Here is a 72,089-nt window from a genome sequence, read left to right as displayed (position 1 = left end):
ATAGTTTGATGGTACATATGGTGGTTCATCTGTAACAAGATAAGAAGCTTAGGGATACATTTATGATGACTGGCGCAATAAAGTGCACATTACTTACTTCATTGGTAGGCCTTTACATGTATTATCTCCTCTGTATTCTTCATCAAGCGTAACTTTAATCTGCAATCCTGAGTAGGCCTCACCTTAAACAAACCTCTGGATAGGCCACACTTTATCGTCATCCTGGATTAATCATTTAAAATGCTAGGGACAGATTTATGATAGGTATATGCCTCTTTTGTGCCACTGTGCGTCACTTTTATGATGCAGCGGCGGTGCAAAAGATTTGCTATGAGGCGACAACATTACAAATTGATGCATTTAGGCAGATATGTCATGGTGTAAAAAAAACGTACCACATGAAACCGATGCAGCAGTGATGCAAAAGATGCACCATGTCGCAAGACAGGCCTCACTTGGGGCCATATGTATCAAGCTAATTAGCATTCGCAAAGATCAAAATTCTACGAATTTCGGCCTTTGCGAATGTTAATTAGACAAATGGTATGTATCAAACAAGTTTGATGCAAAATAAGGAGTAGCAAAATTTGCTATTCCTTATTTTGCAATTGCACTGAAGGATTTGCAAATTTTTTGACTACTTAAATGCAATGTATCAAACAAAAAATATGTAAAAAATGACATTAAGGATTTGGAAACTATTGTGGTAAATTGGTGGTAATTTGTGAATTCTTTTCAAAAAGCTTTTTTTAAAAAAAACAAAAGGTCCCATATGACGCCAACACATGCCCTTAGGGCATGTATGTGTGCCATATGCCCCCAAATTTCTTTTTCAGGGGTGCAGCAGGGTGTTCTTGAGACACCCCTGCACCCTTGGAAAAATTCCTAATTTGTGATGAGCAAATTGCTAATCGCAAATTAAACCTTCATTCCTATGAGCCTCCTAGCCCATGGAAATGAATGGGTAACTTGCTATTAGCAATTTGCTCATCGCAAATTAGGAATGGTAAAGAATCGCTATTTATTCCTTAAAATTCGCTATTTAGGAAATGCAAAATATTTTGATGATACATATGGCAGTTCATCTCTAACAAGATAAGAAGCTTAGGGATAGATTTATGATGACTGGCGCATCACCAGGGATGTGCCAGTCATCCTGCGCCGCTGTTCCGCCACCCATGGTGTGCTGCATTTACAATGCGGCGCAGCATGGGGCAAAAATGGCACAGATGCGTGACGCATCTGTGCCGTTAAGGTGGCGCATTGCTGGAGTTGTATCGCAAGTGCGATGCAGCTCCAGCAACGCTCAGGGGTGCACCATCTCCACAATGTTGCGTCAAGACCTATGCCTGCTTCAAGCAGGCGCAGGGTTTTGACGCAGGTTTCTCCTATCTGATTGTAAATGCGGCACACCATGGGTGGCAGAGCAGTGGTGCACGTTAACTGGTGCATGCCTGGGGATGTGCCATTTAACATAAATCTGCCCCTTTACATTTAAGTATGTGCAGGGGACACAGAGTCGGTGAGGCTTATCCAAGGTTAAGAAGAGATGAGTCCTGTTCAGTGAAAAATTAGACATAGGCTTCACCTGCTCAGCATCGCTGGACATGGCTAAATAATAGCTGCAAAATATTACTCTTGTTAAACAATTTTACTATTATAATCTCTGAGATTTGTCTCTTACTCTGCAACATCTCATTGTTGTTATCTTTCTTTAAAGATAAAGACAACCTCAACATGAGCGACAATCTGCAATCAGTTGATTTTGACCTCATCATTGAACTTGTAATTGAAACATCAGTGGATGTTGATCCCTTGGATGATTTAAATCCTGAGGATGAAGAAGAGCGTGATGAGGATGCAGATTTGTCCGAATTATATGACATAGGATGGGAAGCTGACCTGCTTGAGCCTATGGAAATATAAACATTTATTTTTAAAATGTATAATTAAGTAGTAAGTAAAAAGGTAAACCGTTTAATTTAAAAATAAAGACACCTTCAAAAGCAGGTTATGTGTAGTGTCTTCAATAAAATATTAAAATATGCTCATAAAATTAGATCAGATTCACATATAAAATAGCATAGGTAACATAAATATAAATGTCATTTCTTTTCTGCTATTTCTGTATTGTAAATTTGCAAGGACTAAAAAATCTTCTATTTAAAATGTCAAGTAGTGTGTTAAGTTTTTGATCACTGTTATTGTTTTACTGTTTGGTAATATTGGTTAATAACATTTTTTATTATATTTTACCACAGATTCAACTGCAGATCATTTCAAGATTTCACCATGCCAACAATAGAAAGACAGAGAAAGGCTGCAAAACGTCAAATACAGCAGGTGAAAGAAAATAAGCAGCAGTCCTCTAACAAAAAGATTTGTCAAGTCACGAAGAAAGCACCGGGTAAGAGCACAAAATATTTCATAAGAAATATGTGTAGTAAAAAAAATATTACTACAGAAAATGTTTCAGTCCATAAAACGAGAAGGAATTCAAATGGGAAGGAAAGGCCAATCAAAAATGTTAGTGCTAGAGCAAGAGATAACTCTGTGCATGATAGTAGAAGGAAACAACAGTTTAGGGAGATTCGTAAACGAATGTTCCGCAACAGGATAATTGGCAATTTGTTAAAAAATATTAAGAAAGGTCAACAGAAATTGGTTTTTTATAAGAGAAAAAAAAAGTTGAGAAAGTTATTGATCAGGCATTTGAAATTAAACGTAAGTTATTTATTTTGATAATCAATAGAATTAGGAAGCTAAACAAGGCAATTTATGATTTCAAAAGAAATAGTAGATGGAAGAGAATAGTTAATCGTAGTAATTTTTGTGAAGTTTTTTCTGGAGAATGGATGCATAGTTCAAGCTGTGAGGCATTTTTTAATGAGGAGAGTTATTTCCAGGATAATGATTTGGTGCATGCAGTTGACACCAGTGGTCGTGCTTATGAAGTGAAAGATGGTTGTCCAGTTGAAAAAGAAAAACTTGTGACAACAGAGGCAGAAGAGGTGTTAGGTAATGAGGTTTTAGGAAGACGTGCTAAGGGTCCTGTGTACACCTGGAAGTGTAGTAGTATTTGCAGTGTGCGACAGGATTCCATCAATTTGCTTTGTGATTTTGTACGGTCATTTAATAAGAAAAGTTTGAAGCAGAAAATAAGGTTGTTGCAAGAATTAGATCCTTGCAGAGTAAGAGAAGTGACAGGTTTGCATGGTCATTCACTGGCTTGTCTTTCCAGGAGAGTATGCCAGAGTGTTTTTCATCATTTCAGGATGCTAGCAGTGCATCATAATAAAGTGAGGAAATTAGTTAGAATGTTGTATTATGCTAAGAGTCCAGCAATTATGCATAAACAATTATGCGCTGCTCTTTTGCATGGTTCTGAAATAGATGTGAAGAATATATGTGAAGAAATTGAGTTTTGTTACTTTGGAAGTAAAGAGGAGAATGTTGAAATTGAGCAAGAAGAAGAGGGTCATGTGGAAGATAGTGTACAGGTTTCCAGTACAGATAATTTCCAGAGGGAAATTGCGACGTTTGAGGTGAAATCAAGTGAGAGGCCTAATTTCACTTGTGTGTGTTGTCGACGCACTTATTATAAGAATCAGACTAAGTTAGTGGATTTATATGCAAAAAGTGAAAGGGAAAATAATAGTGAATGGAAGGATTTCGCAACATACTTGATGGTAGAAAATTGTTTTGATTTGGGATTGGATCAACGTGTGTGTAGTTATTGTTGTTGCAAATTAAATCAAAACCAGATGCCTGCTAGAGCACTTCATAATAATCTGGAATTGGTTGAGATTCCTACTGAATTGAAGGATTTAAATACTTATGAATCTATTTTGATTCAAAGTATCCATCCCTTTCAGGCTATTGTAAGAATGGAGCCAAAGACAGGGAAATTGCCTCCATCAGATTTACAGAGAGGATTAAAGGGAAGAGTTGTTTATTTGCCTCTAGATTTGAAGAAAAACATTAACACAATTGGAGTAGAAAAAGTGGAAGAGGAACCTCTGGTTATCTTAGTTAATGGGGTTCCGACAAAGAATAAGAAAATATGGCAAGATTTAGTAGATGTTAGGAAAGTTAAAAAGGCAACATTGTATTTGAAAAAAAATTATAAATACTATAAGAATGTATATGTTGCAGAAGAGGAAGTAAGTGAGGAAGAGGATAGCGATTTGTGTGCTGGTCAAATTGAGAAAGTAGAACCCTCTACTAGTGAAGAAATATATGAACATTATAGTGTTCATCCTTTGCATTCCAAGGAAGTCATGGGGAATGCTATTGAGTTGTTTCAAATGAAACAAGCCAAAGGGAGTCCCATTAGTGTTTGGGAGGAAAGTTTGGAAGCTCGGTGTTTCCCACAGCTTTTTCCAACAGGTCAGGGAGGAAGATATGATGAGCGACCTCATCAAATTCCTGCTTCTGAATACCGGACTTTGCGATTGTATGCAGGAGATGCTAGGTTTCGACAATGCATTCCTTATTTGTTTCATCTCCTGTTTGAAAGCGATCTGTCTGGACTGTCATATGCAGTGAACCACATCTTGAAAAGTGGTATACACATGCAAAACATCTCGGCAAGTGACTTTATGGATAAAGTCAATGTCCAAGACAGTATTTTGGATTCTCACCTGATTAATCTCATGGCGTGTCAGCGTGGTACTAATGAGTACTGGTACCGTCGTCATGGTGATTTAAAATGTATGCTGAGGAACTTAGGAACTCCCACATGGTTCCTCACTCTGAGCTGTGCCGAGTATGGCTGGGAAGACTTACTTGAATTTCTACGAGAGGCAAATGCTAACGTAGATAACATCGAATTCAAGACACCCGGAGAACTGTGCTCTTTGGATCCAGTCAATGTATGTAGGTACTTCAATCATAGATTTGAAGCTATGATGTCTTTCATCATGAATAAGAAGAATCCACCTCTTGGAGAGGTGTTGGATTTCTTCTGGAGAAAGGAGTACCAAGCAAGAGGTGCTCCTCATATACATATGTTGCTGTGGATCAAGGATGCACCTAAATTTGGAACGGATCCAGAAGACTCAGTGATGAGTTTCATCCAACAGTATTCTACGTGTGCTGTTCCAAACGCAAAGGAGAAGAAAAGCCTAAGAGAAAAAGTTCTGCGTTTCCAAAGCCATCGATGTGGAAAGTACTGCCGTCGTAAATTCCGAAACAAGGACAAGTTCTACACTAAATGTCGTTTCGGCTTTCCACGACCGGTGATTTCTAAAGGAAGAGTAAACAGTTTGATGTCTTCGCTGCGACACAATGTCATGAAGAAATCACCTAAAAACACTTACAATTTGAAGAGGAACGAAGAGTCCAAGTACATCAACGACTACAACCCGGTGATTTTGTCCATGTGGAATGCTAACATGGATATACAGTTTGTGGCTGATAACTGTATGGCTGTGGCTCGGTATGTGACGTCTTACATCACCAAAAAAGAGAAGACAGAATTGAAGGATATGTGGGAGGACATTTCCCATGAAAAGAGCCTCAGCAAGAAGTTGTACAGTTTCAGTCTGAAGATGTTGTCGCATCGAGAAATCGGAGCGTACGAATGTTCTGACCAGTTGTCTTCAGCAAGTCTCTATGCCAAGTCCAGGAGTATCGTTTGGGCGAGTCTTGGTCTTGCTGCAACGCGTAATCGAGTTCTCAAACCTGTGCGGGAAATTGAGTATTTGGCGGAAAAGGAGCCAAACAGTACCGACATTTTGAAGACCAACATGTTGGATACATATTATCCAAATCGAAGCATTCACCTCGACAATGTTTGTCTGTATGAGGTTCTTCAAAATTACATATTCAAGAGGAACATCAAAGAAGATACTGAGAAAGGAGTGTATGCTGTAATAGGAAGTGAGGGATGTCTGGTCAAGCAAAGAAAATGCCACTTGGTAAACCATCGAAAATTGAGTGGCGAATCTCCTGAAAAAAAGGAGTTTTTCTATTTAGCACTTTTGCAACTTTTCAAGCCTTGGCGTGCAGAAGAGGAACTGCTTGGAGATTTCCTCTGTTACGAAGACTCTTTCAATGCCGCCAAGGAGACCATAGAATGTCCTGCTTTTCCCAAATATGTAGAAATGTTGAATGCGGAAATTGAGCAGGAAGCAACGATTGCAGCCGAGATTGCCAGAGACAGTTCTCAGGACAGTCAGAGTTCTGCTTCATTGAGTCAGGATCCACTAGGAGGACCTGTTATTGAAAATGAAGCTGCCACTGCTATGAATGAAGTGGAAAGAGCCATGGCACATGCTCAAGAGGATGCGGTTAACTTAGAAGAGTTGGAAAGACAACTCAACGTTGAGCAGAGGAAAATATATGACGAAGTTACCATGCAAATTGATCATGGATTAAGTCATGACAAGAAAGAGTGCTCATGTACGTCGTTGAAGCCTGTCCGACTGTACGTGACTGGAGAAGCGGGAACTGGAAAAAGTTTCCTCATTAAAGCAATTTCATGCTATTTGCAGGAAAGGACAGAGTCATCGCTGTCTTGTGTTGTCACTGCTCCAACTGGACTGGCAGCACATAATATTAAAGGGATTACTTTACATCGTTTACTGATGCTGCCAGTGGAGCATGACAACAAATTACAATATCACAAGCTCTCTGGAGATGCTTGTTTTGAAGTTTCAAGAATCTTGAGGAAAATGAAACTTCTTATCATTGACGAAGTAAGCATGGTTTCCAATGTCATGCTTGCCTTTGTGCATTTGAGGATGCAAGAAGTTCTCAAAACAGAGTATGATGTGTTATTTGGTGGCAAACACATCATTGTTTTCGGAGATCTTCTGCAGCTGACACCAGTGAAAGGGCAACCTGTGTTCAAAATGCTCACGCATGAAGATACCAGGAAGTGCCTAGGCAGCATTGGCAACGTCAATATATGGTTAAACTTCAATTATGCTGAACTGCATGAAAATATGCGTCAGGCAAAGGATGAAGTTTACAAGACTATTCTACAAGATGTTAGAATTGGAAAAGTGACCGAGCATGGGAAAGAAGCTTTACATGCACGATTACTGTCAAATTTATATCCAGAACAAGATGTTGTGCCTGAGAATATTTTTCAGAAAATTACTGAGAAGAAATCTGGAATATGTTTGATGCCAACTCTTGCAGAATGTGCCAAATTTAACAACAAAATGTTGCATTTAGAAAAGCAAGAGATTGTGAAACTGGAAGCTATTGATAGAGTAGAGCATATGGGATCAACAATTATTTTGTCTGAGAATCTGAAAACAAAATTGGATTCATTAGAGAAGAGTATATCTAAAACTGCAGGTTTTGAAAAGACTCTGAATGTGTGCTTGAACTGCCGTATAATTTTAAGAAGGAATTTACATGTTGAAAGAGGTCTGGTAAATGGATCAATGGGTAATGTTGTTGATTTTGTGAAATACAGAAATAGAGATGGAATTGAATTTTTAAAAATTAAATTTGATGGCATTGAGGAAGTACAGCTAATTGGTCGTTGTTCTGCTAGATTTTTGCTTGTAAAAGACTTATATGTTCGCCGTAAGCAGTTTCCTGTTTGCTTGGCATATGCGGTGACAATTCATAAATCGCAAGGTTTAAGTGTAGACAGTGCATTGGTGAATATTGGCAGTTCTGTGTTCAAGGAGGGTATGGCATATGTGGCATTGTCACGAGTTAGAACTTTATCGGGATTGTACTTGATTGAGTGTGATGTCACAAACATTTGTGCGGATCTAGATTGTGTTAAGGAATACAATAGGTTAAGAAGAGAGTATGCGCCACATTTGCCTCATTATCCTTTGTTTGAGAAACGTGTGGTAGGCCGGAAACGAAGAAATGAGAACAATACTGGGGAGGTTGTAGCAAAAAGACAAAAAGTCAATGAACCTAAAATTACAAGCAGAAACAAAAAGGATTCTGTTGAAGATGTTGTTGGTTTTCAGTTTGAAAACAGTTCTGGTGTCAACTGCTATGCTAATGTAGTGGTTAATGTTTTGTTTTCTCTAGAAAATGTAAAAGAAGAGATTGTGGTCAATTCTGATCAAAGATTTTGCAGTTTGTTAAATTCTGTGTTAGAGAAATGTAGCACTGATAGAAGAAACATAGAAAGTGTGTCTGAAATTCGAAATCTGTTAGACAGATGTTCAGGCCAAACACAATTCTCTCAAAATATTCAGCAAGATTGTCAGGAGTTTTTAATGTATATGCTTGATGTATTACATGCTGAAGGTGTAGATGTAGATCAGCTGTTTGGGCTTTCTTATCAATGGCAGCATGACTGCGAGAACTGTATGGTATCAAGTACTACTAGTGTAGACTCAGAAAGATTTATATATTTAACTTTGCCAGACAGTAAATCAGTCTCCTTTAATAAGCTAGTAAAAGCAGCTGATCACAACATGGAGTGTAGCCAATGTAAATCTGAAATGATGTCCACATTATTTATACGAACATATGGCCAGTATGTCATTTTAATGTTCCAACGATGTAGGCCTGATGGAACAAAATTGACAACTTTAATTAAAAATTTTGTAGCTTCGCAGTTGTCAATATCAGGAAGGACTTTTGTAACTGCAGCAATTATATATCATGACGGCCCTTCAATAACATCAGGACATTACACAGCTTATTTAAAGTCTAGAAATGGCTGGTCATTCTGCAATGATTCTGTTTTAATTTTCAAAAAAAAATTGCCGTATGACCTTAAAAACTCTTACCTGGTGTTTTTAAAACCAAAATTTTAGGGAAATAATCTCGGGATGTGCTCTGTGGAATTTCAAGAAGTTCCAATGGCTCCTACACAATTTGGCCTTGAGGATAAGTGTAGTTCAGAGACATAACTTCTAACCATAGGACTGGACGTCATGGAGAAATACGTGCACTTTGAATGAGTTCAGAAAAACTGTTTCTTTTTATAAGCTAATTGAAGCAGCCAATCAAAACATGGAGTAGAGGGAATGTAAGTCTGCAATGCTGTCTACTGTTTTACATTGCTTTGTGATTAAAAGTGATGTAGAGAATTAAATAATTGTAGTAGTCATAGAGGTAGTGTAAGTCTGCTTCATAGTAAGCAGTATCAGTGGCATAGGAAATGTAGAACATGACTGAGCAAGAAGGGGAAGATATTACTATTCCAGGATTGTGAAAATGATCTTCAACATTTTAATTCTGAAAGTTGCGGAAATGCCAAATGACGGGATTGGCTTACAAGAAATCCAAGAGTTATAAATGGCTCTGACCAGATTTGGCCTTGTGGAAAATTGTGGTAGAGAGCAAGAAGTCATTTATTGCATGTAATGTGTTTTTAAAAACGATGGAGATTTTCTTTCAGAAAGTGGCGGGCTGAAAGTAATAACAGCACAAAAGAGTGTAAGCTGTTCATAGGACATCCTTGGACGTCATGGAAAGTAAGTTAACTTTAAGGAGTTCTGAATTTTGATTTCTGATGTTGTATGGGTTTTTTAAACACAATCATTTTGATTGTGTTTTTTTTTCCCCGCTGTTACATGATGAATACCTTCAAGTCACTGTTTTTAGTGAAATTTGATACATTCTGAGAACAGCAAAAATAAACCATTTAAGATGTATAATTAATTCTGTACTGTTTGCATTTATGATGTATATGTAGAACTGTGTAGGAGGCATGGAGAAGGTGAGGCTTCTGTAAGTGTCAAAGTTGTTGCATGCAGTGCTGCACTTCTGCGTATTCTTTCATATGCTAGACTACATCTGCACAATGAGATACCTAAGCAAAGGAAACACAAGTGATGTGATTGTGAAATGAGCAAAATAAATTGCACGTATTTCAATTACATCACCTGTGTTTCCTATCATTACGAATCACATTGTGCAGATCAAGTTTAGGTCTGTCCAGGGAAACATAGGAGATTTGGACTTTGTTGAAGAGTGCAGTGGACATGACTCACTTCATTGGTAGACCTTCACATGTATTATCTCCTCTGTACTCTTCAACAAGTGTAAATCTCATCTGCAACCCTGAGTAGGCCTCACCTGAAACAAACCTCTGGATAGTAGACATCTTATTGGCATCCTGAAGCAATTATTTAAAATGTTAGTGTCTTGCGACACTTTTCTGAAACAACAGCAATGCACCATGTTTTAAGATAGGCCTCACTTCATCTGCATCAAGATACTGTTAGTTTAAAATGTATATCTTTAGGACTGTGTAGGGGGCCTGGAGAAGCAGAAGCTTCTGTAAGTGTCAAAGTTGTTGAAAAACTGTTTGTCCTTCAATCTTTTCCCTTGTCTTTTCTAATTTTTAAATACATTTTTTAATATTTTTCAAATGTTTGTTCTCTCTTTCACAGATTGAAAGTATAAAAACAAAAAGTGAGTAATTTAACGACAATTATAAGGTAAATATTTTGTACTGTTTTCGTTACATTTCTATCACATTTAACTACTATTAGTTCCACTGCTTCATTTCTTTAACCCTCAGTTTCCTGCCTTTGCTACTTCCCTCATTCCTTTCTCTATTACCTACTTACTCAACTCCTTCCACTCTTTTTCTCAGTCCCTCTCTTCTCATAGTTCCTCACTCTTGTTCACTCACTGCGTCTCTATTACTCTTAGTGTCTTTGACTGATCACTCTATCACTACTTGTTCATAATGCTTTCTCTGTGTAGTTGAAGCACACTAAGGGGAATATTATGAACACAGCCAATAAAATTATTGCTCTTTTTATTGGCAGAAAACTGGTGCAAAAGTGGTTTTAGTGGCAGTTTTCTGCCACAAAAGCAGCTTTAGCGACACATTTCTGCCAATAAAAGCTGCAAAACTTTTATTGCCTATGTTGATGATATGGCTCTATGTTAATTACATTTCTTTGCTGTTTCAATTAATCTTTTTCTGTTATTTTTTGTTTTCTGTTTTCTATTTTTTCTCTCTGTTATTCCTCATGTTTTAATCTTATTTTGAACATTCACTCACATTCTCCAAGAAACTCTTCTTTGTTAATGTTATACTCTCTTTTTTTTTCTTTCACTTCGTTATCTATTTTGTTTTTCACAATTATACCCTCTTCTGTCTTTTCTTCGGTAAATAGATCTATTAAACAGTATCTCTTCTTTACTCCCTATAGCTGTCTTTCTTTTAACATCACTCTCTGTTTCCTTTCCTTATACTTACACTTTTTTTTTTTTTTTTATTTTTTGGTTAGCTCCCGGTCCGCGTACCGGGAAGCTAACCCGGAAGCGAACCAAAAGAAATAGAGCTTGCCAGAGTGCTAAACATTCTAGCAATTTTTTTGGAAAGGGAAGGTAGTTCTGAAAAGAACTTTTTTTTTATATTTTTGTTGTTTTATATTTTTTTTTTATTTTTTGAACATTTTTTGTTTTTTTTGTATTTTTTGAACGATTTTATATTTTTTTTGTTTTTTTTGGGGGGGGGAAACAACAAAAAACAGGCGTTGAAAAGGGTTCAACAGGAGCAAAAAAAAATTACTGGGGGTGGTTAGGGCAATCATGGTGTTCATACGCCAGGTTGAGTGCATTGATGCTCATGTTGCCACAAGCTAATAATGCACGACAGTGCATACATAAGTGAATTATGTGCCCAAAATTTTCTTGAATATTTGGCACAGTTTCCCGTGCCTCTTCTGGTGTTAGAGAAACCGGTATTGTTGGTCTGGCCACAGGAGTTGGTCTTGGATTGTCGTGCATATCCCTTAATTCCGCCCGGCTGTAATTTAGGGGATGTTTCCTCGTCATGTGCCTGTGCATTGTGTGATTTCCAAAGCTATATTTTTTGTCCGTCCCTCTGGACAATTGTTCCTTGCATATCAGGCAGGTGACATACCTCGCGTTGACTTTTTTTTGGCCACGAGGTATTGAAAAAAACTGCCAGATGAAACTGGCTTTCTTTCTGGAAACCTGGGGCAACTCTTCTAAAAATTGTGGTTCTTCTCCCTCCTCATCCATTTCTTCCTCTTCCTCCTCAGTGTTGGTCAGGACCTGGGGAGGTGGTCCTCTCTTCCCATGAGGAGGTGGTGGTGGTGGTGGGGGTCCACCAGCTGAAGCTACCAATGAAGCCATTTTCCAACAAGCAAAATAGGTCTTCCTCTCACAATGATGAAAGTCAGAGTGAGGAAAGAAGGAGGGGTTTTCATCATTTGGGAAAAAACAATACTTCTCAACCAATGAAAAGTGTTATTTTTAAGTCACCTGACCTAGCCTTCCATCATTATGAAACCAAAAGTGAAATGAACCAATGAAAAGTTTTATTAACAAGTCACATGACCTCTCACGCTCATGTTACGCGCTGCGGAACGCTCCCCGGTTAGCTTCCGGGTCGCTCCGCTTCGCGCCTCGGTCCGCGCCCCGGGACACTTCCGGGTGCGCTAACGCGATACGTCACAAGACGCCTTTCGCGGCAACGCGATACGTCGCGCTTTCGCGACGCGGATCGCTTCCGGGGAGCTGCGTTTCGCGCCTCGGTCCGCGCCCCGGGGCACTTCCGGGTGCGCTAACGCAGTACGTCATAAGACGCATTACGCGGCAACGCGATACCGTCACTATGTTGATTTCTTACCGGTTCGCGGACCGGGTCGCGGAATCAAATTGAGCTAACGGGAAGCTTCCCGGTTCGCGGACCGGGAGCGAAACAAAAAATAAAATTAAAAAAAATTATTAATAAACATATAAAATATATTTTTGGATTTAAAGAAGAATACATTTTACAGCTATAGATATTAGCTTTTAAAAAACCAATGAAATTCACTGAAAAAACCATAGGTTATAGACCATATATAGTTAGGAATTAGCATTTACAAAACCTTGAAAATTCACTGAAAAAACCATAGGTTATAGACCATATATAGTTAGGAATTAGCATTTAAAAAACCTTATTTTACTCACACAAAACCATTGAAATTCCATATATAGTTAGTTGTACTAACTATATATCGCGCACCCGCAATCCACTGCTGATCATGTCACATATTACATCATTCATGACATGGTCAGTGACATCACTGATGACATCACTGATGACATCTCAAATGACATCACTGATGACATCACTGATTACATCTCAAATGACATCACTGATGACATCACTGATGACATCTCAAATGACATCACTGATGACATCACTGATAACATCTCAAATGACATCACTGATAACATCTCAAATGACATCACTGATGACATCTCATTTGACATCAATGGTCACATCACTGATGATATCATTCATGTGACAATACAATGCATCTCCTCACACTTTAATATAACCTCTGTTACACCCAGTGTTAAATACAGAATATATTTTTTTAAACAATTGACACACCAATACTAGTTACTACATACGCACTCACTGATTCCTACGTCTACACACACATTCACTCATTCACCCATACAATCATTCATACATACAATCACTCATCTTTACAACACTATCATATGCACTCATACACCCTATACAGACACTCACACTCTGCCACTCATCCTTGGAGTTACTCACACACCTAGTCAGTCCTGTAAAGAATCAATCACACTTCCATTTTCTAATCTATACAGTTAAACATAGAGTACCTTACATTTTCAAACATATTCTAACACATACTTACTCTCTTATAAATCATTGATACAAGAACACATTGATCTGCACAGAGTCACACATCTCCCAGCCAGCCACACACACACTCAGTCTCCCATACAAATATTTGGACAATCAATCAATAACCCATATAGTTACTCATATAGCTACTGATCAACACATGCAGCAGTTTACAGAATACCAGACATAATGATGCACAAATTAAGACAGTTTAGTCACTAACCTATGCATTCAGTGAGACACATTTAATCACTCACTCATACAGTCAGTCACGCACCTACTAAAACCTTCATTCAGACACTTATACATCCACTCATTCAGTTGTGATGTGATGTCATCAGTGATGTCATTTGAGATGTCATCAGTGATGTCATCAGTGATGTCATTTGAGATGTCATCAGTGATGTCATCAGTGATGTCACTGACCATGTCATGAATGATGTAATATGTGACATGATCAGCAGTGGATTGCGGGTGCGCGATATATAGTTAGTACAACTAACTATATATGGAATTTCAATGGTTTTGTGTGAGTAAAATAAGGTTTTTTAAATGCTAATTCCTAACTATATATGGTCTATAACCTATGGTTTTTTCAGTGAATATATATATATATATATGTATGGTATATAGGTTATGGCGAGATTTGTTGAGGCGGTGAATAAACAAGAATAATTGCACTCACTATTGGGTCCACTCTCGTTTGTTGGCAGCAGGCGATGCACTAGAAAAGCGAGCAGTTGACATATATATCTCTCTATCTATCTATATATATATATATATATATATATATATATATATATAAATATATGTCTCTGTGTGAACTCAATTTCGGCGCTGGCACTCTGACTATGGTGCGGTGCGTTTTCTTTGGCAGGGTCAAGCCCAGAAATATCATTAACAAACACCGAGTCCTTGGTAATTGAAAACGCACTCACTCGAGTTCTGTTGCAGAATGACAGCTTCATTTTATTTGAGGTTTGCACGACCATAAAGCCCAACGCGTTTCACCTCAACCTGAGGCTTGATCATGGGATGTTGTGCCTGTGGTTTATGCCTTCTTTTATTATGATGCCCATTTTGTAGTTTCACCTGGTGCATTATGGTACATGTATTTTATCATACATTTAATCATAAAAGTAAACTTAATGACATTTTATCATTGAAGTAAGGCATAAGTAAAAATTTGTAACACAAGAGGTTAAGTATGAATTGCATTTGTTGATGCCTCACATATCGTGAGTGAGTCTTGAATTACTGCTCTCCAGTGAACTTGTCATTCAAAGTCATAGTATCTTTATTTCCTCCAAACGGTAATTGGTTCCATTAGTTATAGCAGTGACTCTATTTTATAAACCAGTGGTACTCTCTAGTGAGTGGGAATAACAACACCAATAACCTGTTCAAGTGTTTTGAAATGGTCCCGATATTCATAAATGGACATATAGTTCTTCCATTTGATTAAGACCCCTCAGCTCTAGGGTTCTGAAGTGGATGATTAGTTTTGATTCCCTTTGTCTTAGAAGTTTGATGCGGTTACCACCTCTTTCTGAGGCTGCTATTTGATCAATGGCGCAGAATCGAAGTGTTTCCCACCTGTTGTCATGGAATGTTTCCATGTGCTTAGCGATCGCGTTGCTGCGATCCTTGTGCGTTGTAGCACTTGTATGTTCAAGAATTCTTTTTTTATCGCTTAGCGATATATATATATATTACCTACTGGCGGTCGCTTCCTCTGCTTCTTCACTACAAACTGGTCGCTGTACTACATGTGTGAAAGGAGTGCGTTTATACTAACAAATGCATCATGGTCCTAGGGAGTGCGACCTCTGAGGCGCAGCTCATACAATGTCCTGGGGTGTGCATTTGCGGGACATTTGTGTTTGCTATTAGAGGGCTGGTGCATGGCTTCCACCCTGTGATAGCAAATCCTTGTTTGACTACTTGAAGCGAGCGGAGGAAAACTTCTTTTAGCTTTAATAGAGGGAATGTTGATGGTAAAAATGGAAACAAAAAAGAAACAAAAAAAAAGCGGGGTCTCACCCGTTAATTTAAACGAGGCCCCTGGTGGGTAATGTTCCGTGGCCAATCCAATTATTATATTGCGAGGTCTCTGTAGGACTGGGGATCTTAATGTCACATGTAAATTAAGCGCGGAAGGGCACAGAGACGTTTTGCAGCCGAGGGGACCGCTACCTTCCCAGGTATTGTTTACTAATTGTTCGGGGGGTTTGAGGCCAACTGCAGTCCGGGGATCGCCACACTCCGGGGCTTTATTTAAATATGCAGGGTGGGTCTTGGCAGTCCCTGAAGCCTCAGTAGTCCTAGACAGTGCCTTATTGGTTCTGTAATCACACTGGCAGTACTCATGGTGTTATAAAGTGATACTCTTATAGAACTCTTGCAGTTGTAAGATTATCCAGGCTTCATTTGTGTAATAGTCATTTAAATTATGTTTGGTAGGTGCACTGTAATATTAGAAAGATTTTCCCTCATAATCTCCTATAAACAGATGATTTTACCAATAAATAATAGACAAGTGTTGTCAGAAAAAGAAGAACTATACACTCAGTTATTTATTTGAAAAAAAGTAACCTTTATTAAAACACAAATAAATAGAAACGTAAGTTTAATGGAACAAACAGTATAATATAAAAAACGTGGGTTGGACTCCAGTGGAAACAGCGTAGGAAACCTGCAAAACAAAAATGAAACAAAAGTATGTGTGCTATGTGGAAGAGGTAAAGAAAGGTAGTCTGAATGATAGGACGATAGTGAGAATGGGAGGAAGGGGGAGTGGGTGGAAGGGGAGGGAAAGTCAAAAGTAGAGAGGGAGGAGGGGACAGAGCATCGGCCTACTGCACCCAGCCTTTAGTGTTTACCCTCCCTTCACCCGTTTGTCTAGAACGCTGGGGTCTGCGAGAAAGAGTGTGGTTCAGTAAGTCCTTAAAATGAAACAGATGAGGCCAGAGATTAGGGGCCATATTATCAAGGAACAGCAATAACATTATCGTCGCTTTAGCGGCAAGAAACTGACGCTAAAGCGGAGATAAGGGGTTGATAATATGCTCTTGTGAATTCCCATAGAATTCCAGGTTCTGGTATGAACCTGGACTTCTATGGAAATTCACAAGGGCATATTATCAAGCCCATTGTCATCGCTTTAGCGGCAGTTTTCTGCCGCTAAAGTGCGATAATGTCATTGCCGTTCTTTGATAATGTGGTCCTACATTATTAGCTGTGGGAAAATTGCTTGCCTGCACCTGTGCACCCAGGGTGCTGCACCCCAGCCCCTTCCCCCGCACTGTGCTCATTTTTAGGTCCTGCACACCAAGGCTTCACTGCTCACCTGCCACCACTGGTGTGTCCCACGGCGTGTTGGTGCAAGCTCCGAGTCGGGGTATGTTTGTACGGTAGGAGACCAGGTCTCCAGTCGGGGACAGTGTCTTGATACCACAATGGAAGTCATCAGAATGCCCAAGGCATCATTGCGGGGTGAGCTCCCGCTCTGCCCTTCTTGAGTCAATCAATTGAATGTCTGAAAAGGGAGAAATAATGGTGGAAACGTCTGGAGGTAAATGAAGGTTTATTTCAAGCTTGTTAGAAAACAGGAGTTGAGTGCATCCTTCGTTTTTGAAGTACGATCTGCCAACTGTTAGTGGTAATCGTGGTTCAAGGAGGAGTTGGAGTGCTCGAGAATTCACAAGGTTAAATAATAACACGTTATACAAAGGTCCATATAGAAAGGAACAGAGTGCATGCTAAAAGCATAATGTGTGCATGTAATGCAGTGGCGGAAGGCTGTGTGCATGTAGACTTAGTAACAAGCTCACTGCAGTGTCCTAAAAGCCAATGCCACGTGTCTGTAGGGCAGCTCTGCCCGCTGGCTCAGACATAGAGTATGGTACAGCAGGTCCTTAAAATGAGACAGAGATGAGACTGAATCAGGTCAGAGGTCACATCATTATGCATCGCAACATTTTTTGTTTGCACCTGCGCAGCCAGGGTGATGCACCCCAACTGTCCTGCCACACCGCGCTCATGTGGAGGCCCTGTGCACCCAGGCTGCTCTGCTTACCTGCTGTTATTGTTGTGTGAGCAAACACTACAGGCAGCATTGCTCACAATTCAGCTGGAGTGATGATTTCAGGATGGTGGACACCTCATTGATCCCTTACGTAGACAACGGGCAGTAGGGCTCACAATTTGTAGCCCATGTTGATTGCCAGGATGGTGTACACCTCATTCATCCCTTTTTTTTAATGCGCATTGTGATATGCGAGGTGGATGCGGCTATATCACCTGAGGCAGTGTGGAAGAAGAGGGACGTGCGTCGCCGTGGTTATCCTATTTATACATACGCAAAGTGGGCAGGGCTTGCGTATGCCAGGCCAGCGTAGGGGTGTGAATATTTATTCCTGGGACCTGGGCGTTGTTCAGTTCCTGCCCGGCCAGGAAGTGTACTTATGTGTGTTTCTTTTGTAGTTTTGACCTTGTAGAGTGTGCAATTTACATTAGTGTAGCATGTGTAGGGAGGGCGGCGACTATCATTAACCGCATCGATGCGGCGGCTTTTCCCGTTGTACGCGGCAGGTTACGCTCATGATGAGCTGAGCTCGTCATCAGCCTGGAAGGGGTTAATGAGATGGTGTTTGAAAAGATTGAATGGTGAACATCACATGTCGTTGTCAAGGTTGTGGATATGCGCAGACACACATGTCAATGGTGTGCGGTATTATTGAAAGTGTTGCTATCGCGAAGCGTACACATGTCTGATGGAGGGAGGATCAGCAGTGAGGCTACTTCACACACAGTGATAACACTCATTACAGTCAAGGAAGACATCTCAAATGTGAATCTGAAAGTCTCACATTTAACACACTAGTATATTGGTAATGCCTGTCAGCAGAGCGTACAGCAAAAGAAATCTACACATTGCTGTTTACTGTTTGTCACATGTGATCTAGGATGTGCACTCTGCCTGTGGCTCCTGATACTTCTTAGAGCCACGAATACCCAGGCTGAAGGGAGCACACACCAGGGGCATTGTGTAACACATATTTGTTTTTTAATGGAACGTTTGAGATGCATGGCAATCATACGTGGAAGGCTAATGTACAGATCATGAATATTGATCACGATGATCGTTGCATGTTGTGTGTAGTATAAGAGGTGTCTCTCATCAAACGCTGTAGAGAGAATGAGTAAAATGGGTGCGGTCGTCCAACTGTTACAATGGGAAATGTTATGAAGCAATCAAATGCAGTTTTTTAAGGTGACATGGAAATCGCGCACCAAGCATGCAAGGAGGCCACACCCGACGCGATTTGAAAAAATATATTTATCATAATATATGCTTATTACAGTTAGAAATATATAAATGTTTGAAATATTTTAGATTATCGCTTGCTCTCATATAATGTTTAAAGTCCTTTAAAGATATTTTTGAGAACAAAAAGGAGGGACTGGCATAACCGTATGTCTGTGACGTAACACACAGAGCCTGGCAGCGTGTACCTGTCGCATACGCAACTTGTCAAATACGCAGCAGGCGCGACACCATATGTACATGACGTAACGCGTGGCTTGGTACTGTGTACTCGTCAGATACCAAAGTAACAGCTGGGATGACTTCATGCGTATATGATGTTACGCGGGATGTGGAGCCACGAAGTCGTCGGATATGAAATGCGCATCATTTCGAGTTTAGCAATATGGCAGATAGGATTTGCGTAGTGATGGAGCTTAGTGCGCTACTGGTATGGGAGTGCAGCATATATACATTTTTTGGTGGAAGATATAAAACATTACATAATTTTTAAGGTAAAAAAAGAAATATAATAGAGTTGCAAAATATTAAAAAAAATATTTGAAAAAATATAGGTTTTTGAAAAATTAAAATATGGAATTAACATTTATAAAACCTTAGAAATTCACTGGAAAAACCATAGGTTTTAGGCACGATATAGTTAGGAATTAGCATTTTAAAAATCTTAGAAATTCACAAAAAAACATAGGTTTCAAGGACGTTATAATTAGTTGAACATTTGACTCATATAAAACCAGAGAAATTCGCCTCTTATAGTTAGTTGAGCAAACTATTACTAGCGCGCGCAATGCACTGCAAATGATGTCACATATTACATCACTCATGACATAGAGCCATCACTGATGACATTACTGATGACATCTCAAATGACATCACTGATGACATCACTCATGATGTGTTTTTTTTTTTAAATTGCGGGATGTGCGTAGGATCCGCGCATCCCACCGGGCTAATTTATAATTAGCCCCTGGGGGGGGGGCAAGTCCCGGTGGCAATGTGTATAATGTAAAGGGGGGCCCAGAGAGCCCCAGGGATCGTCAATCCTCAGGGCTTTATAAAATTATGTTAGGGGGTTCTGAGCCACCCCTAGCCCCGGGGACCGCCACCCCCAGGGCTCCAAAATTAAATGGGTGGGGGGCTCTCAGCCTCCCTAATCCCATAGGACCACCACCCCCAGGGCTTTATTTACATATTTGCGGGGGGCTCACCGCCCCCCGCAGCCCGGGGGACCGCCACCCCCTGGGGCTTTAATTTTAAAATTAAGAATCCTGTGTGGGGGGAAACTTGAGCCCCCCAACGCCCCGGGGACCGCCACCATCCTCGGGCACTAAGTATTATAATGAGTGGGTCAGTGACAGACCCTTAAGCCCCAGGTACCACCACCCCGGGGTTTTGTAAGTGGTGTGAGGAGGGCCACGCGGCCCTCCTCCTGGAGCCTGTCATAGCCCTGGGGACCACCACCCCCCAGGGCCGGCTCCTGCAGTGTCCCGGGGTGATGACCCCCGGGACACTGTAGTTTGCATTGACACTGCAGGAGCCTCGCAGCTCCCACCCTGTCATTGCAAACTGGTTTGCTTCATTGAAGCGAGAGCTGGGAAACCTGCTCTTGCTTCAATGAAGCAAAGCAGATTGCTTTTCCACATGGGGAGCTGCATGTTAGTAGGTCCCCATCTGGAAAAGCAGTGCCGGCTCCCGCAGGAGGCAGGGAGCCGGCTGGGACAGTGGGGGGTTGGGGACCCCCACGGTCCCCAACGAGAGGCCAGGCCCCGGGGGATGGGGTCCCCAGGGCCATAAGTGGCATAGTAGTGGTTCTGTGGCCCCCCTCCCCCAAGGCAGAGCCCCAGGGGATGGGGTCCCTGGGGCTAAATAAAGCCTCACTAGGGGGGTCAAGCAGACCCCCTCCTTGGTAAAAATGAAAAAAATAAAGTGGCCATGCCCCGGGGGATAGGGTCCCCGGGGCCGAAAATGGCCTCGGGAGGGGAGGGGGCCCACATGACCCACTTCAGGATTTAAAATTAAAAACAATAATAATTAGGGGTCAGGATCTGGGGGATGGGGTCCCCAGGGCCCAAAAAAACAGTAAATGAAGGTTGCCACTAAGCCCCCCTTCTAAAAAAGATTTTTTTTTAAAATCACCATCGTGCTGGAGGCCTTGCCCCCTCCCACCTACACTATGCAAACGCGCCCTGTGGAGCTTTTTAAGATGAAGAATTTTTTCCCCAACAACCCTGAGGGTCCCTGGGGGCTAACTAGCCCACCAGGTACCTCCAGTTAGCGCCACAGGTCTAAGTTGCAGAGAGCTGGTCTGAGGCCACGCCCCATTTTACACCTCTCTGCAACGCAGCTCTGTGGCGCTTACTGGAGGAACCAAGCGCCGGATGTAGGTAATCCGATTTTACGGATTCTAAAATACCGAATTTTACCGATTCGGTATTTTAGAATCGGTAAATGGCATGTCGAAAGAAAATCAGTAAAAAATACCGATTCGGTAAAAATCGGTATCGGACAATCGGAAAATACCAATTCGGTATTTACCGATTATGTATTTACCGATTCGGTATACTCCATGTATTCCTATGGGCCTTTTGGCCCCTAGGAATGCATGGGGAATACCGATTCGGTAAATACCGAATCGGTAAATTCCGAATCGGTAAGTACCGAATCCGAAAGCAAACAAAAGTGAAACTTAAGTAGGCAGCCAATCAGGTGCTACCACCCTCCCCCTCCCTCCCAGGATTGGATACACAGGCAGCTGCAACTAATTAGAAGCTTCTGGAAAGGCAGTTGGAGCTGAGCTGAGTCACTGAGCACCAGAAAGGGTTTGGCGCACGTTTAAAAATGTCAAATGGCAAGCAGCAAGGAAAAAGAGCAGCCTGAGAGGAGGAGGAAACTCAAATTCAGCAGCATGGAGTTGCAGGTCCTTGTTGAGGAGGTGGTGAAGGTGCACCTCAAACTCTTTGGCAGGCAGTCCCTCACTGTGGCAGAATCTGCCAAAAGAAAAATCTGGCTGGAAATTTTGGACAAAGTAAATGCAGTTGGGGTGACCACCAGACACAGAGGACTTTAAAAAACGTTTTTATGACCTCAGGAGCCAAACCAAAAAGAATTGGCTGAACATCACAAGCAGGCATCAAAAACTGGCGGAGGCAAGAACCCAGCACCCCCCCTTACTTACCTGGAGGAGATGGTGGCCTCAACCATGAACCAGACAGCGTCTGCGGACTGGGAGAAGTAGACAGCTCAGTCAGAGCTGCAAGCAATAAAGGTAAGACAAATGCACAGTATTCGCCCCCATACCATCATCCTTACCTGTACCCTTTGTGGCCAAGTAAACCCCAGTCCAGTACTGCTAGCACTATACAGGGCCAATGCATGATGCGATATGTAGTCAGGAAATGTAATAGCATGTCATACAGCACAACAACCAACTCAACTAGTGAAGGAAATGACTGCATAGAGAATATAGCCAATGTGATACATATTTAATGGTAGTGACTGTGAGACAGTAGCGCTTAGCTAATGTACGCTCATATGTCCACAGGTGAAACGTCTCGCAGGCGTTTGCAGGAGACTGAAGGCACACCACCTGAGAGGGAGGATAGTCAGGAAGCAGGTCCAACTACCCACACCGTACCACAGGACACAGGTGCATCATGTAGCCATCCTCCTGCACAAGAATCATAAATGCCTCAAGATTTCCTCGCATCCCCTGGCAGATCTCAATCCCCTCTGCTGCTGTCGTCTCCAGAAATGCCAGCACCACAGATGATACCACACCTGCATCACAACCAAGCAGGAGGCATGTTGTGGCCCCACTCCTAGAAATGGAGTCAGCAGCAGCTGACATTGAGGGGGACGAAACACACTACTTGCCTGCAGATGTCAGATCTGGTACAACGCACTCCCGTGCAGGGGTGGCCCATAGTGGTGCAAGACGCCGCAGAGTCCAAGAGAGGCCAGCAGATGCAACAGTTGAGGGTCCGAGGGTGTTCCGTGGGCTGGAGGGGAGCATGGTGAGAATACAGAGGATGCATGGAAGAGCCATCCAGTCATGCCAACGACAAATGAGGTCCCTGAACAGCAACATAGGAGAAATAGGAAAGGGCATCAGTGAGCTGGTACAAGTCAACAAAGAGATGGCAGCAGGGATGCGCGGAATTGGCAACTCGGTGCAGCTGCTATGCACCAAACTAGACACTGATTTCGAGGTAAGGCATAAGGAAAGGCAGCATACTCATGGCCAAAATAAAGCCATCAACCGCCTGGCCACTGCCATGTCCCTGTTATGCAGGAGAAGCAGTAACATGCAGGAGGCTATGACCCAAAACACCAACGAGGTCACTAGGGGCATGGGCAGGATGGCCAGTGCTCTTGAGGCTCTGTTGAATGCCCAAACTGCACATACAGCTGCTCTGGATGTGCCTGCAAGTGAGGAGAGCACTAGCAGGAGCAGCATAGGAAGCACCCTTGTCCCTGAAACAAGGAGGAGCAGGCGCCACGCTGAGGCCACAGGCCAGCAAGACAGTGAGCAGGGTGAGCAACCTACAGGTGTTACAGGGAAGCGAGGAGGGAAATGACTTTTACAGTTCATGGTGAGGTGAACCAGGACTGACATCATTGCAGTTAAATACTTTTTGTTGCACAGTTGTGCTTTAATAACCTACCTCGTTACCAAATTAAACTACATTTGGTGCATACTCCACCTGTCTGTGTCTCTTTACTTACTCAAAAGTAGTTGCGTGTGATCTCATCCCGTCTGTGTCTGCCATCAGTTGGTGTTGCAACTCCAGATGCGTGTGGTTCAGGCACTGCTTCCTCATCATCATGGTCCTCATAATCTGAGAGTTCCACTGCTGTGCCCTTCTTGACCGCAAGGTTGTGCAGCATTGCACAGGCTGCAATCATCCTGCAGCAGGTGATTGGTGTGTACTGGCGGGCACCTCCACTCTTATGGAGGCAGCGAAACCTGCTCTTCCACATGCCAAAGGTGCGCTCCACAATGTTTCGGGTTGTTTTGTGTGCCCTGTTGTATCTCCTATGGCTTGGTGTTGTAGGGTCGAGGTAGGGAGTGAGGATGAAGGATCGGAGGGCATATGCACTGTCCCCTAATAGTAAGAGATAAATAATTACTCACATGCACACACACATCCACCTGTAATCCGTATCAAGGGAGTTTCACACAGTGTGTTACCTAGCAAGTATCCTTCACCAAATTCCCCCGTTGTCAGACGTGCGTAGATCCCACTGTTTTGGAAGATGTATGAGTCGTGGGTACTCCTGGGGAATTTGGCTACTAGGTCTGTGGAAAAGTAAATTTTGCCATGTTCTGTGTCCCTACGTTTTCCCCATCCTATGTTGTATGTGCATGATTAATATGCATATGTATTCTCCGTGATCGATTAAAGACGCAATTACAGTTGTGTCCATCTCTAGTATGCCAGTTTCCAGTTCTCGTGAAAGCTACGAGTATTAGGCCTATGTAAAGTTACGTTGCCACGTTTCTCAGTGTGCACGTTATTTCATTGTAAAGTCCCCGTTTCTAGGCCTCAAAAGGGCCCGGACACCAGATTCAGCTCCTGTCTCCTGAGCCCTCGCTGAGGAGCGATACAGCCCCCACCTGTATTCCTGACCCTTCACTTACTTCCTGCCTCACAGTGCCCGGCTCGGCCTGGCTCTCTGCCTGCTAGTCTGCCAAAAGTATGTTATGATTCTAGTTATCAGTCCAGCCCTCCTTCTCTGCATTCCTAAGCTACTGAATCGCATCAATAGTTTCCGTCATGGTCTAGCCTTTACGTCTCCATGTAAGAGAAATACTGTATTTATGGTCATTTAATATTCTTCAACACGCACTACATGTAGAATAATGCATGCACCAGTCTTAGTGTCTGTTAGCCTTTACCCCGATAACTTTTGGATTCTATCAACATGTTCTCTAAACATCAGATACTAGATAGTGTTTAGGTACATGTCGCCCTGACTCTCCAGACTTCAGTCTCTGCTCCTAGCGCAGAAGTCATAGCCCCCAGCTTCTCCTAGTAACACGTCATTGTCAGTTTGCGCGCACCACTAGGTTAGAGGTTCCAGCTCCTTAGGAAGCCCCCTCCATGTTTCCGCCCCATTTTATGACATATTCTGTTACGTTTACATCACATGTCTATGTTCACGCCTCTTGTTACACCTACTTTCACCCTTATCTTTCGCGACTGCTATTGACCACACCCACTGCTCCGCCTATTGTATGTACTGTAATGCAATTGTTTTAGTATATATACTTGTGCACTGTTATTAAATGTTACGCCGACTCCGATCCTGCCCCCGGCAGCGCTGCCATCCTAGTCCTGTGCAGGTTGTCCTGTTCCTGTCCTTATGCTGTATTAAACCTGCAAACTCCTACTACCTCGAATCTTGACACTTATTTATTGAGCTATCTGTTATTACTATATCCAGTCAAAAATAGATCCGGTATTATTTATTTATATACCACATAATGGCGCCCGAACAGGGACTTGCCCTTTCCCCACGCGCCGGTGAAGCCACGCAAGCCCCCTGATCCTCTGCAGCCGTGATGGAACCATACCGGCCACGTGCAGATATTTCTGCTTCAAGTATCCCTCAGGCCCACGGAGGAGACGGAGGTTGCGGTCCAGCATCCAGACGAGGCGGTGGAGGAACGCGGCGAGTCCCGACCAGAGCCCAAGCCGAGAGTCCAAGGTCCGAGGTATCCGGAGGCCCACCCGTAACAGAAGTCCGAAGTGTGTCCGTCCGGCGTCGTAGCAGTCCAGTCCAGTCCGAGGCTTTCCGTTCTTGCTGCCCGGTGAGTACCGTTGCTGGGGTAGTATCTAGACAGGGTCAATCTAATTGACTCTGGTCCGTGGGTTTGGTGGTACACAGATCCAACACGAAGTGTCCACTTAGGTGGATGCGGGTCCTGACGCGTCTCTTTATGAGACCGGTAAGTTTCGTACTGTTTCAGCAGTGCATCTAGTTTCTGTTCTAGTCAGTTCTGTTCTCGAGAAAATTCATGTATTCTGTTTTCAGTATTCCAGGTAGTATTTTGTCAAGACTGTTATTTTAAAATGTCATTCATGTGTTTTAATGTCGTGGAATGAAAGTGGTGTAATTATCGTGTTCATTGTGTATTGTATTGTGTCTAGATTACAGTCCAGTCATGCCTTTGTTTTCCAAACTACGTCAGTTAAAAACTAGAAAAGGTCTGTTAGAAGAAGCAGTTCCTGTCCCGCCTAGGGACAGTCCAGGTCATTTTATGTATCAAAAGCATGGCATAAGTGCCATATTATATCTAGATTTATGGGTGGAGTACACCAAACAGTTAGAAGAAAAGTATAGATGGCCCGTATCAGGTACGTGGGATGCCGAGTGCATCATGCGAGTAGAAGAAGCATTATGGAAAAGGAAAGCCAGACAGTCACAGAAAGATGCCATCGAGTTATGGCGCAAAGAATCTCATAAAAGAACCGAAAAAGAAATCAGAAAGTCAGAATTAAGTAGAGAATCCATAGAAAGAGCCCAAGAAAGGGAATTAATCGAAATAGGTGAACGAGTTAAAACCGAACAGTCAGACAGACAGAGGAATGCCCTCATTAAGGGTATGTATCCTCTCCTTGCCGAGGGCTTGCCAAAAGCGACCCCGGAGGCATCCAGTAATTTTCCGCCACCATTAGTTCCGACCAAGCTACGTCACAAACCGACCGCAGCTGATATTTTTATCTCGTCCTATTTGGACGACACAGTCCCAGAATATGCAAATCCTGTTCCGTCAGTTCCTGTAAATGATGAAATTCCTGCTCCTCCAGTCACCAGGGCACCTGTTGCAGTACCTGCTACGGTACCCCCGGTCCAGCCCGTAGTACAAAGTCCCGCCACATCAGTCACTCTGCCAGCACGAAGAGTATCAGTCGACGATTCCAGTTTAGGGGCCGCAGGAGGAGGTCCTCCTGGTACCCCGCCGCCACACCAACGTGTAACGTTAGTCGAGTTACATGAACGTGCGTTACAGCGTACGCCCAAATATAAGTCCGTTGCAGAAATCCGACGAGCTCTTACTGAATGCCGCTATGATCCAGTCACAGGCGATGATAGTACGGTTATATATTCCATACGTGTAAGACGGGTGACCGGGTATTTGGACACCCTACCGGATATGAAAGAAGATCTAGACAGAATATATCGTTTCATCCGTACAGGGGATGATCCAGAAAGCATTGGCGAAGCCATGTCTCAAAGGAAAGCTGAGATCCAGCTCATGATATTAAAATTTCTGATTAATTGTTTAATAAGGGAACAAGATTATCCGACCAAAGATCCGGCCGAAATGAGAACCCTGACCAGGTGGAGTGATAATATAGCCGAGGGTAAGCACAGAACCATCAGTAGTATAGAGAGTATGTACAAGAAAATTCGTAAGGAAATAATAAGGTTACACGAACAACGTCAAACAGCACAAGTAAGTGAGAAAGAGAATGACTCTCCTACCGAAGAGGTAGAGGACGAGAATCCCGCCAGAATAGCGTATGTAGGTAAATCTAGATTTCCAGGCCGACATTTACGCCTAGAACACAAGAAAGTCTTTCATCATCCAGCACCAGAACAAGGCTCTCTAGAACAAGTGTTTCAAGCTACCGATCACATTCTGAAATCACGAATCGGTTATAGTGAGTTAAGTACTATGCATAAACAAGAACTAGTCCGATCAGCAGTCCGATGGGTTACTGATTCTACCACTTTTCCAGACGAAATAGTGGCACAAATGTTTCTGAAACTGCCCCCAGCCGAGCAGCGACTGGTGGGTATGTATATGATTCAGCACCTCATTACATTGTATGAGGGTCAACCTTCTGATCCAGGTCCGTTACATGACGTCCTGAACGAGTTACTCCAGTATAGATGGAAAGGTTTAGGTACCGATTTAATTAGTGTCATTCTAGAACAGCGTCATAAATATAGTATGTTTTTGAACCCGCATTTTGTTCATGTCTCACCTCCAGAAAGTAAACCGTTTTACATAGATAGACAGAATCCGTTACGAGAAGTACACCCAGTCAGGACAGCAGATGGTGAAATGCAACGAGTATTTGTTTACACCCCGATTACAAAGATGGAACTCTTAGAGATGAAGAAATTAATCCCCTGTCACGACAAAGATCCAGCAGGGTTCCACCGAGAGTTAAAGGACATGCTCCGTATGGGAGAATATACGTATCCAGATATTATTAAAATGCTAAAGGTCCTGTTGCCCGCAGGGGTATACGAAAAACTCAAGGAAAAAGAATGGGAGGTGGGAGAGAAAAAGATCGATTGGGCAGTTCTAGAAGCTGAAGATAAGATACGAGTACCAGGTACCGGTCTTGGAGAGAAATGTAAAGAATTACCAGAACTGTTAATACAAGTTTTGCCCAGATTGTTAGCCACTAAAAAGGAAGACTGGGATGCAATCTCAGCCTGTAAACAGAAACAAGATGAAGACACTAGTGATTTTTATTCTAGATTTGAAAAATGTTTCATTATAAACAGTGGATTGAAGACGAGTAGCGAGTCATACCCTCATCTTTTTGTTACTAAACTAGTCGAGAATTCAAGTCCACAAGTTAAGAATCGAGTTTTGAAAGTCGAAAGTACATGGCAAGCTAGTACCCCGTCCCAGATGTTACAGATGCTCCAGTATCACCAGAATAGAATCAGAGAAGAGCAAGAACACGAGAGAAGACGTATGAAAGACACGAAAATGAAAGTACTAGTTGCACAATCTGTTCCACAAGACAGTCAGAAGAGGGGTCCGAATCAAGCCAGTCATCCTGCAGCTCCCGTTAAAGGGACATGCAATTATTGTAAACAGCCAGGTCATTTTATAAACGAGTGTGCAGTTCTGAAACATAATATAGCCACTGGTAAGACTAAAGAAAGACCACGTCCGCCTAGACAAGAACAAGTTTCACAGACTTCTCAGCCACAGAATGCACAACAGACAGTTCCAGCGCCGCAGCCTATCGCTGCAACACAGCATGTTACACAGCAGATGTACCAGTATGCTCAGACAGAGTATCCAGAGTACCAACAATACTCATGAAACAGCCTAGAGAGGGAGGTAGGCTTGCCTCTCATCGAGATTCCTGTAGATCAAGAAGGTCCCTATATTCATAGTCAAGTATTAGGAAAAGACAGAAAGTTTCTGATTGATACAGGGGCAAGTAGGACTACCATTAGTCACGACGAGGTTCCAGCGGCTCCGCTCTCAGGCTCTAGAAATGTTTCCCTTGGATTTTCAGGAAAGCCTATTGTAAACGAGATTTCAAAGCCAGTTACTCTAGAAGTAGGTCCATTGTCCCGAACTACTGATCTGTTACTTACTAAGTCATGTCCAGAAAATCTGTTAGGCATTAAGACACTGAAAGAACTAGGTGCAGTTATTTGCTGTTCCCCAGAGGGAATACGTTTGTTTTTACGTGACTTCAAGGGTCACTATGTTTTACGAGATTTTGATCTAAGATTACTGAATGTCCCCCAGCATCTATGGGCACAAGGTCCAACTGATGTCGGTTTTATGCAAATCACACCCCATCGTGTGACTCTCAAGCAAGGTATAGTCTTGCCACGAATCAGACAGTACAGATTACCACCTGAGGCTGTAGCGGCCTTATCTAAAATAATTGACGAGCTCATGGCTCAAGGAGTAGTTGTAGAAACTGATTCCAATGTATGTAATTCTCCGATCATTCCAGTCATGAAACGTACTGATCCAAATGCACCCCCAGTATATCGATTAGTGATTGACCTTCGAGAACTCAATAAATGTATTATTCCCCAGTATCCAGTTGTTCCAGATATTTCTTCTTTATTGACAGCCATTGATTCCGAAGCTACGTTTTTCACAGTCATAGACCTCAAGAACGCATTTTTTAGTGTCCCAATTCATCCAGATAGCCAGTACCTTTTTGGTTTTTGTTTAAATGGAAGGAGCTATAAATTCACACGAGCTCCTCAAGGTTTCACAGAAAGTCCTAGCATTTACAGTCAAGCACTTAAGAGACAACTAGACAACATTCACATGCCAACTGACACTGCCCTGCTCCAGTATGTCGATGATCTACTGATCACAGCCCGTTCTGAACGTGCTTGCGAGCGAGCATCACTTACAGTCTTGTATTTCCTTGCCGAGATGGGGCACAAGGTGTCCCCTTCAAAGCTTCAATTCTGTGTCCAGCAAGTGATCTACTTAGGCCACTTACTGTCCAAGTGGGGTAGACAGTTGACACCCGATCGTATCCAGTTAATAGCGAGTCTTCCTCAGCCCAAGACACAGAAGGAGGTACGTGCTTTTATCGGCCTTACTTCTTATTGCAGACAATGGATTCCTCAGTATGCATTTCTAGCCAAGCCACTGATACAGTTAACGACACAGGAGGCAGCCGTATCGACTGTCCTCCCTTGGACATCTGAACATACACTTAGCTTCAATGAGTTAAAGAAAGCTCTATGTCAAGCTCCTGTTCTAGCTACACCAAACTACAGTAAGCCTTTTACACTTTTTGTTACAGAACGTGATGGTACAGCATTATCTGTTCTCACACAAGATCAAGCAGGACAATACAAGCCCTGTGCTTATTTTTCTAGCACATTAGATCCAGTAGCCCAGGCTCTGCCTGCGTGCCTCAAGTCAGTTGCAGCCACAGCACTAGCTATCAGACAAAGTGATTCCATAGTATTAGGACACTCCTTAACAGTACAAGTTCCACATTCCGTGGAAGTTCTTTTAAACCGAACACAGACTCAGCACTTGACAGTTGCACGTTTAACAGGTTATGAACTGACACTGTTCCAGCCACACATAGAAATCAGACGCTGCAACGTTCTAAATCCCGCTACACTGTTACCGTCAGTTAATTCGAATCCTGCCACACACGACTGTGTGGAAGTAGTTAACACTATGACTAAACCAAGACAAGATCTGACAGATATTCCATTACCAGATCCTGACCTGACACTTTATGTGGATGGTTCATGTATGAGAACAAGTACAGGAGAACTAGTAGCCGCGTATGCAGTGACTACTGACACTGAAGTTATAGAAACACACCGTATTGACACCCTGTCTGCTCAAGCAGCAGAGCTAGTTGCTCTGACACAAGCCTGCATACACGCCAAGAACCTGAAAGTCAATGTTTACACAGATTCACGCTACGCATTTGGAGTCGTACACGACTTTGGAGTGCTCTGGCAGGAGAGAGGTTTCATGACTTCTCATGGAACCAAGATTCAGCATGGTCTCCTTATTCAAGCTCTGTTAGATGCCATACATTTACCGACATCCATTGCCATCATGAAATGCAAAGCACACACGAAAGTTACAGACATTATTTCCCAAGGTAATGATCTAGCAGATCGAACAGCCAAGCTTACAGCACAGACTCCAGACATGTCAGTTAATCCGACACAGACACACACTCCAGATCCGACTACTAGTATGACAGTTAAGGACCCCACTCAAGATGTCATAGATATCCAGTTACATGCTACTCCCGATGAAATCAAGAAATGGTCCGAACAAGGAGGGGTCCAGACAGATCAGGGATGGGTAACGAAGGGAAAAGCCACATGGTTTCTCCCCGACTCAATGGTTCAAGTCATTATCAATACCGCACATAGTCCAGCACACTTAGGAGAAAAAGCCATGTTAGACAGTATCCAGAACATTTGGTTTAACAAGCATTTACGAGCTGCAGCCAAGCAGAAAGTCCGTACCTGTATGATATGTTGCCAGTTTAATCCAGGTAAAAGTGTCCCGGTGGAACAAGGTGGATTCCAGCCCCCTGACCACCCTTTTGAAGCCCTCCAGATGGATTATATTCAGATGGAGCGATGTCGAGGTTTCAAGTATGTCCTTGTAGTTGTATGCGCTTTGTCCAGGTGGACAGAAGCATATCCAGTCCCAGATTACACAGCCGCGACCACTGCCAAGCAGTTGGTTCGTGAATTCTTCCCCCGCTATGGACTCCCTAGGGTCGTATATTCTGATAACGGCCAGCCATTCTCATCTGAACTGATGAAACACGTTTCCCTGTTGTTAGGATACCAGTGGAAGTTCCATTGTGTACGCCATCCTGAAGCAGCCGGTCTAGTAGAGAGACATAACCAGACCCTGAAAATCCGCATTGCTAAAGTTTGTAAAGAGAAAGGTGTGGACTGGCTAGTAGCTCTGCCAGTCGCTCTGTTTTATATGCGCATGGTCGCACATTCCAGATCAGGTCTGTCCCCGTACGAGGTCGTTTTTGGCCGCCCCCCGAATATGTGGGGTACACCTAGACCCCGAAGTATTACAGATGTTTCAAGTAATATGCTGACAGATTACCTAGCTTCCTTGATGTCTGCCCTACACTCTTGTCGTTCACAGGTTGCCGCCGCATTTCCAGACAATACCGAGGTGGCACCGCATGAAATCGTTCCCGGAAGTCTGGTTCTCGTAAGGAACTTTGATCGTTCAAGTCCGCTGGAGCCCCGCTGGAAGGAGCCCAAGCAAGTCCTCCTGGCCACCCGTACTGCCGTCAAACTGGAAGGCAGGAAGGGCTGGGTGCATTTGTCGCATGTAAAGAAGTTTTATGGACTAAAGACTGTTTCCAAGAACATTTCCGAGGATTTTAAAGACTGCCAAAGTACTATTCTCAAGGACTGTCCCGCAAAAGACACTGATTCAAAACCCTCCCTGTTAGAGAAAACTCCGCAGCAGGAGTATAAGTTGAAATTAAGGTCTAGTAAAATAAGTCAGCCAGTTTGATTGTCTAAGTCCTCCCCTAGGTGAAACGGTTAGACCGGTTTCTGACATGTATAAAATAGACCCCCATAGAGAGAGAGTTAGTGAGAACTCTAAAAGTTGCATTATTATTTTATGTTTCCTGCTATATCTCAGCCTTATGATTACCTGCACGAGTTATGCATTGCATTTATGTTTTCCAATTTCTCATGTAAATAAGTCTTCTAATACTACAGTAGAGCATACGTTTAGTGATCTGCCTCCTCATGAACTATCTTATCGTCTTGCTATGCGAAACAATTCATTTATCCGCATGTTACATTATTCACACCAGACCAGCAATGCCACTAATTGTTGGGTGTGTGGTCGACTCCCCCCTTTCCAGACACCGAAGGGAGTTCTGCCACTCTTTCCTTATCCATTTTCACATACTGGTTCGTGTGGAGCATGGTCCACGTTAACGTCATCCTCAACTGATATGTCCTTCCTGAACAGTACATGTTTTCCAGACAAGCAAGGGCTTCCCCGCAGAACAGGGTTAGATCTAGAAAATGAAGTTTATAATTTGGGTAATTATTCTTCGAATTTTATGGTCCTGAATGTTCAGTCTGATTCTTCTCCAGACTTACCTGCTATGTCAGTACTACCAGTCAAAGGCGAATTATGTGTCAGAAATAATGGTTCCGTACATGTAGGACATAGTGATTGTACTACTATTGTCAAGTATAGTGACAGTGGGAAATCTATTTTCAAAGCTTCAAGTCATTCTTATTTTGTTTGTGGTCAGACCGCATATGTTCGTCTGCCCCTCGATTGGGAGGGAACTTGTTACATTGCCTTCCTACTGCCACCAGTTTTTCTAGCCCCACCTGACTATCATAGGAACTCCCACCTAGTACATACTAGACACAAGAGAGACCTCCCGATTGTCGATTATACTGAAACTGCTCTAGAACAATACATAGATATCAATAAAGGTGTCTTTCCCTACTTAGGTACTGTCGTAAATAGTAAATTGATACGTAGATTGACCAGAACACTTGAAGCCGTAATGATTGAGACTACCTCTGCTCTAGGTAACTTAACCGAAGAGCAATCTTTTATGAGAATTGTCGTGCTCCAGAATCGTCTCGTCCTTGACGTCATACTGGCCGATAGGGGCGGGGCATGTAGAGTCATCGGATCTAGTTGCTGCATTTTCATTCCTAATAACGCGCCGTCCGTTTATTCAGCTATAACCAGACTGCATAAAATTGCCCATCTGTTACACCAAAATCCAGGCACCTGGACGTGGTCCGGTTGGTTCTGGAGTATAATTTCTGCCTGGGGATGGAAAGTGTTGTCCTTTCTAGGTATTGCAGTAGCGATCACATTCAGTTGCTGCCTCTGTATACAATGTGGCCCTGCGATTTGCGGCATTTGTGCTACCTCTTGTATTCCTAGTCCCAAGTCCCGTCCTAAATCCCGTTCCAAGACAATTCGAGACGAGCAAATGATACTTTATGAGATGATAGATGGTATCATGAATATTGATGTTTCCTGATGGAAACGTAGTGACAAGGAGGGAATGTGGAAAAGTAAATTTTGCCATGTTCTGTGTCCCTACGTGTTCCCCATCCTATGTTGTATGTGCATGATTAATATGCATATGTATTCTCCGTGATCGATTAAAGACGCAATTACAGTTGTGTCCATCTCTAGTATGCCAGTTTCCAGTTCTCGTGAAAGCTACGAGTATTAGGCCTATGTAAAGTTACGTTGCCACGTTTCTCAGTGTGCACGTTATTTCATTGTAAAGTCTCCGTTTCTAGGCCTCAAAAGGGCCCGAACACCAGATTCAGCTCCTGTCTCCTGAGCCCTCGCTGAGGAGCGATACAGCCCCCACCTGTATTCCTGACCCTTCACTTACTTCCTGCCTCACAGTGCCCGGCTCGGCCTGGCTCTCTGCCTGCTAGTCTGCCAAAAGTATGTTATGATTCTAGTTATCAGTCCAGCCCTCCTTCTCTGCATTCCTAAGCTACTGAATCGCATCAATAGTTTCCGTCATGGTCTAGCCTTTACGTCTCCATGTAAGAGAAATACTGTATTTATGGTCATTTAATATTCTTCAACACGCACTACATGTAGAATAATGCATGCACCAGTCTTAGTGTCTGTTAGCCTTTACCCCGATAACTTTTGGATTCTATCAACATGTTCTCTAAACATCAGATACTAGATAGTGTTTAGGTACATGTCGCCCTGACTCTCCAGACTTCAGTCTCTGCTCCTAGCGCAGAAGTCATAGCCCCCAGCTTCTCCTAGTAACACGTCATTGTCAGTTTGCGCGCACCACTAGGTTAGAGGTTCCAGCTCCTTAGGAAGCCCCCTCCATGTTTCCGCCCCATTTTATGACATATTCTGTTACGTTTACATCACATGTCTATGTTCACGCCTCTTGTTACACCTACTTTCACCCTTATCTTTCGCGACTGCTATTGACCACACCCACTGCTCCGCCTATTGTATGTACTGTAATGCAATTGTTTTAGTATATATACTTGTGCACTGTTATTAAATGTTACGCCGACTCCGATCCTGCCCCCGGCAGCGCTGCCATCCTAGTCCTGTGCAGGTTGTCCTGTTCCTGTCTTTATGCTGTATTAAACCTGCAAACTCCTACTACCTCGAATCTTGACTCTTATTTATTGAGCTATCTGTTATTACTATATCCAGTCAAAAATAGATCCGGTATTATTTATTTATATACCACAGGTCAGTGATCATGTACTTGGAATCACAGATCACCTGTACATTTATGGTGTGGGTGGACTTCCCGTTCCTATAAATGTACTCTGTGGCAGCCGGTGGGCATATTGGTATGTGGGTACCATCAATACAGCCAATTATGTTTGGGAAATGCGCCATCTGATAAAAGTCTGTCTTTGTCCTTTGCAGTTCAGCATGCGTTGCAGGGAAGCTGATGTAGAAATGCATTCTCTGCAACATGGCATCAAGGAAGTTTTTAAAGAAACGTGACAGACAGCTCTGGGACACCCCACCTACAGCAGCAACCACACTCTAGTAACTCCCAGATGCAAGCAGGTGTAGGCTGCACAGCACCTGCACATGGGGTGGGATGACGTGTGCCCTTGTGGTTGGATGTTCCAATAGTGGGTGAAGGTCCCTGATTAGGTCCAGGATAGTTTGGGGAGCCAGCCTGTACCTTTGTAGGATCTCTGGCTCAGTTAGCTGGAATAGAGTGATCCTCTGCCTGTACACCTGCTCCTCCCTCCTCCAGACCCTCTCTTCTTCTGCCTGTAGCCGTAGCCGCCTCGCAATGACATAGAATGCCGCCATACTGGTGAAAATGTTGCATTTTGGGGCCTTTTTTATACACTGCACCTGTTTACCACCTGATTTGAATCCATGGTAAATACCGACTCTTAAATACCGAATTTCATGCAAATTCGGTATTTCTGAGGTTGTCTACATCTCAAATACTGATTTTTACCATTTCTTATTTTCCGAATCGATAAATTTACCGAATCGGTAATGTTTCCGATTTGGTAAATTTACCGAATCGGTAAATTTACCGATTCGGATGTTTTTGGGTCCCCTACATCCAAAATGCACAATACCGGTCGGTAACGGCCGAAATTCGGTAAATTCGGCAGTTACCGACCGGTATTGGCCTACCTACATCTGGCCCCAAGTGGGCTAGTTTGACCCTAGGGACCCTTAGGATTCAAGAGGACTTAATCTCCCAACCTAAAACGGACACAGGGCGCATTTACACAGTGGTGAAGGCAGGGGATGGGGCCTGAGGTTACGTGTGAAAACACACCCAGTGACGCGTTTTAAGTTGGGGAAATAATTCCCCTTCAATCCTGAGGGCCCCTGGGTGCTAACTAGCCCACCAGGTGCTTCCAGTAAGCGACACTGTTCTGTGTTGCACAGAGGTGGTCCAGGCCGTGCCCTTTTATACACCTCTCTGCAATGCAGCTCTGTGGCGCTTACTGGAGGTACCTAGTTGGATTGTTTGCTAGTTGGACCCAAGGGACACTCAGGATTCAAGGGGACTTAATCTTCCAACTTAAAATGGACACATGGCGAGTATACACAGTGGTGAAGGGAGGGGATGGGGCCTGAGATGATGTTTCCAAACACGCCCTGTGGCGGGTTTTAAGATGGGTTAATAATTCCCCTTCAATCCTGAGGGACCCTGGGATCCAACAAGTCTACCAGGTGCTTCCAGTAAGCGCCGCTGTGTTGCACAGAGGTGGTCCAGGCCGTGCCCTTTTTTACACCTCTCTGCAATGCAGCTCTGTGGCGCTTACTGGAGGTACCTAGTGGGCTACTTGGACCCTAGGGAACCTCAGGATTCAAGGGGACTTAATCACCCAGATTACAACGGCCCACAGTGTGTTGCACAGTGGTGAAGGGAGGGGATGGGGCCTGAGGTGACGTGTGTAAACATGCCCTGTGGCGCTTTTTAAGATGGGGGAATCATTCACCTTCAATCCTGAGGGCCCCTGGGGGCCAGCAAGTCCACCAGGTGCTTCCAGTAAGCACCACTGCCCTGTGTTGAAGAGAGGTGGTCCGGACTGTGCCACTCATTACATCTCTCTGCAATGCAGCTCGTGATGCTAACTGGAGATACCTGGTGGGCTAGTTGAATTTAAGGGACACTCAGGATTCAAGGGGACTTTATACCCCAAATTAAAACGGCCACAGGGCGTGTTTGCACACGTCAGCTTAGCCCCCACTCCCTTCTCCAGTGATGAAAACGCGCCCTGTGGCGTGTTTTTAGAAGTAGTTTAACCCCCTGCCCTATTATGTACTAGGGGCTTACAGAGGAGGTCTTTCTAATCACAGGGGTACCCCAATGCATAGTGTTCCCTAGTGTATGTAGGTCTTTTAACTGTATTCCAAGTGTTTTCTAGCATAGCACTGGCTCTATGACTCGTTAGTCAAAGTCAGTTACCACCAGTACCCATCTGAAAAAATTGTAAAAACTGCGACAAAACCCAACCACTTATAAATTCACCCAGGCTCTCTCCTTGCAGTACTCCAATCATTTAGTCAGTACCCAAGAAATCATGCACTGAGCCAGGCCTTAGCACATGGACTGCTTCAAACCCCTATCCACTATGCATGCAGTCCTCTAAACACCTGCACACTTGTCTTTCACACCTTCAATTCCCCAGTCAGTATCCATACACTTCAGCAAACACCCCGTCACTCCTCTTGCACTCATCCAGTGACCCATTCAGCACCATGTACTAATCCATTCACTGCACAAAAACTCAACCACTTATAAATTCACCCCGGCACTCTCCTTGCAGTACTCTAATTATTCAGTCAGTACCCAAGTACTCAAGCAGTGAGCTAGGCCTTAGCACAAGGACTGCTTCAAACCGCTATCCACTTTGCATGCAGTCCTCTAACCACTTACACACTTGTCTTTCACACCTTCAATCCCCAGTCAGTATCCATACACTCCAGCAAACACCCTGTCACTCCCCTTGCACTCCTCCAGTGACCCATTCAGCACCATGTACTAGTCCATTCACTGTGCCAAAAGCCAAACACTTAAAATTCACCCAGGAACTCTCCTTGCAGTACACTAATCATTCAGTCAGTATCCAAGTACTCATGCAGCGAGCCAGGCCATAGCACATGGACTGCTTCAAACCCCTAATCACTATGCATGCAGTCCTCTAACCACCTCCACACTTGTCTTTCACACCTTCAATTCCCTAGTCAGTATCCATACACTCCAGCAAACTCCCTGTCACTCCCCTTGCATTCCTCTAGTGACACATTCAGTACCATTTACTAATCCATTCACTGCACCAAAACCCAAACACTTAAAAAATTCACCCAGGGCACTCTTCTTGCAGTACTCTAATCATTCAGTCAGTTCCCAAGTACTCATCCAGTGACCCTGAAAAAAACCAAAATTTCAGTTTAAAAACTATTTTTATTTCCATTTATATTAAAAATATATAATGTAATTTTAAAAAAATATGTTAAAATAAACAGTTAAAAAACTGTAGAAAATCAGTATAAAAAATACATATAACTATTATTACATTTGAAAATTATAATTAAAAAAACCGTTACAATTCACTAACAAAACCATAGGTTTCAGATTTCAGATTAGTGTGTGATGAGTTGTGTCTGATTGTCACGCGGATGATGTCATCAGTGATGTCATCAGTGATGTCATTTGAGATGTCATCAGGGATGTCATCAGTGATGTCACTGACCATGTCATGAATGATGTATTATGTGACATCATCAGCAGTGGATTGCGGACGCGCGAGTATAGTTAGCAGACCTAACTATAACGGAGGAATTTCAATGGTTTTTTTACGAGTGAAATGTACAGCCCTGAAACCTATGGTTTTTTCATTGAATTTCTAAGGTTTTTTAAATCTTAATTCCTAACTATGACATGTCTGAAACCTATGGTTTTTTCAGTGAATATATGTATATATGTATATATATATATATTCACTGAAAAAACCATAGGTTATAGACCATATATAGTTAGGAATTAGCATTTAAAAAAACTTATTTTACTCACACAAAACCATTGAAATTCCATATATAGTTAGTTGCACTAACTATATATCGCGCACCCGCAATCCACTGCTGATCATGTCACATATTACATCATTCATGACATGGTCAGTGACATCACTGATGACATCACTGATGACATCTCAAATGACATCACTGATGACATCACTGATGACAACATCCAGTGACTGTATGTTTCTGTAAAGTTAAAATAAGTGTCTGGATGAAGGATTTAGTAGGTGCGTGACTGACTGTATGAGTGAGTGATTAAATGTGTCTCACTGAATGCATGGGTTAGTGACTAAACTGTCTTAATTTGTGCATCATTATGTCTGTTGTGATGTAAACTGCTGCATGTGTTGATCATTAGCTATACGAGAGGCTATATGTGTTATTAATTGGTTGCCCAAGTATTTCTATGGGAGATTGAGTTTGTGTGGGGGTGGCTGGAAGGTGTGTGACTCTATGCATAGATGTGTGAGCAGTTTATTCACTAGGTGTATGAGTTCAAGACTGCATGTGGAAACAGCTACATGGGCAGTTGACTGTGTGCATGAGTGTATTGATGAGTGAATGGATATCTCAATGCTACATGTCATAGTAAGTACATATGTTAAACACAGTACATGTGAGAGTTGGCATATATAAATAACTGTGCATGAGAGCCACTGAATGAGTGAGTGGTTGTATCGATCATTGTGAACTTGTATCAGGGATTGTATAAGAGAGTAAATATGTGTTAGTATATGTTTCAATAAGTAAGGTGTGTTTAACTGTATAGTTGAAGAAATGGAGGTGAGATTGTTTCTTTGCATGACTGACTGGGTGTGTGAGTAACTCCATGGATGAGTGGCAGTGTGTGAGTGTCTGTATACACTGAGTGTATCTAAGGTTATATTAGAGTCTGAAGAGGTTTATCGTATTAGCACAAGAATGATGTCAAATGAGATGTCAAATGAGATGTCATCAGTGATATCATCAGTGATGTCATTTGAGATGTCATCAGTGATGTCATCAGTGATGTCACTGACCATGTCATGAATGATGTAATATGTGACATGATCAGCAGTGGATTGCGGGTGCGCGATATATAGTTAGTGCAACTAACTATATATGGAATTTCAATGGTTTTGTGTGAGTAAAATAAGGTTTTTTAAATGCTAATTCCTAACTATATATGGTCTATAACCTATGGTTTTTTCTGTGAATTTCAATGGTTTTTTAATAGGAAATATCATAAGCTGTCGAATGTCAAGTACGTGGTAAGTAAAAACATTTTCGTGTTTATGCACACTGATCTGCTTTGAATGCTGCCCCCCACCCCTCATTTCTATTAGGAGTACTCTCTCTTTGCAGATAGTGAAGGGTAGTTAACGCAGGCCTTTGCCCCCGTTGCCCCCGTTGTAATCCGTCGTGCCTGCTTCTCTCTCCATTTGATTGATTGTTCTCTTTGGTTCATTCTCTATTTACAAACAAGCACAGAGTCGCAATACTCTGTTTAGTCTTTGCAGATAGCGGAAAATCGTGTAAAAAAACAAAAGGAATCGAGCAAAATCAGTAGGCCACTAATGGGATCTCTTTTTGACCTCCCTAAAATAGAAACATTAGGAACAACCTGTTGATAATACCAATGTGTATGTACATAAGCGGCGTTCATTTGTGTTCACAGTACCCCTTGTTGATTGTTTGAATCGAGCATTGAATTGTTCGAAGTTGATTCTCTTAAGAATCTTCTCTGCCTGCAAACGAGGAAGAATAGGAATATTCTCTCTCCCTTTGCAGATAGTGAAGGGTAGGTAACGCAAACCTTTAACACGTCGTGCCTATTTCGTTCCTCATTGATTGATTGTTTCCCCAAACATTGACTGTTTGGGAATTGGTTCTTTTTGGAGGTATTCCCTGTTTGCAAATATACGTAGGAAAATCTTTGCAAATAGTGAAAGGGTACGTAATGCGGACCTTTCTCCCCCGTTGTAATCTGTCATGCCTATCTACTCCCCACTGATTGATGCACCTGTTTCACCCGGACCATTTACTAGAGATACGTCATCTGGCCCGACCAGAGAGCACCCCTAGTGAAAAGGACATATGCAATAATAACGAAGTGATCACTGTATCCTGTTAACAGAAACTTTAGCATGAAACAACCTGGAAAGAAAAGAATAGGAAAACGAAAATCAGTAGGCCACTGATGAACATGAACTTTTATTAAACAACGAACAAAGAAACGATAACATAACGTAATGATAAAACCTATTAATGTCCTAGAAACAAGAAAACGTTAAAATATGCCAGTGGTGAGAGACCAGAAAAACAGTAAGAGAAACCAAATCACCCCTCGCTGTCCCACCGCCTGCCACGCCAAAAAAATCGATAGACTAGGGAAAATGCAAGTCAGTAGAACATCCGCCCCCACTCTGGAAACTTCCAAGGTGGGGCAGGGTTGCGGCTACGCCCAGCCGGGAGCAGCCCATATAAGGCGGGTCCTGCTGCCACGCCTCGGCCAGGAGATCCTAACGTAGGGTGTAGCCGGAGGAGAGGCCGAGGCCAGCGGGACCCGGCCAGGGGATTGCCTTTACAATGCTGAAGAGTTGCAGGGGGGGGAATATCTCCTCGACCCTCCCCTCTCTCTCCCAGTCCGGCCGCGGTGGCCCTTGACAGTTTCAGGTAGTCCCGCCACATGCTCTTCCGGTCCGGCCACCAACGGTCGGAGGGCCGAGGCCGACGGGATCCGGCTGCAGCCGATAAACCAAGAAACCCATTCATGGGGCCAGAGCCAGGGGCGTCCGGCCGACATCTACCGGAAGCCCGGCCCGAAGACGAACGGGACACTTCTTCTTTCTTGAATAATGGCTGCGACAACACTGGGGGGGGATGTCTTGCACATGCCTCCGACCCCCCCCCCTCGTCCTCATCGCCTGGTCCGGCCATAACAAATCTCAAGCGAGACGCCGTGGGGTGCACTGGGAGGGAGAGACGGTGCGAACAGGCCTCTCCCGCCTCCCCAGGTGGAGGCTTCCCAGCTGCACCCTCAGCGCTCCAGGCGCCCGGAAAAGGGTTCTTCCACTGTGGCCATGCTGCAACGTCTCGCCCGGCAGGGTGGAGCCCGTCCGCTCATTTGACCCCGCGATCGCCAGTAGCTACCGAACTCTCAAAATGGCGGTCGACCTGGCAAGAGCGGGCCCAGCATAAAGAAATGGCCCGGTCACTGGTTGACTCCACCACCGTAGTCCTCCACGACCTTGAAGATTCTAGAGGAGCCGCGGGAGTCTCCGACCCCCGATGGGGAATGACTGCCATGATCGCCCGTGAAGTGACGAAACTGTATCCGCGGGACGTCGGCGCTCCCATGCTGGCGCCAGCCTCACTTTGAATTACTAGAATCCTGCAGACCTCAGTTCCGGTGAAAGCACAGTGTGACCCGGTAGGAAAAATTGTTGCACCCCCTCCCCTTTTTGACTGATAGTTCAAACCACCGATCCTTTCCTTTGCCCTTTTAACGGAACTTTGGACTGCCTCCCCCTCTTTTACATTTTCTAGAGAAAACAAAACATTAACCACTACATTAGCATAGCAGTTGACACCAGAACTGTTTTCAAATTGAAAACCAACAACATCTTCAACAGAATCCTTTTTGTTTCTGCTGTGACCCTGCAACAGCACAGGCATTGTCCCCAGCAGTAATTCTGCAATGCCGGTAAGAATAGCTGTGGTGCCTACTGGACTCACTCACCCCCGCGGCGCCCCACGCCGTTATTTGCTGGGCGGCAACTTACTAGACATCACTTTCGTGCCATCTAGATTTCAGCGCGTTCTGCTGCCTTGGAACTATTCGCACAACAGACTGCTACTGACGACCCACCCCCAGGCAACATCTTCTGAATTTTCATAATTTGAAAGAACTAGTAACATGTCCTCATCAGGAATTCAAAAGAAATTGCCACGGTCTCTTCGTTGTTTAAATGTTTTTACTGTTTTTGTTTTGTTGTATATATTTATATGTTATTAAAGTTTTATATTCCTACTACTTTGTTGGAGTGCTATATATTTTTAATGTGACACATAATTGTAAAAACTTTGATGTACAAAGAGTCATTCCTGGAATCTTCCGCTTCAGGCTCGGTCCCCTCCCCAATCACAATACAGGATGGTTTTCAGATAGTAGGAACACGTGTGGTGTGACGGATCTCATCGGGTATGGGCCTTGATCTACTATAACTCCTTTGAAGAGGGGTGATTCTTTACAGCTGGGGCCATAAACTACATCTGCAGGGCTAGGTGATAGCCTGGACAATCGGACACAGAGGAAGAGGAGTGTCAGAGGGTGCGGTAGTGAATAGGGCGAAAGGGAGGTGTCGGGCGGGCACAGAGTGTGATTTTCAGGGAAGAGCAGCGCAGATGGGGGGAGGTTTATTGCCGATGCATAAGACCGAGAGCGGGGGTGACCAGTGCCTGGGGAAGATGCTTGCGAGGGTGGGGAGCCATGCTACGAATCGACAGCGTGCAGAGAGTGGGTCTGGTCAAGGCATCTAAAATGGCTGCCGTGCACGACAAAAGTGTGGCATTTCAAAAAAGGCAAGATGGCGCAGACAATGTTTTTCAACACTTCCTCATTTCCTTCGAATCGAACGTTAACAGACGTTGGTGCATATTACCAAAGTTAAGCGATATTTATCGCTAACGATGCTTACCAACGAATTTTTTACCGCTAAGCATCGTCAGAAATTATCGAAGATAAACCTTGCTATTATCAAGGTTTATCGCAAATGCGATAATAAACGGCCGCAATGCATGAATATCGCTAAAAAGTCAGCGATATTCATGCATTACCGAGCTAATGCTCTTAGCCATGTTATCCACCTCCCATTGGATAACATGGCTAAGAACTGCTCAGGGCATGTGTTAGCTTTTGGAGATAATCGCGCTTAGCGCGAATATCTCCAAAAGTTGGTAATAGGAGATAGATATCTTGCATGTTGTAATGCAAATTATTGTGGTATATGGAACTCATACCATAATCTCTCAGGAAAGCAGAAACTGATCCTTTTGGGACCGCCTAAAAAGGCCTAGGGGGTGAGGGGTACTCTACTTTGCCCCCTTTTCACGTTCCGAACTATTTTATTTTACTCTCTTCTGTAATTACACAAAATAGCAGCGATAAGATGCATCGGAGACACACAGTGAGAGAAAGGAGGCCGGAGATGAAGAAGAGATGTCAAATACACATTGGAGATAATATAGTGGCAGAAGGGAAGTAAATATGAGTAAACTTACCATGTAACATAAAAATGTTGCACTCTATACTATAAGTCTCATTTTATACTACAATCACTTCGCTACAACCTCATAAATTAAAAATAAAAATGAATAATGTCTCAAACAATTTTTGATTTCTAAATATAAATTTATTCTTCAGAATTTTCTAAATTTGAAAGAACTAGTAACATGTCCTCATCAGCAATTTCCTCATGAAAAGTCTGCAATGATGATTCTTGTAACTCTATGGTCTCCAAACATTCGATAAATTCGCCATCAACAGATTGATCAAAAAAATCATTCAAGTCATCTCCTCCTTGTGACAATATTTCATTATTGGTGCTGTCAATTTCAATCAATGTAGTGGAATCATTCAAGTCATCTCCTCGTGACAATATTTCATTATTGGTGCTCTCAATTTCAATCAATGTAGTGGAATCATTCAAGTCCTCTCCTCCTTGTGACAATATTTCACTATTGGTGCTGTCCATTTCAATCAATCTAATGGAATCATACAAGTCATCTCCTCCTTGTGACAATATTTCATTATTGGTGTTCTCAATTTCAATCAATGTAGTGGAATCATTCAAGTCATCTCCTTGTGACAATATTTCATTATTGGTGCTGTCCATTTCAATCAATCTAATGGAATCATACAAGTCATCTCCTCCTTGTGACAATATTTCATTATTGGTGCTCTCAATTTCAATCAATGTAGTGGACAATTCAAAAGAAATTGCCACGGTCTCTTCATTGTGAGCCATTTTATTTTGAAATTGCTTGCTGTAAATTGCAGAAAAAAATAATCACTTTCATTTATCGTTTTTAGTAATACATAATATAAAACTAACTTTATCAAGTATTTAGTATAACAGAAGGACTGCAAATAAATAACAGAAAACATTTTTCAAATTATCTTCAAGTGTACAACATAGTTCCCCTTACAAATTAACAACTCACCTTTTTAAAAGTAGGAGAAGTGTTAGTACTGTGTAAATCAAACACCAGAAATTCACCACCAAAAATTCCTCACAAATGTACCTCAGACAGTAGTATCACAAAATGGCTGTGGTTTCCTCTCATTTGACATATATACATAACCAATTAACTTTCATCACACACAAATACAAAACCAAAGTAACATTTTAATTGGTTCTAAATTTCAACACTTTCAAATGTGTTTTCCCCATGCAATTTTCCATAGGACATTTACATACGTCTACAGCCTGAATGGCTGAACGGAATTACACCAAACTTGGCAAAATGGTACATCAAACCTAAGAGGTCAGGAAGGATCTACTATGCCCCCTTATGGTCATTTCCCCCTTCGCTTTGGCCTCCTCTTGTCTCTCAATCCTACCGAGAGACAAGATGGCGGCCGCTACGGACTGTTTGGAATGTTGACAGACGCCGGAGAACCAATCAGCTTCGCAAAGCTCCGTAACGCGAAAAGTACGCGAAGCGGAGCGCTGTTACAGATATATATCTTTTTTTGAACGTTAATTTCTCAAAATCCACTGGAGCACATATATTGAGACCTAGCAAAGGCACATCGGGCTACCAGTCCCTAATATTTTGCCAAGTTTCGTGCATATCCATTCAGCCGTTCGATTATTATTATTATTTTTTTTTTTTGCCCCGCGGGGCCCTTTTAAAACCTCCACATCAAACCTAGGGGGTCAGCGAGGATCTACTATGCCCCCTTATGTTCATTTGCCCCTTCGCTTTGGCCTCCTCTTGTCTCTCGATCCTACCGAGAGACAAGATGGCGGCCGCTACGGACTGTTTGGAATGTTTACAGACGCCGGAGAACCAATCAGCTTCGCTTCACAAAGCTCCGTTGCGCGAAAAGTACGCGAACTGGAGCGCTGCCCGGTCCGCTGTTACAGATATATATATTTTTTTGAACGTTAATTTCTCAAAATCCACTGAAGCACATATATTGAGACCTACAAAAGGCACATCGGGCTACCAGTCCCTACAATTTTGCCAAGTTTCGTGCAAATCCATTCAGCCGTTCGGGCTAAAAGTGAGGCCAACCGCCCTATGGAAAACTCAATGTTAAAAACACGTTTTGGGACCCCCCTTTTTTCTCGGCCCCCCCTTGACGAACCCCCCCCAAATTTTCAAGGGCTGCTCAGAAACAAAATGTGCCATTTTCCTGAAAATTTCAGTCAATTCCGTCTGCAAACGCCAAAGTTATTAGACATAGAATTTTCAAAAATCCCATAGAGAAAAAATCCTAACTATATATACCTACTGGCGACCGCCAGTAGGTAATATGTATGTATTTATAAAAATATATATATGTGTGTGTGTGTGTATGTATATGTATATGTATATATATATATATATATATATATATATATATATATATATATATTACCTACTGGCGGTCGCCAGTAGGTATATATAGTTAGGATTGATTTTCATAGGGAAATCGCAACATTCTATTTGGAATAACTTTGGCGCCGGTTGAGGAATCAGCCTGAATTTTTTAGCAACTTTGCCTCGCGGCTCTCCGCTCCTTCCCTGAAAGTTTGGGGGGCATTCGTCAAGCGAGGGCCGAGATAAAAGGGGGTCCCAAAACGTGTTTTCCCCATGTTAATTTCCATAGGGCGGTTGGTCGCACTTTTAGCTCGAACGGCTGGATGGATTTTCACCAAACTTGACAAAATTGTAGGGACTGGTAGCCCGATGTGCCTTTGCTATGTCTCAAGATATGTGCTCCAGTGGATTTTGAGTAATTTAGGTTTAAAAAAATGTATATATCTGTAAGCGCGCCCCGGTACGCGCACCGGAGAGCGCTCCGGGCGCGCCACGCGACTTGCGCACAAGAAGCTGATTGGTTCTCGGGTGTCTGTAAACATTCGAAACAGTCCGCAGCGGCCGCCATCTTGTGTCTCGGTAGGATCGAGACACAAGAGGTGGTAAAAACAAAAGGGAAAATAATGAAAAGGGGGCAGGGTAGACCCCCCCTGGCCTCCTAGGTTTGATGTGGGGGCCATAAAAGGGTCCCTCGAGTAAAAAAAAAATAATTTTTTTTTGTTTTTCGCGTGGGGAGCGCCCGGTACTCGCACCGGGGAGCGTACCGGGGATGCTTCATGAAGCCTAGTCCACTGCACACTTAGATACAATCCTCACCATCTAGGCTCCCTAGGAAAGCCCAAACATGGACCTTTTTGCCCCATATTTAAAAAGTGATGCATGTATGCGTAATTTTTTTAACCTTTGTGCCACATTATACTCAAAAATGTAAAATCCATTTATTTTCCCCAAAATCGTTTTTGATATCAAATTTAGGAAACACAGCACAGATCATATTTACATTCATCTGCCTCACAACAGGGATAAGACTAGGCAAAATCTTGCACCTGCCTCACAACAGGAATAAGACTGAGGCAAACGCTTTCACATGGAGCTTCACAATTTTACAAAATACAATTCCTCTATGCAAACAAACTCAATATGCTTCCTACACTGATTTACGACGAGGTAGAAGTAATCATGACCAAAATGAAAAGCGGAGCACCTTTGGACCCTGCACCCTTTAGATTCCTTAAAACCGTAGCCCCCGTCATCACCCCCACGATCACGGAGCTTATTAACAGCTCACTTGCCCAGGGATCTGTTCCCGCTAGCTGGAAGAGCGCAGTGGTGAAGGCACTCCTTAAAAAACCCCAGCTAGACCCAGCAGATATGGCAAACTACCGGCCAATCTCACTCCTCCCTGGCATTAGCAAGGTAGCTGAGAAATTGGTCAACCGACAATTGTCTCAGTTTCTCGAGGCAAATAACATCTTACGGCAATCCCAAACTGGGTTCCGCCCGGGCCACGGCACAGATACTGCCCTTCTTGCCGTCATCGAGGAGGCAAGGCGCATTTTAGATTCAGGAGGGTCAGTGGCAGTGATCCTCCTGGATCTTAGTGCAGCCTTCGACACAGTTAACCATCGTGTCCTTCTCCATCGGCTGGCGGCAGCAGGGCTCACCGGGACGGCACTCAGATGGATAGAGTCCTTCCTTGCCGGGCGCTCGTTCCAGGTATGGGACGGCAAATACTGCTCGTCCACCCTCCCCCTCACGAGCGGGGTCCCTCAGGGATCGTCCCTGAGCCCGACGCTTTTTAATGCCTACATGGCCTCCCTTGAAGACGTGGTGACACCATTCGGTATAAAAATAGTGAGCTACGCCGATGACACACAGCTGGTCGTCTCCCTATCCCAACTAGACGACCACCCAGACAACCTGGCAAATTGCCTTACGGAAATCCACGGTTGGATGTGTGATTCATCACTAAAACTAAACGGGTCAAAGACCGAAGTGATGCTCATGGGAAAGCAATGGGTGACCATCCCCCCAGTGGTCTGGCCAGACGTGTTTGGGGAAATTCCCACCCCGAAACATGAAATCAAGACCCTAGGAGTATGGCTAGAACCCGAGCTTTCAATGAAAACGCAAGCGGCCAAAACTGCAGGAACCTGTTTTGGGCTTATGCACACCACCCGCAGGATTCTCCCCCTACTCCCACCCGCATCCAGGAAACTACTAGTCCAAGGGCTCATACTGTCACGTTTGGACTATAGTAACATGGTCTACCTGGGAGCCCCTGAGGCCACACTGGCGAAACTGCAACGCACACAGAATGCAGCAGCCCGTCTACTCATGAACCTTCCCTCCAGAGTGTCAGCGAAACCTGCCATCAAGGCCCTGCACTGGCTCCCTGTGCGCCAAAGGGTGGAATTCAAAGCCATGTGCAGGGCATACAAACTGATCAATGGAGTTGGCCCTTCGATCCTCAGCGACCTGGTTACTCCTTATAAAGCACCCAGATCCCTGCGGTCCGAGAATGAGCACCTAGCCAACATCCCCAAATTTAAAAAGACACGCACTGGAGGCCGACGCTTCTCCGTGAAAGCTTCCACTGGATGGAACTCCCTCCCACGTACCCTTAGATTGGAACCCAATTATTTGATTTTCAGAAAAAAATTGAAAACACTTCTATTCCCTAAATAACCTCATCCCCCTCTTTTCTTCCCTTTCATCTGGGTAACAAATCTTTATAGCGCGGGGATGCCCTCGGGTCACCAGGCGCTTTACAAGTCGTTAAAATAAAATAAATAAATTAATTTAAAACACAGCTAACATCACTGTAAAGAGTCAAATTGACACCTGCGTCTAAGAATGCAGACAGGTATATGCTTCATGAAGCCTAGTCCACTGCACACTTAGATACAATCCTAACCACCTAGGCTTACCAGGAAAGCCCACACATGTACCTTTTTTCCCCATATTTGAAAAGTGACGCATGTATGCGTCATTTTTTAAACCTTTGTGCCACATTATACTCAAAAATGTAAAATCCATTTATTTTCCCCAAAATCGTTTTTGACATCACATTTAGGAAACACACCACAGATCCTATTTACAATCATCTGCCTCACAGCAGGGATAAGACTGAGGCAAAATCTTGCACCTGCCTCACAACAGGAATAAGACTGAGGTAAAAGCATTCTCATGGAGCTTCACAATTTTATAAAATACAATTCTATATAACTATATAACTCAATATTTTCTTGGGAAGCATAGGTGGTGAAGCCTGTGTATAAGAGTGCAGTGGAGTTAGACATAGGTCTGATCTTCTTTGTAGTTGTGGACAGAGCTGTCTTCCACTATATTTTTCAATACAGGCCTCACCTTTTGTGCACCACTGGAGAATCCTCACCTGATCTGAAACCCTGTATTGATTGTTTGTTTTTTGTCATTGCTTTGTTGTTTGGTAATAGTGGTCTATAATGTGCTACTGTTTTTCTTTAACACAGATTGAAATCGTTATTTGAAGAAAAAGCAAAGATGCCCACAAAGGAAAGGACAAAGAAACAACGTAACCGGGAAAAATCAAAAACAGCAATGGAATTACAGCATTCTTCCACAACAGATACTTCAAAAAACATGAACAAAGCTCCTGGTAAGACAACTAAGTCTTTTTTACGCAACATATGTACATCCACAAAAAATGATGGACACCATGTAGAAAAAGAAAATGAGATAGTAAAATTGAAAAGGAAGGAGAGAACTTCAAAGAATCCTAAAACTGGAGCAGGAGAGAATAATATGTATAGGAATAGAAGGCAGAATCAGTTTAGAGACATTCGTAGACGAATGTTTCGCAATAGAGTGGTTTTAAATTTGTTAAAAAATATTTAAAAAGGTAAACAGAGAGCTGCTTTTTATAAGAAAAAGAAAAGTGTAGAGAAGATTGTTGATCAGGCTTTTGAAGTTAAGAAAAAATTATTTATTTTAATAATCAATAGAATTAGGACACTTAACAAGACAATTGATGTTTTCAAATCAAACAGTAGATGGAAAAGAGTAATTAATCTGACTAATTTTTGTAAAGTTTTTTCTGGAGAATGGATGCACAGTTCAAGTTGTGAGCCATTTTTTAATGAGGAGAGTTACTTCCAGGAGAATGATTTAGTGCATGCAGTTGACACCAGTGGTCGAGCGTATGAAGTGAAAGACGGTTGTCCGATTGAAAAAGAGAAACTTGTGCCTAGAGAACCAGAAGAGGTGTTATCTGATGGAGTTTTAGGGAGACGTACTAAGGGTCCAGTGAACACTTGGAAGTGTAGTAGTATTTGTAGTGTGCGACAGGAATCAATTGATTTGTTTTGTAATTTCTTACGTACATATAGTAAAAAAAGTATAAAGCAGAAAGTGAAGTTGTTGCAAGACTTAGATCCTTGCAGAGTGAGAGGAATCACAGGTTTGCAAGGCCATTCACTGGCTTGTCTTTCTAGAAAAGTCTGTCAGAGTTTTTTTCATCATTTTAGGATGTTAGCAGTGCATCATACCAAAACGAGGAAATTAGTGAGAATGTTGTATTATGCAAAAAGTCCAGCACTTAAGCTTAAACAATTGAACAGTGCTCTTTTGCATGGAACAGAATTAGATGTGAAGAGGATTTGTGAAGAAATTGAGATTTGTTATTTTCGTGAGCAAGAGGACAGTGTAGAAATTGAGACAGCAATTCAAGGTAATGTGGAAGACAATGTACAGATTTTAAATACAGAAAAGTTTGAGAAGGAGATTACCAGGTTTAAGGTGACATCAAGTGAAAGGCCGAATTTTACTTGTGTGTGTTGTCAACGGACTCATTATAAGATTCAGACTAGGTTAGTTGATTTATATGCAAAAAGTGAAAAGATGGATAATTATGAGTGGAAAGATTTAGCAACTTATTTGTGGGTGGAGAATTCTTTTGATTTGAGTTCTGATCAGCGTATTTGTAAATATTGTTATGACAAATTAAATCAAAACAGAATGCCTGCTAGAGCTGTTCATAATAATCTGGAGTTGATAGACATTCCCCGTGAATTGATGGATTTAAATACATATGAGTCTATTTTGATTCAATGTGTCCATCCTTTTCAGGCAATTGTTCGCATGGAGCCTAAGATAGGGAAATTGCCTCCTACAGATTTGCAGAGAGGATTAAAGGGAAGAGTTGTTTATTTGCCCCTAGATTTGAAAAAAAATATTGATACAATTGGTATAGAAAAAGTAGAAGAGGAACCTTTAGTTATTCTAGTTAATGGGGTTCCAACAAAGAGTAAAAAAATCTGGCAAGATTTAGTGGATGTTAGGAAAGTCAAAAAGGCAACGTTGTATTTAGTCAAAAACAATGAGTACTACAAAGATGTATGTGTTGCAGCAGAGGAAACAGCTACAGATGAAGACAGTGATTGTTCAGGCGGCCAAATTGAAAAAGTTGATGTGTCTAGAAGTGAAGAAATATATGAACATTATACTGTTCATCCTTTGCATTCCAAAGAAGTAATGGGGAATGCAATTGAATTGTTTCAAATGAAAACAGCAAAAGAAAGTCCCATTAGTGTATGGGAAGAAAGTTTGGAAGCTCGTTGTTTTCCACAGCTATTTCCAACAGGTCGAGGTGGACGATATGACGATCGACCACTTAAAATTCCTGCATCTGAATATCGAACTGTAAGATTATATGCTGAAGATGCAAGGTTTCGTCAATGCATTCCCTATTTGTTTCATCTACTGTATGAAAGTGACTTGTCTGGGCTTTCTTATGCAGTAAACCATATTCTGAAAAGTGGAGCACATCTACAAAATGTTTCGGCGAGGGACTTTATGGAGAAAGTGAATCTGCAAGATAATATTTTAGAATCTCATCTAATCAATCTCATGGCATGTCAGCGTGGTACAAATGAGTATTGGTACCGTCGCCATGGGGAATTGAAATGTATGCTAAGAAACTTAGGAACTCCTACATGGTTCCTCACTCTTAGCTGTGCCGAGTATGCATGGGAGGACTTACTTCAATTTCTACGAGAGGCCAATGCTAATATACAAAATATAGAATTCAAAACACCTGGAGAACTGTGTTCTTTGGATCCAGTGAATGTATGCAGATATTTTAATCATAGATTTGAAGCTATGATGTCTTTTATTACCAACAAAAAAAATCCTCCCCTTGGAGAGGTTTTGGATTTCTTTTGGAGAAAGGAGTATCAAGCGAGAGGTGCTCCTCACATACATATGTTGTTGTGGATTAAAGATGCACCAAATTTGGAACAGATTCGGATGAGACAGTGATGAGTTTCATTGAAGAGTATTCAACATGTGCTGTTCCGAAAACTACGGAAGAAAACAGTTTAAGGCAACAAGTTTTACGCTTTCAATCCCATCGTTGTGGAAAGTACTGTCGTCGAAAATTCAGAAACAAGGACAAGTTCTACACAAAATGTCATTTCAGCTTTCCACGACCAGTGATTTCTAAAGGAAGAGTAAATAATTTGATGTCTTCTCTGCGACATACTGTGACGAGGAAATCACCAAAAAATACATACAATTTAAAAAGAGACGAAGAGTCCAAGTACATCAACGACTACAACCCAGTGATTTTGTCCATGTGGAATGCTAACATGGATATTCAATTCGTTGCTGACAACTCTATTGTTGTGGCTCGATATGGGACGTCTTACATCACAAAAAAAGAAAAGACAGAACTGAAGGAAAGTGGGAGGACATTTCACATGAAAAGAGTCTAAGCAAGAAATTATACAGTTACAGTCTGAAGATGTTGTCGCATCGAGAAATTGGAGCGTATGAATGTTCTGATCGATTGTCGTCAGCAAGTCTCTATGCCAAATCTAGAACCATCATTTGGGTGAGTCTAGGTCTCGCTGCAACACGAAATCGAGTTTTGAAATCTGTACAAGAGATAGAGTATTTGGCGGAGAAAGAACCAGAAAGTACAGATATTTTGAAGACAAACATGTTGGATACATACTATCCAAATAGAAGTCATCACCTTGAGAACGCTTGTCTCTATGAAGTTCTGCAGAGATATATTTATAAGAGGAACATCAGAGAAGATATCAATAATGGAATATATGGAGTCATTGGATGTGAAGGATGTCTAGTGAAACAGAAAAAAGGTCATTTGATTAATCATCGCAAATTGAGTTGTGATAATCCAGATAAAAGAGAATTTTATTATTTGGCTCTTTTGCAACTGTTTAAACCATGGCGTGAAGAAGAGGAACTTCTTGGAGATTTTCTCTGTTATGAAGACTCCTTTAATGCAACGAAGGATACTATAGAATGTCCTGTTTTTCCAAATTATCTGCAAATGTTGAATGAAGAAATAGAGCAAGAAGCCACAATTGCTGCAGAGATTGCGAGAGACAGTTCTCAAGGCAGTCAGAGTTCTGCTTCATTGAGTCAGGATCCACTAGGAGGACCAATTATCCAAAATGAAGCTGCTACTGCCATGGATGAGGTGGAAAGAGCTATGGAACAAGGTCAAGCTGATGAAGTTAACTTAGAAGATTTGGTGAAACAACTAAACCTTGAGCAGAAACAGATATATGACGAAGTCACAGAACAGATTGAACATGGATTCAGTCATGAGAAAAAAGAGTGCTCATGTACATCATTTAAGCCTGTCCAACTGTACGTGAGTGGAGAAGCGGGAACTGGAAAAAGTTTTCTGATTAAAGCCATTGCAACTTATCTGAAAAAAAGAACTGAATCACCGCTGTCTTGTGTTGTTACTGCTCCAACTGGGCAGGCAGCACATAACATTAAAGGGATTACTTTACATCGTTTACTGATGCTGCCAGTGGAGCATGATAACAAATTGGAGTATCACAAGCTATCAGGAGATGCGTGTTCCGAATTTTCGAGAGTCCTGAAGAAAATGAAACTTCTTATCATTGATGAAGTAAGCATGGTGTCAAATATCATTCTTGCTTTTGTGCATTTGAGAATGCAAGAAATTCTTAGAACAGACTATGATGTCTTATTTGGTGGAAAACATATTATTGTTTTTGGAGATCTTCTGCAGTTGACTCCAGTGAAAGGACAACCTGTGTTCAAAATGCTCACACATGAAGATACCAGGAAGTGCTTAGGGAGCATTGGAAATGTTAATATATGGTTAAACTTTAAATATGCAGAACTGCTTCAAAATATGCGGCAGGCAAATGATGAAGATTATAAAAATATTGTACAAGATGTAAGGATTGGAAAAGTAATTCAGCAAGGGAAAGAAGCTTTACATGCACGATTAATTTCAAATTTGTACCCAAATGAAAACATTCTTCCAGAGAACATATTTAAGAAAATTAACGAGAAGAAATCTGGCATATGTTTGTTGCCAACTCTGAAAGAATGTTCCATGTTCAACAACAAAATGTTACAGTTAGAAAATGAAGAGATAGTGAAACTGGAAGCTATTGATAAAATAGAGCATATGGGAGCAACAAGTATTTTGTCTGAAAATTTGAAATCAAAATTGGATTTTAGAGAAGACTATATCTAAAACTGCTGGTTTTGAAAAGACTCTGAATGTGTGTTTGAATTGTCGTGTCATTTTAAGAAGGAATTTAAATGTTGAAAGAGGTCTAGTAAATGGAGCAATGGGTTATGTTGTTGGTTTTGTGAATTACAAAAATAGAGATGGAATTGAAATTTTTAAAATTAAATTTGATGACATTGATGAAATAGAACAAATTTGTCGTTGTTCAGCTAGATTGTTGCTCGTGAAAGACTTATATGTTCGCCGAAAACAGTTTCCTATTTGTTTGGCATATGCGGTGACAATTCATAAGTCTCAAGGTTTAAGTGTAGATAGCGCTTTGGTGAACATTGGAAGTGCTGTGTTTAAAGAGGGTATGGCATATGTGGCATTATCACGAGTCAGAACTTTATCAGGATTGTACTTGATTGAGTGTGATGAAACAAAGATTTGTGCAGATTTAGATTGTGTAAAAGAATACAATAGGTGAAGAAGAGAGTGTGCTCCACATTTGCCTCAATATCCTCTGATTGAAAAACATGTGGTAGGCCGAAAAAGAAGAAATGAGAGTAATTGCAGTGAGGTATCAGCAAAAAGGCATAAAGTAGATAAAAGTGTAATTGTAAAGAGAAACAAAAAGGATTCTGTTGAAGATGTTGTTGGATTTCAGTTTGAAAACAGTGCTGGTGTCAACTGCTATGCTAATGTAGTAGTTAATGTTGTTTTTTTTCTTCAAAATTTGCAAAGACAGATTGTTGAAAATCGGGAACAAACATTGTGCTGTTTATTGAATTCTGTGTTAGACAAATGTAGTAGTGATAGAGCAAAAATAGAAAGTGTTTCAGAAATTAGAAATCTTCTAGATATATGTTCAGGTCAAAATCAATTTTCACAGAATATTCAGCAGGATTGTCAGGAATTTTTAATATATATGTTTGATGTATTACAAGATGAATGAGTAGATATAAAAAATCTATTTGGCCTTTCTTAGCAATGGCAACATGACTGTGATAACTGTACTTCATCAAGTACTACTAGAATAGACTCTGAAAGATTTATATATTTAACTTTACCAGACTGCAAATCAGTGTCTTTCAATAATCTAGTTAAAGCAGCGGATCACAATATGGTGTGTACCCAATGTAAGTCTGCAATGCTGTCCACAATATTTCTACAAAATTATGGTCACTATGTTATTTTAATGTTCCAACGATGTAGACCTGATGGAACTAAATTGACAACTTCTATTAAAAATGTTGTGGCTTCTCAGTTATCGATATCAGGAAGAACCTTTGCAACTGTAGCTATTATTTGTCATGATGGTCCTTCTACAACATCAGGGCATTACACATGCTATTTAAAAACTTCTAAAGGTTGGACCCAATGTAACGACAATCATTTGACTTTCAAACAATGTTTGCCTTTTGGCTTTATAAATTCATATCTAGTGTTTTTACAGCCAAAAATTAGGTAAAGGTAATTGGCCTATGAAGATGGGAGGAGTACTCATATATACTCATACATCTGACACTATTTGGCCAAATGGAAAGGTGCAAGAATGAGTAAAGAGTCATGACTGAAAAAAAGGAGTATATTAAAATTTTGAAAATATTTCAGATGTTCTTGGAGCTTTACTTGTAGAAAGTCGATGAAATGGATTTCTAAGTGAACAGCAAAATACTATGCAACGAGAAAAGGACCTCCATGATATACTATTTGGCCTCAAGGAAAAGTAAGTCAATCAAAGATTAGCGTACATTTGTTATTTGTCAGTATGTAAGGTTTTTTTTAAAACACAATCTTTTAGATTGTGTTTTTTTTTCCCCGCTGTCATATGATGAGTAATTTGAACTCACTACTTTAAGTGAAATTCAATATATTCTGAGAACAGCAAAAATAAACTATGTAACATGTTGTAGAAGTTATTCTATACTTTGGATTGTGTAAATTAAATTGTATTCCCATTCTCTGACACTTACTTTCCTTTTTTCATCTTCTTTTAGCTCTCATTTGACAGTGATGTCATCAGTGATGTCACTGACCATGTCATGAATGATGTAATATGTGACATCATCAGTAGTGGATTGCGGGTGCGCGAAATATATAGTTAGTGCAACTAACTATATATGCGAATTTCAATGGTTTTGTGTGAGTAAAATAAGGTTTTAAAAATGCTAATTTCTAACTATATATGGTCTATAACCTATGGTTTTTTCAGTGAATTTTCAAGGTTTTGTAAATGCTAATTCCTAACTATATATGGTCTATAACCTATGGTTTTTTCAGTGAATATATATATATATATATATATATATATATGTATATATATATATATGTATGTGCAAGCAATTAATAATAATACACTAATGAGTAAGCAAATGCAAATGTTAAATGCATGGGATAAAATACAAGCATATAATAATGATGGTAATACTTGGCGTCCACTACAGGAAATAAACACTGTTTCATGCTAGTAATCAGACAGAAGGAATCAAAGGAAAGCATGAAAAGATATGAAGATATATATACAGAATACATCAGATGATTGTGACAAGTAGAGACTTGAATGTGCACACAAACACGCACATACACATCATAAAAATTCCAATAATTGGGAGAGGATGCAGCCTAATGGCTAGAGTGGTCGATCAATTAGGGCGACAGTATTGAGACATTCAAAGATGGCGCAAATGTGTGGTAGTGAAACGGGTCCTTTTTTCATGTTTATGTCAATGAATGAACTGGGTTTTAAAAACTCCGCCACCGGTGTCCTTTTGACACAGAATATGGTGCAAAATCCGAAACACGTTTGTTGTGGCTTCAAGGACATTAAAATCTTTTTGTAACTACCCCGGGAGTGCAGGCTTATGTTCCTGGAAGGTTAGCATTGAGTGCTTCCAACTCCTGGTGTGGGCGGAGCAGTGATTTTACGAAGGAGGCACCTCCATATGAACGCAAGAGGAGTACGGTGTTTGCGACGCAAGGTCCAACTGATTGGAGGAGAAGTGGGGACTTTGCGAATCATACACCGGTGAGCAGTTTAAAAATATACTGCAGTAATTGTGAAAAAAGGCAGAACGAGGGGTTTGCGGAAAGTACACGTATCCTCAAAATTAAAACACTGAATGGCTCTAGCATTTTCAGTGAGCCCGCACGCCGTGAGGCGGCAAAGGACATTTAAAAAAAACACATGAGTGAAGGACAACCTAGCGTGACCAATATATTGAGAATAGACAACAGCCTAAATGTAAAATTTAGCAAACTTAATTTTGGTGCCGCCTCCTATTTACGCCACCCTTGTAAATTGGGGGAGCGTCAAAATCAATGGGTGTTGCGGTGGAATGCCCACAGCAACACCCATTGCCTTTTACGTTTAGTGTAGCTTGAAAGGGGGCCTTGATTGCAAGGCAGCATTAAACCACATTAAGTGGCTTAACGCTGCCTTGTAAATAAGGCAAAGCACATATCACCATCACAAAGTGACATTGTGGGAACAATAGGGGCTTGTAAGTATCCCCCAGGGTTTTCCCTGATCTTAATTTTTGCGCTGGCCCATATTCATGCTAGTTTTGTAAATATGAGACAGCATCAAAATCAATGGGTGTTGCGTGAAATGCCCACGTCAACACCCATTGCCCAACCCTTTCACGCTAAATATAACACGAAAGGGAGCATTAAGTGGATTAATGCTGCCTTGCAATTAACAAAAAACACGCCAGTGCTGCTACAATCTTCAATGTACTAGGTTTAGTCTAGAGATTGTCCTCACTTGGGGGCCTCTAGTTGGCACAGGTAGGTACTTTTGACAAATAGGGACCCTCTCCTCTAGTCAAGATTAGGGGATTACACTCCTAAAATAACCCCTGCTCACCCCCTTGGTAGCTTGGCACGAGCAGCAAAGCTTTATCTCTGAGGCGCTGTAAGTTAAGCATTTGTGACCACATACAGTAACCCAGTGACAGCACTACAATTGGACACCACACAAGGTTGTATATCAAAAATAAGTATTTTTTATATAGAGTTACCACATAAGTTACTTGCCGAGGCCTTCAAGGTTATATCAACACTGTTGCTTCTGTTCGAACTGATCAGCGCACATTCTAGACATAACATATAAATGCAGCTGTGGACAGCTCAGATACTGGCGCCTTTAATAATACACTGAGTAGGCATGATTGAACACACTTGGAGAACATTCGTATGCTGAGAGCTTGTGCAGAACTCGATGTGATTCACTCCTGCTAAACTCTGAGGTATGGGGTCACCTATGCAAGCCTAAGACACTTTCTTTAGCTATAAAATAACCTACTAGCAAGGGAGGGTGAAATATAGGTATATATTTAACCTGTTTCCATTTAGCATTATAACATGTTTTCTCCCGTTGTATTTTATGGAATAGTAACTATGCTGACAATCTTATTTCTTATCATATGTCTGCTTGCATTAGCTAAGATGCTGCACTTGAGATCACGGCGTTAAAATAAACATTTTACACTTGCTTGTGTCTCCCTTTACTCCCTGTTCTGGACTTGTATGAGAATATAATGAAAGACTGTTCATGTTTCCCAACTTACCTGAGGTATCTTAAGTCGCATGTTCTGGGTTGTCTAATCATTGGTGACTTTGCTATAGGACGAAGAGCTAATGAGACACTGAGGCTAGTCTGGTAGGGGATTTTGAGTACTAAGGTGAGTTTTGGTACACCCTAATTCACTGAGGTCCTGAGTCTCTGTGCACAGTTCTTTGACTGAGCAGAATCCCTGCAACAATCTCTCTATTCACCACTGGGCTGACTCCTTCTGTCTCCTGGAATCCCCCAGCCCTGTCACTCAAACGCCAGACAAAGGAATACACAACCTCGCAGAGGCAGGCTTGATAGGTTAGGCAAGCAAATACCTACTTTCTAAAAGTTGTTTTTGCAAACACAGAATATTAAAATAAACTTCACTAAAAGATGTATTTTATTATTCTGTGTCCAGGCATACTAAACTCGAATTTCTACCATGTTCTCTGAGTCTGTTAAGATTATAAACATGTAATTATCTAACAGCCCATTCTGGCCTATGGAGAACAGGTAGCCTTGCAATAGTGAAAAATGAAAATGGCTGTAATTCACTATTAAGACATGCCACACACATCAGGGCTTGTCCTGCCTTTAACTTACAATACACCCTGCCATTGGGCCTACCACAGGGGTTACTAATATGAAGAAAAGTGAAGGTTTAGGGACAGGCAAGTGGGTGCACTTGCCCAGTCAGCATGACAGTACCAGACTGCATGTGGGCTCTGCAATGGCAGATCTTAGACATTTCTTACAAGGCCAATTCTGTGGGTGGCACAACCAGTGCTGCAAGCCCACTAACAGCATTTGGATTTACACGCTCTGGGCACACTCAGTGCACTGTCCTATGGTCTGACAAGCAAACAAAATAGTCAAACATGGAATCACCAATTAATACATTAATTTACAATAGGGAGAGCATATGCACTTTAGCACTGATCAGCAGTGTTAAGTGCCCAGAGTCATAAAATAGCCAACAACAGGTCAGAAAAAATATAGGAGGGAGGCAAAAAATTCAGGGATGACCCTACAAAAAGGGCCAAGTCCAACACTCACCTTCTTCAATGATTTTGACGCTCCCCCAATTTACAAGGGTGGTGTAAATAGGAGGCAGCACCAAAATTAGGACTAGAAAATAACTGGTCTTAAAAAGGCAATGAGGAGAAATGCTTTATTTCTCCATGTTTTTGCTGTTACCATGTGTGCGGCATTGTGCAACACACATAGAAACAGCAAATTGCCATTGATTGTGTATATGCAGGAAGGTGTCCCTTCCTGCACATATACAATCAAAAAAAAAAGAAATCACATTTTGCAACTTCTAGCAGCACAAAAAAAGTTACAAAACGTAATTTAAAGATTGTTTGTGTGCAGGAAGGCAGACCTTCCTGTACATAAACAGTCTTTCCCTCAACGCAGATACTCTTCCACTATAGTGTAAGAGTGCCTGCGTTGGCGCTAGGCTGCTAAGTCTAGTGCCAGCACAGGGGAAAACCTTGGGCTGCACCATATTGTTGTAACTATGGTGCAGCCCTGCGTGTCCTAAGTGGCGAAGTGCAGCGTTTAGTCAGAAAGCCTAATGCAGCACTCCATCACCTCATTATAAATACGCTCCTTAGGAGTGACAAAACGCTATTTAAAGATTGTTTATGTACAGAAGAGAGACCTTCCAGCACATAAACAATCTTCCCATGCAATGCAGAGACCTTTGCACTATGGTGCAAGGGTGCCTGTGTTGGCTCTAGGCTGATAAATTTAGCACCAGGGCAGGGGGAAAGCAGGGCGCACCAAATTGTTGAAAATATGATGCCGCCCTGCATTTCAGAAGTAGCGGAGTGCAGTGTTAAGCAAAGAAGGCTAATGCCACGCTCTGCCACTTATTTATTTATTTAGAGTTTTATAGAGCGTGAACATGACCTGTTAGGCTATCAGAGTGCTTTACAGGGGTAACACATTATATACAAGTTTGAAATAGACAATAAACATAAATAGCGATAGAAGTGACTACAAAGGGAATAACATGGTATATACAATATTAAGAGCAGTGAACATGTGAGCATTATGCTGAGATATCCAGCAGTTATATTTGTGGGAGTAACAGGTCAATACAAAGACAAAGAGCAATAAAGCAGTCAAGAATCTATCAGAAAACATAAAGCAATGCTGCTGAGCGGTGTGCGCAATGAAAGAGATTTATGGGAGGAACTTGCCATTAGGAAGGTTTTAGATTACTTTTTAAATAATGACAGGGAGGGTATTCTTCTGATGAAATTCGGCAGCAAGTTCCAGATTCTTGGAAGAGCCCCAGAGAAGGCACAATTGCACGTTTTTTCCTTTCGGAAGAGGAATAGCTGGAGCGCAAAGTCTCTGGCGTACCGGGAGTTTCTGGGTCCTCTAGAAACTATGATTTTCTGTGTGAGATATGCAGGGGATTTAGCGTGTAGCGCTTTGTGTGTGTTGCATGCCAGTTTGAGATGGAATCTGGCTTCAAGAGGCAGCCAGTTCACCACCTTCAGGTGCGGTGAGATGTGGTCGAATTTTTTTAAGCGTGTTAGGAGTCTGACGGTAGTGTTGAGGCAAGCTTTTAGGGGGGCTGTGGAGATCTTGGGTAGGCCAGATAGGGTTGAGCATCCGTATTCAGTTCTGGAGATAACTAATTTTTAGATCTGAAGCATCAAGGAAAGGTTTTAGTTTCCTCAAGTAGCTTAGGTGAACCCCGGCAATTTTGGCCATCGAGTTGATGTGTTGTTGCATATCAGGTTAAGGTCCAGGGATATTCCAAGAGTTTTGCCAGATTTCATTATGGTTGGTGTGCAGTTTAGTGCTGTAACTGAATTGGTCCATCCCAGAATGTCAGTGGTACTTTTAGGGGGGAGATTAGAAGGAACTCTGTTTTCTGAGCATTTGGTATTAGCTGGTTGCTGGCAAGCCATTGAACAGTCATCTTTAGAGCTTCATTCAAAGGGTTGACCTCCTCAAGTGATGAGATTTTGATGTTGATCTGAGCATCATCGGCATACATGTGGAAGGAGATGCTGGCGGTAAGCAGTATTTCAGCTAACGATTCCAGGTAGAGATTGAACAAGGTTGGGGAAAGAGTTGAGCCTTCGGGAACTCTGATCGTTATCAGGGAATGAGCAGATAGATTACTGTTGACTAAGAATCTCTGGGAGTGGTTCTGGAGGAAGGATCTTTACCATTCGAGAATGGTTCCCCCTACTCCCATCCAGCATTCTAGGTGCTTAATTAGTTTCTCATGGTTGACTGTGTTGAATGCCAAGGGTAAATCCAATAGAATTAGGAGACATGTTTTGCCTTGGTCAAGGGCTTGAAGAGCGTCATCTACAATATGGAGAATAGCAATTTCCGTGCTGTGTCTAGGTCTGAACCTGGATTGGTATTTGACTAGCAGGTTGAAATTGGTGATGTGTTGGCTCAGTTGAAGTTGCACATATTTCAGAGTCAGGCATGGACCCTTGTAGTAGGGAAGCATTGATCATTATAGTCCAAATGGGAATGACAAATTGGGAGGTTGTGGCTAAGCAGTTGGAAGAGAGTGGGTCATTAAAGTGGTGTTTCGGTTTTAAGAAGGATAGTGGTATTTCGGTTTTAAGAAGGATAGAATTTTTTAGATGGAATGGTTGTCATACAACTTGAAGATTGACCAGGGTACTTGACTTTTGGGTGTTGCCTGGGGGGGATGAGAGGAGAGTTGCGTCTCACCAGGTGGAGGTCTGATGTTGGTGGTGGAATTAAGTTTGTTTCATGGGGAGTTTTTTTTGGCCTGTAGAGAAGGAGGAGAACTCCTCACAGGTTATTAGGGATTTTGTAGTTTCTTTGGAGGTTTCAGCCAGTTTGTTTGATTGTTTTTTGACCATTTCAAAAAGCTTGGGAGGTCTGTTCTTAGCGTTTTCCAGTTCTGATCTAAAGAACCCTTTTTAGATTTGAGGATGTTCCTGTTGTATGCATTTCTTGTCTGTCGGAGAAGTTTTAGTTGGGAGGCAGAGGGGTGCTGTCTTCAGTTTCTTTCTATTAGCCGGAGAGTTCTCCTTTTGATGTTGATGGATCCATTGAACTAGGGGTTTTTGTCTTTGATTTGTGATCTTTTTTACCTTTAGCGGGGCAAGATCATCAATTAAGTGAGACATAGTCGAGTTTTAGTGCACTGTAAGGTAGTCAACCTTTGATAGATTTGGGGTGGGTTAAGGCCATCCATGCAACGTGAAGCCAGCTTCTCGAGATCTAGGCTCTTTGTGTCTATGAGCCAGAGTTTTGGTTTCACAAGTTGCACTGGCCTTTCATAGTAAATATGCCCCAGTGTGTCTTAATAGTATTTCGCATACTACTATTATATTTTTTATATAATTTTTAAAGGCCAGTATTTAAACTAAGCAAATGTGTTGATTTACGTGTGTGAAATAAAATGTTTTATATTTTTACATACATCCTATCATATTTGCCTGTACCCTGGCAAGAACCTACCAAGAGCCAAGCTAAACATTTTTACTCATATTGCAGCTATGGAAAGTACAAGCAAACACCATGTAAAAGAAATTCTCAGCAATTGGCCACACAGGTGTCTATCTATTTGTGAACATATACGTTATGCAAATATGTCACTGTAAAATCCAAATCGTAAAGGCATTTTTTGAGTGGCATTTAACGTTGACCCCTGACGGATCTGCAGAACTTTGGGAATCTCTTGTCTTAGTCTGCTAAGATCTTGTATGCAATGTGTGTGCAGATTCGGGCAGGGCCAAAAGGCGGCATGGATATGAATAAAAGTGTGCTTTCTCCTTCTAGCTGCCAGAGGGAATTATGCTAAATCAAGGCCTAAACCACTGAACGGATTTATAGCATGAAAACAGATTTTCACGCAGAAAGCTTGCTTTTGCTGGTTTAATGGTAATCTGTTCATTAGTTTTTTAGATTTAAGCGTTTAGAAAATGTTGCCAAGGGGTCTTAAAATGCTTAATACTTGTATATCTTTTAGTAATTTGGGACCCGCAAATTCACCGCAAGCCCAGAGTATATTTTTTCTAGGCATTGGCTTTAGGCTTAATGGGCCATATGCATCAACACATTTTCCCATAGACACAGAATGGGCAAAACCCTTTGATGCATCTTGCCCAATGTCTTCTGGAGTCCCCACAAGACCTTCCTTACTGAGCAGGCTACTCTTCAATTCCTTCAAATCTCAGATCGGCTGACATCACAGCAATAAGGCTGTTTTTATTGGGCTTTGTGATACTTGGTCTCATAGTAATAGAGGAAATAAAATGTCAGGTAGGCATCTGGAATTTGTTTAAATGCGGATTGGTATAGCTTTGCCTTTTGAAGACAATTTTGCCTCTTAATTGATGGTAAGGATTTCAAGGCACAAGCTGGCAGAACCCCACCCACAATTGATACATAGTGCTTTCTAGATAGATCTAACTAGCTTTCCTGTAAACTATGCCTAACTTGTTTTCCCAGTGGCCTAACCTCATGTTTACCTGACATTTACAGTCCCATTCATCAAGGAGGAATCATATGTTGCATAGGGGTCAGTGTGCTGGACATTGAATAAATTACTTAGCGGTATACCTAATTACCCTGAATAGACTCCTCCTCGGCCCAGTCTTCATACAGTGAGGGTGCCCCAACTCTAGACAGGCCATCCACATAGTAGTCCTTCTCCTAATTTATAGAGGTTTAAAGGCTCTTCCCACCCTCCACCATTCCTGTAAGTGACAAGTCAAAAACAGAGGTGTAAAATCATAAGGGAGGGGAGGCCAATGATTCACAAAAGGAGGACCCTAAATCGTGCAATGAAGTTGACCAGTACGTAATGTATTCATAAATCCCCTCATGCATTGTCCTCTTCCCAGTCTTCACACATGGAGGAAATGACAAGCAATTAAGATCATTTTACATCATGTTTGAAGTGCAGAGTTGATTTCTTGAAAAAGACAACAATTATACCATTGCTGCATTGAGATCACCAACTGTAAAATTATCCATAGACAAAGAATAATGTTTAACAGAGGTAAGAAAGGACTTTCAAGTAGCCGCCCTACACATTTCAAGGATAGAAACCCTCATGCTTCTGCCCAGGAAGAGGAAACAGCTCTAATAGAATGACCCAGAATGTGAGACAGATTATCCATCCCCAAAGACTGTTAAGCCTTACAAATGACCTAGCGGATCCATCTACTTAAAGTATCTGTACCTACTTTCTTTCCTTTATTGCCACTTCCAAAGGATCCAAAAATGGATTTTTATTTCAGAAAATTTCTGTGCACTGCCGATAAATAAGAAACACCCATATTACATCCTAATGCCAAAGGGACCAATTATTCCTCTTTTTTAGTAATACAGAAAGGACAAATTCCTGCTGTGTGTGAAATTTAGACTTAACGTTAAGGATGAATTTGGGATCAGGACACAAAATCAAACAGTCAGGAAGGATCTGTAAATAGGGACAAAAATTACTAGAACTCCCAGTTTACCTAATCTTCTAGCCAAGGTAATCGCTAATATAAAAAGCCACCCTGGCAAAACCTACATCATGTCTACCTATCAAGACGTTCGAAAGGAGAAAGCAGAAGCACTTTCAGTACAGTAGGTAAGTTTCAATATGGAAAAGGAACCTGAGAAATTGTTTTCTGGAAATGAAAACTTTTCAGCAGTCATACAACCAAACGAGCAAGAAGATCTAGCTACCCTCTTGAACTCCTAAAGGCACGAATTGTTTCACATTAAGCGGCAAAGTTGGCTGGGATCAGTTCTTTGTCAAACCCCTCTTTAGAAAACTCTAAAATCTTAAATGGATCCCCAACACACAATCTATTTCTTTCAAAGAGCACCATTTTACAAAGCAACTCCAGCTCTTCTTATAAAGAGAAAGAGTAGAAGACTTACCGGATTTGCTGTATCTCCTCAGCATTCTGGCTAGAACAACCCATATCCTCCAAGTCTAACCTTTCAAGTGCCAAGCCGTCAACTTTAGTCGTTGAATCTGTTGCAGAGAAAGGAGGGGAAACTGAAGAGGCCAGAAGGGAGCAATGACTTTCGCCTTTTCCTCCAAATCCTCTGCAGCACTCTCTGAGTTGAGGAATTAGAAGAAAGGCCTACTGAAGACCCTGGGGCCAAGGAATCAAGAGAGTATCTACCACCCACACTTGATAGCAACTCACCTCCATGCAAAAAGACAGGAGAAAGGAATTGTGATGGAAGCAAAAAGAACTGTTCATTAAACCCAGGACAGGTGACACATCTGTTGAAACGCTGCTAGAGAGAGATGCAACAGAACAGGTGAGGGAAAATTGCTACTGAGGCTGTCTGCATGAAAACTGAGTTTTCCTTGGAGATGAATCACCTGCAAAGCCAGAGCAAATCATCTGAGCCAGGGACAATTTCTGATCAGCTTCTAGTTTCCAAGGTTTTATCCAGACAGTGAAGTGCCCAGCCACCATAGCACCAGAAGCTGAAGCAAATGCCCACAACTTATCAAAAGTTACATCATACAAGAATTGAGTCTGACTCTCCATCTGTGCCAACAATGGAGTAGGATAACCTTCTTCTAGTAAACTGTCAAACAACATACTTCAACAGCACCTGGAAGAAATAAGCTGAACATGTGCTGCCACAGAAACCAAGTTTACATGCTGCATATGAGCGCTTCAAATATGACTCAACTTTTCTACCAATCAGGTCTCCTAAAGTGGAGTCTTCAACGGCCAAAGAAAATGCTGAGGTCATAGAAGTCAAAATGCTATTAAATTAAGAAATGTGAGGAAATTGTTCACCAAATTATTCCGGCACCTGCATGCAGAGCACAATAGAAACCCCCATCAACAGTGATAATGATATACAACTGAACTGCATAAATACTTGTATGCATTCATACAACATGCATAGTTCTGAAACAAACAAACACTAGTCACGGTCTTACATATTCCAAGCAGGAACACAACAGGAATGGTGGAGGGCATGAGGAGCCTTTAAACTTCTATAATAGAGAAGAAGCACTAGTGTACTTGGATGGTCAGTCTGGGGGTGGAGCACCCACACTGTGGGAAAAATGGGACGAGGAGGACCCATGAGGGGGTAATAATCAGCACCCATCATGCCTAATGATAAAGTAATCACCTCCCTTCTAGTATAACTAAAGGCAAGCTACTGAAGAAGCTTCCAAAAGTCACCATAGAAAATCTACCTTTTCTGCTCCCCAGATTATTTGCCTTTCTCAAGAGCCTGTTTTGCTGGTATTAGGCATATGCTCTGCCACTAAAATAGTACTGTTAATATTGGTTTCACCTAGATGCCGTTTTTAAATTTAAAGCCATGGTAGATGGCGCAGAGAATGCACCAGTGGCATGGATGCTAAATGTTATATTTTGGATGCAGTCTCTATTAATATCACCCACACATATGACAATACCATGCTGTAGCTGAGCGGTAGTTTAAAAGCACTTCTGTGACACAGTCATCTACCTAGCTTTATTTCTGCCTTTGAATACCTCAAATCATTTCAATGTTTGCGTTCCTATATCATTTCATAATACACAAGTGTGTTTATCTTTTCATTTATATCTACTAACAGTATAACAATATTTGCTTATAGGGTGATAAAGTATCAACATGCTCATATGTCATATATCCGTTTATCATGATAATTAGAGAGACATGCAGTGGTCTTAGCCAAATATTCAAGGCAATTTGCATATTTCTAGTCATACTTTACATCACATATCATTTTTCACATAATAATTAGGGGTGGGCATCAAATTCCGTTCCGCTCATGGAATTTGCAATATTTTGACATTTTTGCGTTCCGCGGAGAAGGCGAAAATGTCAAAACCTTTCGCAATCTGCTGCGAAGCGAAAGTATTTTCTTGTTTGCGCTTCAAAAATGCGTTCTCGGATCCCTGCGTTCGCGGACGAGTTTTCCTATCCGTTCGCGTGCACCACGAGATGTTGAAATGTTGGTAGCCGGTCGCGCTATCCCGCAAGAGTTTGTGATCACGAACACGGACGTCATGCGACCCGGAACAGGAAATAAGCATCGCGAGCAAGATGCCCATTAGCGACCGCATGCAAAAGTTAGAAATAAATTACCCCGCGAGCACGCAAAAGCACATCACGAACGGGCGGGAAAAGCACTCTCCACATCTTCGCGAAAGTTCCACGTGCTCACGGAGACTTTGCGCAACTTCGCAAATTCCGCCCACCCCTAACAATAATGCAGTGAAAAAGTGTACATAGTCTGAACAAGAGGCTCTTGGGTATATTGAGGCTATTGGCATTCCAGAGTGAGCATCTATCCCATAACAGTCTACATTAAGGTTGCATACAGCCACTTGCTAGTGCTATTTATGTGGTACTTGAAAGAATAGTGACATAACATAAATGAACATTGGCATTGTCTCTCTGAGCAGACTGCTGCGCTCTATTTTGGAATGCCTGTTTTTGGCAGAATGTTGGTGCTAACATAGACATTAACTACAGCTAGAGAAGAAGGAATTTTATCTAAATATTGTAATCTATTATAATAATATTTTAATTATTTTTACCTTATTTACTTGTAGTTGCTTTTTTGCTGACTTCCAGTTTGCGGTGCAAAGCAGTGTGAAAGCCAGGGGTGATCCAGGAAAGCTATGGATTTCTGTAAAGTAGATTCAGTTTTGAATTCAGCAAGGGAATATATTTGTAGATCCCTCAAGGACTTCAAAAACAAACTAACTGTTAAAATTTAGAAATATTGAAAATAAGTTTGAAAAAATGCCATTTGTGACAACATTTTCATCTGTAAGTGTTTGTCATGATGGCCGATTCACAAAAGAAATATACCATGACATCCATTAGATCCCTCTGGTTGTGGGGATATATTATTATTATTATTATTATCATTTGTTAGGCGCTACAAATAATCCCCTAGGGGATATCTCAGCGCCATAGCATCAGATAAAAGTTTGCAAAGCTATGCCAAGGTTAAAGATTGAACAGCCAGATTTTTAGTAGCTTTCTAAACTGAGTTAAATCAGTACAAGAGCAAATATATAACGGCAGCCGATTCCAATGGGGGGGAGCCAAGAAAGAGAAGGAGAGACCGGCCAATCTGGTTTTATGAATACGTTTGGGACACAACAATACCTGTTCACTAGATCTAAGATGGCAGGTTGGAATATACAGCTGTAATTTATTTTTCAATTAACATGGCCCACTTCCTTGCAAGGCTTTAAAAACCAGACAAAAGAGCTTGAAGAGTGCACACTTTTTTACAGGCAACCAATGAAGAAGGCGCGGTAGGGGTTTGGATGGATAACGTGGAGGAAGATTGAGGGCAAGGCATGCCGCTGTGTTCTGCACCAGCTGAAGCCTGGGAAAAAGGCCTTTGTTCATATATACCATTAGGGAATTTCCATAGTCCAGGCGGTTTACTTTCAAAGCCTGGATCAGGGTCTTTCTGACAGGTAGAGGGATCCAGTGAAACACCTACCTAAGCATGCGCATTAGGCCGAAACACGTGCCCGACATGATGTTAGTATGTTCATCCATAAATAGGCCATCATCCTATAGGACACCTACGTTTTTCACAAATTTTCTCTGAGTCAGAGGTGTTCCCAGCCGGGGGGGGGGCACCAATCTGAAGACCACACTGAGTGGGCTTTTCCAAACAGGAGAATCTCAGTCTTGTTTGTATTAAGATGGAGAAAATGTGCTGTCATCCATGCAGCAATCTTTAGCATACAGTTTTTAAATTTGGCCTTAGTAAGAGTTGGATTAGTGTCCATAGTGATTATCAATTACGTATCATCAGCATAAAGAGATGGTGTCGAAACCACATGATCAAATGAGCTTTGCCAGAGAGGACATATACCTGTTAAAAAGAGTGGGGCTCACAATCGATCCCTATGCACCCCTTTGTCTAAAATCATGGACTTTGAAATAAAAGAGTGCAGCTGCACTACGTGAGTTAGTTCTGATTAAAAACAATCTAACCATTTTAAAGCGCTACCACAGATGCCAATCTCCCTCAGTCTTTGGACTAGAATCTGATGGGAGACGGTATCAAATGCTGCTGAAAGGTCTAAAAGCATTAGCGTCTAATGCCAGCTTGATCGTATCAGTGACTTCAGTTAAGTCTGATTCCGTGCTATAGGAAGAACGGAAGCCTGACTGAGAGGATCTAGAAAATTGTTGGCCTACAGATAGGTTTACCAATGACTCCAAGATTTTGGAATAGAAAGGTAGTAGTGAAATGGGTCTAAATTCATCATATCCGTAGGATCGGCCAAAGTATTTTTTAAGAATGGGTCTGATACGTGCTGTAGGGAACGATTAGTGAGAGGTTACAGAGGTCTCTGATGGAGGCTATGAAGGCAGGAGCCAAAAAGGTAATGACATGTGGGGGGGGCAGGTCCAACGGGGAGTCTGGTTTGACATTATTTAGCAGGACCTGCTCTTGTTCAAGGGTGACTAGATTACAAGATTCCAGAATGGGAATATTGGGATTTGTCTTGACTGAAAAGGGGTCACATGACACCTTTATTTCATTAGTATGGAAAGTTCTATAGATATTATCAATCTTTTGTTTATAGAGATCTGCAAGATTATCACAGAGCTTTGGAGATGAGGGGGTTGAGGCAATGCCTATGCTCAGATTCATAAATTCTTTTAGAATTTTTGAAAGCTCTTTTGAGTAGTTTTTCGCATAGCTGATTCTATCCCCTTCAAGCATCATTTTCACACATTTTTAACATTTTCCAATTATGGGCAATAGGGTAACGTACAAAAATTAGGTTTCATTTCATGTGGAGACATGTGGAAATGCTGGGTGTTTCTGCAATTTGTGTATATCAACAGATTTCAGAAATACCTATCACAAAATGTAAATTAAAGAAGTGATCTTAGCAATTTACGCAAACTTTCAAATTTTACAGAGCATTATAGGAAAGGGAGTGGGATAAGTACAAGTTATCCCACTCTGGACACCTATGGGTGTTTGGTGGTAAATAAATAATTAATTACCGGTTCTATTTTTTAATACAGTGAATGAAACAGATAGCTTAATAAATAAGAGTCAGGATTCGAGGTATCTTGAGTCTACAGGCTTTAATCAGGCATAAAGGACAGGAACAGGACAGCCTGCAATAGTACGGGATGGCAGCTGCCAGGGAAGGGACAAGGGAAACTGGGTAACTTTTT

This window comes from Lissotriton helveticus, chromosome 6 (assembly GCF_964261635.1).
Source record: "Lissotriton helveticus chromosome 6, aLisHel1.1, whole genome shotgun sequence".
Lineage (NCBI taxonomy): Eukaryota > Metazoa > Chordata > Amphibia > Caudata > Salamandridae > Lissotriton > Lissotriton helveticus.
The sequence above is the reverse complement of the archived record's forward strand: the minus strand, read 5'-3'. Positions refer to the sequence as shown.